Consider the following 72,089-nt stretch of genomic DNA (forward strand, 5'->3'; position numbering starts at 1 on the left):
GCGGAAGTACTTCGACTTGCTTTCTGGCACACCTACCGCAAAAACAAATAGACCCCTCTCACGCTCCCAGGTACATTTGATTACTCTTACCTTCTCGGTCGACATAGCTTGCACCTTCTGACTCCTCGCCGGTTCGTCAACAAACGTGAAACATGAAAGCGAAAGGGTGTTGTATTTACGGCAGTGTAACCGTACATTACCTCCAAGCCTGTAGGGGGAGCTCCATAATGGGCTTTTTGAGAAGTTACATTGTATTGCTTTAAAGTCTGACTGAAATTTCTTAAATGTTACTTTCAGACATAAAAGCTAAAAGTTGGGTTGAAAACAATTTTTCAACAATTTTTGATTGAAAATGGAAGTTTAAAAATTGGTGTAAGATTATTCAAATCCAAGGGGATGAGATGTGGTTTCTTTAAAAGTGGTTAAACAACAGCGTGTTAAAAGAAGATGGGAAAATGCAATTTGCTAAAGAGGTGTTAATAATTGTTAAAAAAAAAACGCGTCTAAAACATCTTTGAGAAATTTAGCTGGAATCATATCAAGGCAGCATGTAGCTGATTCCATGTCTGGACTAAAATTACTAAAATAATATCTATAATATAATGACATGTAAAATAATATAAAATAATGTGGATATCTCTACCGACGTTTAAAATACAATACGGAGGCATAATGTTTTATCTAATTAGCTAATCAGTCTCACCTGTTCCTCCCCCTTATGAAGCAGATCTACCAGCCCAGTTCGTTGCCAGATTATCTGCTACTTTGACCTCAGTTAGCAACTGGCCAGCATTCTGTACTTGATTCCTGACAGCAGTTTATTGTTCCTGCTGTGGACCTGACCCCTGCTTCTGGATTCCCCTAGTCTGGGAGTTCATGAAAACCTGGAGTATTGCGAGTTCTCTAACGGCTATTGTTTGGATCTATGCATCTGCCTCACCTGGCTTTCTGTCATGATTCTTTCTGAAGGAAATAGGATTTGGAGCCCCCTGTCTTTCTCTATAGCTTCCCTGTCATAACCTGCTCTCATTCATGCAAGCCACGATCCATAGATCTGCCCAGTAACCTGATCACTGCTTGGAAAAATTCCCTCGCGCACTAGCCTTTGTGCCTGCTCACCTTGAACTCCCTTCCTCTCCAACCCCTGCTGCAGCATCACAACCTAGTTCCTAGAGGTTTTGAATTATCCATCTGTAGGGATGGGAATTGATAAGATTTTTACAATTCCAATTCCATTTTCGATTCTGCTTAACGATTTGGTTCTTTATCGGTTCCCTTATTGATTCTCATTTGGAGAAAAAGGACAACAAACCGGTCGATTAGCATCAACTTTGTTTAGTTTAGAAGTAACACGAGTCATGACCTTACAAACCCAACAACGGTGAGGTCCACATTGGTCTATCATGGCCTGGGTAATTTAACTCTTCCCTGCTCTGGTGAAAGGAGAAGCTGGAGGTAGAGGTGAACTGGGGGTAGTACCACCAGCCTCTGGCTCTGAGCCAGTCAGGCTCTGTCTCTCATGATTTCATCTAAATCAGGGGTCTTCAACGTTTTTCAGGCCAGGGACCCCCAAACTGATGGAGAGTTGGAGCAGGGACCCCCCTACTATTTATATGGCATACAATTGTGTTTTATATTTAACGGGGCCTAGTGCCGTGTATAAACATAGCTCCTCTGTTATTGTACATTCAGTACTAAGCTATTCAAATAATACACAGGTTAATATATTCATGTTTTTATTTTAAACATGTGCAAGGTACAGGGTGGCCGTGCCACTGCCATTTATAAACAAACATCTTGCATACAACACTGAGCTATTCAAATAATCCACAGATTTTAACTTTAAACATGCATGTAGATGGGACAATGAATCCTCAAACCATCTGTGGATGGCACACGTTTGCACACAATTTGTGAGAAAAAACTGTTTGAAAAAAAAAAAAAAAAAATCTTTTTTTTTTTAAAGGTGGGGTAGGGGATCTTTTTCTGGAGCCTTTTTTTACATATTGCTTGAAATACTCTTCACACCCCCATTGCAACCAATTAATTAAAAGTTTTGACACAAATATGAAAAGTTTTAGTGGCCTCTAGAACGTACAATCTAGGAAAAACACTATCCAATCATACTGAACGGACCGTTAACAATGATTGGATTCTGATGCCGTCTATCAAACTGCAATCTGCTCCTCCCTCCCCCTCCTTCCCCCTGTGCCCGTTCCCTGCTCCGTGAACGAATTACGCGTCCAGAAGCTTGGCAGGAAGCTAAACTAGAGCCAGCTTGGCTAGCACCTAGCATTATTAAACGTATAGTTATCATATACTAAATACTAAATACGGCAACGATCGATGCTTGCTGTCAGAACAGCGCTCGTGCACCTTCGTGCTCGTGCGCGTTTATGTACTCTAGAGACGTGGCTTCGTGGGGAAAGTGAAGAAAAGGGTTGGGACTTTTTACCTGTGTATTTTCAAAATGCAGCTTCGCTGGACTCAAAATCCAGGATCTCCTACCCTACCTTTAAATGTTAAAAAAAAATGTTAAAAATCGTCTAATCAACCAAAGATTTCGCGACCCCCCTGCAGTACCTCCGCGGCCGGACCCCCTGGGGGTCGCGGACCCCCTGTTGAAGACCTCTGATCTAAATGTAATGCCTGAGAAGGCATTCATTTAACCTTAAAGGGGAACTCCGGGGCATTTGAAGCGCAATCCCATTGCTAGAGGTTGTCAAATACTGACAGTAGGACACAGACAGGTGCAAATCGGCGCTCCCTGTGCGGCGATTGCGCTGTTTGCGCAGCCTGTCATGCTAGCCAAATACGTGGTGGCCAATGGGCAAATTCTAAACCTTCCACGTAAAACAACAACTTGCACACTGCAGAAAGGTCATACCAATTTATAAACCATCCAACAATAAAGTCACAAGCCTTACCATCAAAACCATATGCATGGTTCTCACATTACTGGCATGGGGACGTTACAAAACAACTTTATAAACAGCATGTCACTTACCTCTTTTCGGTAGGCGCGCGCATGTGAAAGCCCAAAAGAGTCAATGGACGATACTCCCATATACAAAGCAATTATCTTCTCTAGAAAAAAACTGCATTCAAGTATTTAAAACATTACAACAATATTGTTGTAATATACTGTCTCCTTGCAGATTAGGCAAACTGCCTTTTCCTTGTACCCAGGCTCCGCCCTCGCAGTGACGCAACACCTTCGGCTCTGCTACACTTACTCAGGCAAACTGCTCATTCAGGTGGATTCGAGTTCCCGAAAAAATGGGAACTCCACCCACTTTGTCGGGAAACAATCAACTTTGAGCAGCGGCAACGGCCCAGGGTAGAGGCGTGTTCAAGGTAGTGACGTGGTTGAACTGCCACTCAACCCATGGATTGTACACGGAAGCGCTTCATTCAATATCAACATGGAGCAGCGTCAAGCTTTTGACACTGCTGTAGATGCTGTAATGAAAGTGTTCGACGGGAGATTCTCGTTAAAAATCGAGCAAAGAACAGCCCTTGAATCATTTCTTGACAGCAAAGACGTTTTCGCCTTGCTCCCTACTGGCTTTGGTAAGAGTTTAATCTACCAGTTAGCCCCGCTGGTAGCTAAATCATACGTCAGAGGAAAGAGTGGTGTGATTGGCTTAAGCTTAGGCACAGCCTTTTCTGGCCTCAACCAGTAGCAACCCGAGGGAGGCGGGTTGACCAGGCCATTTCGAATCGTATTCGTTATGGTCTTGGTCAGACCAGAATCTCGAAGAGATTTGAAAGTCTATGTTAATCAGGCTATTTTCCTTGTACTGGACAAAAAAATATTCATCCATCCACTGCTGTTTAAAAACTCTACACTCTGAATCTATTTTTCCGTTTCGACATTTTGTTTTCTGCTTTTCTTGCGTTAGCTCGCCTCGCCCGCGCGCACTTGACCGTTGATCACGTGCAGCGGCGGTTCCTTTATAGGGGCGATTTGTGCAAAGCACTACCAAACACGGATTTTTTTTTTAAATCTAGTTGCTAAGGCGGGACTGATCTACTGCAGGCAAACTGGTTGTATATGTCATTGTCCAATCAGATTAAGGTGGCGCCTGGTGTTGCCACGCCCATTTGGGGCGATTTCTGTCGGGGTCGAATTTGCACCAGGAAGCTCCCATTGACATGAATGGTACGTCAGTTTTTTTCAAAAATCCTGCTCCCGATACATTTTCTATGAGGGTTTATGTGCTCGCACAAACGACGTGCTTTCGTCATATGTCTGCTGCGCGGGACCATGAACATTCTATCAAGAAGATGGCGAGTGTCGAGTGCAACAATACGGTAGTGTTTCTGAAAGAAGTTCCCTTTAGTCGTCGTACTAATGCGGAGAAGGAAGTTTGGAAGATCTTTGCGGGATTTTCGAGCTAGCCTCGCGAGGCAAAGATGAAACCCAGGGCTCCACCAACCCTGGTGTTTTTCCAGGTAGTATTTGATGTAGCTAAATAACTTAACCTTTTGTGCTCAGTCATTGACTTGTAATGATTTAAATCTTTTATATAATGTTCAAATCAAATCAAATCAAATTTATTTATATAGCACATTTCATGTACAAACAGTTCAAAGTGCTTTACATAAAATAAAAGCATTGCAGCAGGGAGTGCAAGAAGCATTAAAAATACATAAAAGAATATAAAAAGAAACAAATAAAATCATTTAAATGAATTTAAAAACAGGCAACAGTCTAGATAAGTTAAAAGATATTTCATGCATAGACACATGAGAACAGAAATGTTTTTAACCTGGATTTAAAAATGTCTCCATTTGGTGAAAGTTTAATCTCCACTGGCAGTTTGTTCCACTTGTTTGCAGCATAACAGCTAAATGCTGCTTCTCCATGTTTAGTCTGGACTCTGGACTGGACCAGCTGACCTGAGTCCTTGGATCTAAGAGCTCTGCTAGGTTTATATTCTCTGAACATATCACAGATGTATCTTGGGCCTAAACCGTTCTGGGATTTGTAAACCATCAGCAGGCTTTTAAAATCTATTCTGGAACTGACTGGAAGCCAGAGTAAAGATCTTAAAGCTGCTGTGATGTGTTCAGATCTCTTAGTCCGGGTTAAAACTCCAGCAGCAGCGTTCTGGATGAGCAGCAGATGTTTAATGCTCTTTTTGGGAAGTCCAGTTAAAAGAGCATTACAGTAATCGAGTCTGCTAGAGATGAATGCATGGATGAGTTTCTCCTGGTCTGTTTGGGAGAGGAAACCTTTAATTCTGTTGATGTTTCTGAGGTGGTAAAAAGCTGCCTTGGTGACAGCTTTGATGTAGCTGCTGAAAGTCAGATCTGAGTCTATCAACACTCCGAGGTTACCAACTCGCTCAGTGATTATAAGGTCCCGAGTCTCAAGATACTTACTAACGCTGACCCTCTTCTCTTTGCTGCCAAACAGAATGATCTCAGTTTTGTCTTCATTTAATTGTAGAAAATTCTCTCTCATCCAGGTGTTTACTTCCTCCAGACACTGACACAGTACGTCAGCTGGGCTGCAGTTGGCATGGTGACAGAGACACATAAAGTTGTGTATCGTCTGCATAACTGTGTTAAAATTCTGCAATATCTGACCCAAAGGGAGCATATACAAGTTAAACAGAAGAGGTCCAAGAATTTACCCCTGGGGGACTCCACAAGTCAGGGTCACTCGCTCAGATTCATGTTGACAATGATAGCAGAATGTATAATGACACATTCATTGTTAATAGTGCAGTATTATATTTAAAAAAGAGAGAAATCTCACATAAGTAAGCTGCACTTAACCATGTTTGAAAATTGGTTTTGCTTTTCTAAGTCATATTTTCCAAAACTTCAATAAACACTTGAGTTGGATTTATATGCTGTCATTTTAATTACATTCTTTAGAATGAAAATTGAATGAATCTTATCATTAAGAGCTTATGTGTTTACTTATTTCATAGAATCCTGGAACAATATGAGGAAAATAAATAAATAATAGTTATGGTGTAATATTAACTAATTGGCAAATTATGCAAAAAATAACAAAAAATTATTTAAAATTATTACAATAAATTATGCTACCTAGACAAATATACCTCAGTCCTATGGACTTTTATGGTACTTATGGACATAACGGGGGGAAATTGCAGAGTCACTTTGGTTATTTGGCAGACCAAATAACCAAAGTGACTCTGCGTTGTGTTTATTTAAGGAAGACAAGGAGTTTCTGGACGAGCCTGCTAGAGTTTTAACCCGGACTAAGAGATCTGAACACATCACACCAGTTTTAAAATCTTTACTCTGGCTTCCAGACAGTCACAGAATAGATTTTAAAGGTCTGCTGATGGTTTACAAATCCCAGAAGGGTTTAGGCCCAAAATACATCTGTGATCTGTTCAGAGAATATAAAGCCAGCAGAGCTCTTAGATCCAAGGACTCAGGTCAGCTGGTCCAGTCCAGAGTCCAGACTAAACATGGAGAAGCAGCATTTAGCTGTTATGCTGCAAACAAGTGGAACAAACTGCCAGTGGAGATTAAACTTTCACCAAATGGAGATATTTTTAAATCCAGGTTAAAAACAATACCTTTGAACTTATCCAGACTGTTGCTTGTTTTTAAATTCATTTTATTTGTTTATCTTTATATTATTTTATGTATTTTAATGCTTCTTCCACTCCCTGCTGCAATGCTTTTATTTTATGTGAAGCACTTTGAATTGTTTGTAGATGAAATGTGCTATATAAATAAATTTGATTTGATTTGGACATTTTATTTCCTGCATGGGACCATAACAGGTTTGCATCAGTGCAATCGGTTCAGCTTCGCACAGCACAATCTGATGCAGCTTTCACAGACTGGAAATTGCACTACCTAAAAAAAATGTCAGGAGCCGCCACTGGTGGTAACTCTGTATTACTCCATAGCTCTGGCTCTGAACAGGCTCTCTCTTGAGGGACTACTTTCCTTTTCTGTGGCCTCAGCTTGGAGATTTGTGTTTAATTTCTTAAAGACTACAGGACTTTTTGAAATGATTTAGTTTATTTTTTTATTTAGTGAATTGTTTATTTATTTGTCTATTTATTTTCTTTCTTTCTTTTATTTTATTTTGTCACTCCTTCGTCGACGCTCCACACCCGCAGTTACATAATTGTACCGTTGGTGGCGGTAATGCAACATTACGGATGCTAACCGCCAATAAATTACAAGAAGAAGAAGATGAAGCTCTGTTTCCATGGCGTAACCAAGAGCGACAACTTTCCGGAGTGTTTCTTTCTGTTGCTCCACCGTCGGGCAGCAGTTAATGCAAACGAACAACGTTTCAAGAGAAGACCATCATTATACAATCATACGACAAGCTAATCAACGTTTTTTCACATTTAAAACTAAACGGACGATAAACGGCTTCTGTATCCCCCGGAAATCATTGTCCGGAGTCATTGTGAGTCATGCCGAAGACTGTCACACTAAATTAACTTTTACCGTCTAAACGTTTGTCTTTCACTCATCCATTTAAAGCCTCAGCTAACGTCTTCTTTCTGTTACAATACTGTACTTTCAACTAATCTAACAAACTTACAGGCAACAAATCTGTGATTATTTTAACCAGCTTTGATTACACTGACTTAATTCCACTGAGCTAGCTTACAAATTTAGTGAAGTGAAATTTATTTAAATAGCACTTTTCAGCAACAAGGCGATCCAAAGTGCTTTACAACACAACAACAACAATCAGGAAAAATCAAACACAGAAGTACAGATACAGAACATCAATCAGGTAATTTTAGCTAACGGTAAGATTGGTATAACTATAACAGAGCAAAAGTAAATTTAGCTAACAGTAAGATTGGTATAACTATAACAGAGCAAAAGTAATTTTAGCTAACAGTAAGATTGGTATAACCAACAGGGCAAAAGCAAATTTAGCTAACAGTAGGATTGGTATAACTATAACAGAGCAAAAGTAAATTTAGCTAACAGTAAGATTGGTATAACTATAACAGAGCAAAAGTAAATTTAGCTAACAGTAAGATTGGTATAACTATAACAGAGCAAAAGTAAATTTAGCTAACGGTAAGATTGGTATAACTATAACAGAGCTAAAGTAAATTTAGCTAATAGTAGGATTGGTATAACTATAACAGAGCAAAAGTAAATTTAGCTAACAGTAAGATTGGTATAACTATAACAGAGCAAAAGTAATTTTAGCTAACAGTAAGATTGGTATAACCAACAGGGCAAAAGCAAATTTAGCTAATAGTAGGATTGGTATAACTATAACAGAGCAAAAGTCATTTTAGCTAACAGTAAGAGTGGTATAACTATAACAGAGCAAAAGTAAATTTAGCTAACAGTAAGATTGGTATAACTATACCAGAGCAAAAGTAAATTTAGCTAACAGTAAGATTGGTATAACTATAACAGAGCAAAAGTCATTTTAGCTAACGGTAAGATTGGTATAACTATAACAGAGCTAAAGTAAATTTAGCTAATAGTTGGATTGGTATAACTATAACAGAGTAAAAGTAAATTTAGCTAACAGTAAGATTGGTATAACTATAACAGAGCAAAAGTAAATTTAGCTAACAGTAAGATTGGTATAACTATAACAGAGCAAAAGTAAAGTTAGGTAACAGTAGGATTGGTATAACTATAACAGAGCAAAAGTAAATTTAGCTAACAGTAAGATTGGTATAACTATAACAGAGCAAAAGTAAATTTAGCTAACAGTAAGATTGGTATAACTATAACAGAGCAAAAGTAAATTTAGCTAACAGTAAGATTGGTATAACTAAAACAGAGCAAAAGTAAATTTAGCTAACAGTAAGATTGGTATAACTATAACAGAGCAAAAGTAAATTTAGCTAACAGTAAGATTGGTATAACTATAACAGAGCAAAAGTAAATTTAGCTAACAGTAAGATTGGTATAACTATAACAGGTAATTTGAGTAAACTAACAAAAGCTAACAAACATGGATAAACTTTCCTCTAAGAGGAGGCATTTAAAAATATAGCTAATAACAGAACGGTTGATATAATGAATGATAACAAATCTTTAAAAGACTTTCATCTGAGAGGAAACATTAAGGTTGATACAGTGGTAATATGTCTTAATGGACCATTTGAATATGACTTGAAGATGACTTTAGAAACTAAAGCTAATTTTCTCAAAATAATAACTTTCCAGAAGGAAACAAAAACTTTACTGAAACTGGTACAACGTATTTATGTATCATTTCTTCTTATTTATTTATTTTTTTTGTTCTTTGGTAGAACTGGTTTAAAAGATTACTATTACTTAATTTGTAATTAAATTCTCATCTTGCTTACGATTGGTCTCAGAAGCATACAGAAGCAAGGTTTGGGATCACTGGCACATCAAATCAAATCAAATTTATTTGTAGCACATTTCATGTACAGAACAATTCAAAGTGCTTTACATAAAATAAAAGCATTGCAGCAGGGAGTGGAAGAAGCATTAAAATACATAAAAGAATATAAAGAGAAACAAATAAAATAATTTAAATGAATTTAAAAACAAGCAACAGTCCAGATAAGTTCAAAGATAGCGTGCAGATTTCATGCATAGACACATGAGAACAGAAATGTCTTTAACCTGGATTTAAAAATGTCTCCATTTGGTGAAAGTTTAATCTCCACTGGCCGTTTGTTCCAGTTGTCCCAGCTGTTTAATATCTTGCTTCAGTCTACAGAGATATATTACTAATATTGTTTGAATGTTTTGTTGTTGTTGTTTTAAGCACACTCAGTTTTAATGGCACCACCAAGAAGGAGTGCCCTTCCCAAACCCCTCCCAGATGGGTTCATACTAACGGACACTGAGAAGAAGAAATGGAGGCTGGGGAAAATCATTGGTCAAGGTGGCTTTGGACTAATTTATCTTGGTAATGATCATACTGTGTCTGATGACATGCTCCACACACACACACACACACACACACACACACACACACACACACACACACACACACACACACACACACACACACACACACACTGAAGACCCATGCTTGGCAGCTGGTAAAGGAACTCCCTATTATTCTTTGCAACATTTTATCAGGGAAGCACCAGTTTGTTTGATCTGCTTTTCTCTCGGTTAGAGAAGCTATGTGAACAGGTCAGATTGTCAGTGCTTATTACTGCAACCATAGATATGTATAGAATGCCTCGATGTGTTACGTCTGAGTGTAGAACGTCCGCACAAGTCGGCCATCTTACCACAGGGTGAGATGTCCGGGAGACAGTCAAACCTGAGGTAACCATAGTTACGGTAAGTGATCTGCTCTGACGCTATTACTCTTATCTCGCAGAAATCTCCACGATTTTACACCATTTTACATACTAAAAGACCATGTACGATATTTTATTTATTCGGTCATCTGTGCAATAATTCATGTCACTACTGTGCAATATATTATCTATTTATGGTCAGACTATGTGCATACAATGTGTAATTAACACAAGTGTAGTGCAATATGGGCAATAACTCAACCATAGTGCTATAACTCATTTTATTTAACTCTCTTTACTTTGTATATCTTGTATGGCCTATATTCTTTTTCACACTTTGTTTTAGATTATTCTATATTAATTATATTTAATTATATATTATATTAATTATTCTATATTATACATCTGCGGATGTTCCACTCCGTTGCCCAGCAACGCGGACGAGACATCTGGCCATTCTATACATATCTATGACTGCAACCTTCTAGCTGTGTAGACCTTTGTTTCCTTATCAACAATAATTCCTAACAAATATGGTGCTAGTACAGTACTTTGTAAATTTCCTTCTGGTCTTGTTTACATTTTTAGATCCCTAATGGCATGATTTAATACAGCAGTTAAAATTTAACATGATATGTCACAACTTTGTAGCCTGCTTGTTGTCTCGTGTTCATCCTTTATTCTCTGTCATTTGTAAGCTTCCCAGGATACAGGTAAACCTGTTGCAGAGGACACAGACTTTGCCATAAAAGTGGTGAGTATACTTTTGCTGCGCACAGACAGCATGGCTGTGTTCAAAACCGCCTACTACATACTACATACTTGCAAACGGCATACTCATTCGATCAGACAGTATGCAGAGCGTTTACCCACAATGCATCTCGCTCCTGCCCGAGCCGAAATCAGCCGGCCTGAAGCTGATTTCTCTTAAGTTCTAAACTCTGTAAACTTTAGCAACATTTGAAACATTTTCAGGTGAGAAAGTAGTCGTTTAGATCCCCAACGTGTTGAAAACCTGACAAAATACCGGCTGTTTACAATTCTGTTCCCACAAATTCGGCGCTACTAAAGCTAGCCGCAGTGAGCAACGCACTTCCGGTTATTTTCACAAAATAAAATGCCCGTTGCCTTTTATCACAGGGAAAGCCATTACCATACAATTGGTGCTTTTGTTTTGAAAACAGGAAGTGAACCTACCCTCGTTGTAGCTAGCTTGAAACTGCCGTTTTGACAGGAAATGACGATCGGCGACGTCACGTTACGTTGCATCTTGGGTAGTTTGAGTATGAGTAGTAACCTCATGATGAATACTCAACATTTCAGAGAATCTAGTATGCATCCAGGAACTTAAAAAAGTTAAAGTTAGTATGAGTAGTGGGAGTAGTACGAGAAGTAGGCGGTTTCGTACACAGCCAATGTCAAACTTCAGGGACACAGTAAATGCTTTTTGAAACGTTAATGTATAATGTAAGATTTCCTTGCTACACTGCAGCTGGAGACAGAAATTAGTTTTTACCATGGTTATGAATGCAGTAAAGTATGGGTAAATTACTTGTAACAATGTCATTTTTCTTCTTTTTGTAAGTTTCAGCTTAAAGGTGATAGAGAAAGGTTGAATGGGGCATTAATCCTTGTTCTATGATGTGATATGTAGCCCCAAAAAAATTGGTTGGGTCTGTAATGGCTCAGAACCTCCCTAAAAGGCTCTCTGAAACAGCTATGTTACTATGCTGGGTTTAGAATGCGTCGTTTGCCCTTATTGGCGTCGTTTCAGAGCTTATCTGGCAACCTCATTATGAAATGCAGGTAGGTGTTGGCGCTATTCGGTTGCCGTTGCTTGATTGGCTGCCCTTTCTCTCACTGAAAACAGAGCTATAGAGTAATACACTGACTGAAAAGAAAGCTCATTCCCTTTAGATGAACAAGCCAGAGCTAACGTGCAATTCTTACAACAGGAATATGGCACAACACACATTTAAAACAAAATAAAATGTGATACTTACAGGCTGTACTGATTGCTGGGGTTGATTTTGTTCAGAATCAGAATCAGGCTGCAGCCGATCACCTTCTCAGTGGAGCGCACACCTCGCTGCAGTCTGTAGCCCCTTTCACACTGAGACTCCAAATTGCACCTTCGACCCGCGTCGAGCAATGTGAACGCTTGGCGTATTAGGTGACCCGTGTCGCCTGAAGCCGAGTTCAGGGGGCGTTGCGTATGGCGTGATCTTTGTGCCACCAGGTTGAGCGTGCAGTGACACTGATTTGAGGGCACAGATCTATCTGAAGGAACAATAATTTTAAGCGTGTGCGTATGAATCTCACACACGCTCGCTCATAGGTGCTCGGACACGCGCTCAACTCTGACAAACTGCTCTCTTGAACGGCTCACTCTGCTCGCTCGCGGCTGCGTGTATCCCTTTTCCAACCAAATGTCTCGAACTTGATGTAGGCTAAAACAGAGTGAAACTTGTCCTCACCTGTCGCTGTTGTTCTGAATCAGCTGTCCATTCTGTCTCTTAAACTCCTCACGTCACGCCACGCCCGCGTCAATTGCTTTCACACCAAACTCGGCTCGACAGAAAGACTAGGGTCCGACGCGGGTCGAAAGGCGAGTCGAGTTGACACGGCAGCCCGGGTCGTCAGTGTGAAAGGAACAGCGGACACGCTAAATTCGCGGATTAAACGCGGGTTCTTCCTCAGTGTGAAAGGGGCTAGTGTCTGTCCCTGTCGGAACTGACCCTCACTGAGCATTAAATTCCGACTGAAGCCTGCTCGGAATCGTGCAAGCTTTGTGAAACTGTCCTCCGTGAAATGCGCAGCGCAAAGGAAAAGTCGGCGGTTGTATGTACTGGGGATGCTGTTAAAAATAAATAAAAGCCATTGATCGCGAACATTGCTTTCCGGGATCGTAGTCCGCTTTCACAGCCTTGGGAAGCTCACCTGTTCCTGTTTCTTCGCGGAAGGGGCGTGTCTGAAACAGGGTGGCTGTGGATTTGGGTGTGGGGGGGGCGATTGCTGAAAAAGTGACGTCACTTTTTCACAAAAACGGATTGGCACTTTTTCTGGGGGATATTCAAAAAAGGGGGAGTACTTGAAACAGAGGTTCTGACACTTGCTGGCACTTGGTGTGTACTCCCCACAGCGGGGAGACTCAGAACCAACACCAAAAACGTGAAAAAGATGATTTTGATTCTCTATCCCCTTTAATGAAATATCACTTGTCACTTGAAGAAAGCGCAGGAAGACATTTTTCATAAGAATTTTTTCTTTACACTGTTGGTTTTTCAAATTCAAAGTCTGATTTTGATGCTGTAAAAATTCGATATTAGAAATTCGTATTCAAACTCTGATGGCACAGAAAAACTTCCATAGAAGAACACCCTCAGAATGGTGTGCGAGGGTGGTTCATTGGTTCATCGTTTGGAAACTATAATCTTTCAAACTATTTTACTTTGTGCAGCTTTGACTGGTGATGATGAAATATATTTTTTTTGTATTTTGTCCTTGTGGCTGTAGGAGTACCAGGAGAATGGGCCGCTGTTCTCAGAGCTGAAATTCTACCAGAGGGCAGCCAAAGCAGACAGTAGTGAGTAGCACAACCTGTCCAATGTCCCAGCAGCTCACTGGAGCACAAGTGCATTTGACTGATGAAGTGGCTGCAAACATGGAGGTTTGCTGCCTGCTGCACAGTAATTGATAATAAGCCAAAGTAAACTCCCACCTCAGTTGCAGTTGGGGCCTCGTCTCTATGCTTGTGAGCTCTCTAACGTCTTCATTGAGAGAAGAGCAAGGAAGAGAAAGCCACTTGGTATGTGTTGATGCCTTGGCCTCCACTAAGCACCTGACCACCTGCCAACCTGGTTCAGAGCCAGTCAGGCCAGCTGCCATCAAGTCCTGGGCCAAGCCCACAGCTTTGTCTGGGGCATATGTGTTTGTGTGTGTTTACAGCTGTCTGTACTCTCAATACATCTACTCTTCCATCCATTTTCTATACCCGCTTTAATCCAATTCAGGGTTACAGGGTGGAGGGAGAAGCTGTCATTGGGCGAGAGGCGGGGTACACCTTAGACCGGGGTATTCAATTAAAAGTCACTGAGGTCCAGTTAATACATTTTGTCCAAGTAGAAGGTCCGAACCGAAGTCCAGCTTGTGTCTTATAGCCTTCCCCTATGTCCACATTTTCATATGGTTTCAACAATATCTATGGTTAATTTCCAATGCAGGAAATGAACTGAGTGCACAACTGTCTCTTTTACCATAAATAAAAGTGGTCCCAATCAAATAAATTCAAGGCCTTTATTTCAGATTAAAGAAAAAAGAAATAAAAAGAAATAAAAAGGCCAGGACAAATCTTTTCAAATGCATTGCCAGTATGTGAGGAGTGTTATAAAGATAATTATTTATCTTTTAATCTTGTTTCAGTACAAAAATGGAAGAGGGACAAAAAACTAGACTTCCTGGGCATCCCGACATATTCTGGATCTGGACTCGCTGAATACGGTGGCCTCAGGTACTGTTTTATTCAAAACGTGATCATAGAGAATTAGAAAAAATGTCTTTTCTTTTTTTTTTAAATGTAAAACTGCATGCACTTTATGCAATTTCTCTGTATGTTAGTCATCTTTTGGGTTCAATTCATTTTTATTTATATAGCGCCAAATACAACAAATGTCATCTCAAGGCACTTAAATAATAAAGTCCAATTCAAGCCAATTGGAATTCAATTCATTGTAATCATAATTATTTATAAAATAATCCAATTCATTCATATAGAGCCAATTCAAAAACAATTTCCTAGCTAAGGAAACCAACAGATTGCAGTGAAACTTGTCTTCAGTCCAATCTCCCGTCCTGAGCGTGCCTGAGGCGACTGTGGAGAGAAACGACTCCCTTTGAACAGGAAGAAACCTCTGGCAGAACCAGAACCAGGAAGGGTGGCCATCCGCCTCCACCAGCTGGGGTTTGAGAGGACAGAAAAGAGGGGAAAAAACACTGTAACACCATTCAAAGGATACCTGTTGGAACAGGGAAACACAAGTTAATGACCACAATAATTCAATGCTGATCTGAGAGATATAGTTTTGCCGCAAAGACATAAAATAGAACAAGAGCCATCAGAGACGTTACCAGGGCCATATAGAGAAAAAAAATTGAGAAAAAAGTTGGACCATGTCCCACCATGGGTAAAATTGTTATACAAACCCCTCCATAACGTTTGGAGTAATCCTCATGATAAACAGACCTGCGTAATGTTTTTGATTAATTAGATACATTTCCTCAGAAATAAATGTGTACAGAGTTTGTCCTGATTGTCTCGTTGGATCCTGTTTATCTACTGCTGGGCATTGTGCAGAAATCCGTTAATTTTTGGGCTTATTTTATTCATTTGTCGAGGCAGGAGCTGGTGAATAAACCGGTTTTAAGGCAGAGAAGTCAACTTCACTGTTGTGTTGATTTATTTGTTTGTATTATTTCTTTATATTTATATATAAGTTGTTAAACAAATTTATTAAGATGAGTGTTAAATGTCTGATTCCAATGAGGAAGAACATTTTTGAACTTAGTTCCTCTCCACTCAGGTATCGCTTCATGGCCATGGACCGACTGGGCAGCGACCTTCAGAGAGTCTGTGAGCGCAACAAAGGCAGATTGAAGAAAACCACTGTGCTCCAGCTTGGCCAGAGGCTGGTGAGAACTCATCAACATCATCATTTTTTCTTTTGTTTTGTTTTGTCTTAGTGTAAATAAACTTCATGGAGCTGTATCACCAACTTCTTGTATAGTTTAGGTTAATTGTTTTTTCTTTTTGTGCTGTACTTTTTGATTTTTAAACTTTTTTTTCCTTATTCATGATGGTGCTAAACGGAGAGCTGCTTAACTGTTTTGAAGTGTTCCCGCAACAGTGACAATTAGGGATGGGAATTGATACGATTTTTACGATTCCAATTCCATTTTCGATTCTGCTTAACGATTCGGTTCTTCGTCGGTTCCCTTATCGATTTTCATTTAGAGAAAAAGGACAACAAACCGGTCGATTAGCATCAACTTTGTTTAGTTTAGAAGTAACACGAGTCATGACCTCACAAACCCAACAACGGTGAGGTCCACATTGGTCTATCCTGGCCTGGGTAATTTAACTCTTCCCTGCTCTGGTGAAAGGAGAAGCTGGAGGTAGAGGTGAACTGGGGGTAGTACCACCAGCCTCTGGCTCTGAGCCAGTCAGGTTCTGTCTCTCATGATTTCATCTAAATGTAATGTCTGAGAAGGCATTCATTTAACCTTAACCGTTACTAACAGCAGCTTTTACAATGAGGCAAATGGTGCTAACATGATAGGCAGTGTTTGTTTGTTAGTTAGTTACCTGCAGTGTTAGCCGAGGACATGCTAACGTTGCTAACGTTGCTGGGTTCAGATTCACCAACGTTAGTCCGGAGCAGATCGAAAACGCGACATTCATTCATAGTTATTGCATGTTGGCAGTATTTCCTCCCTTTGGTGAAATATTCACTTTGCAAGTTGCCCTGTTGTCGTCTTTTTTAGGGATGTGTAATCAAACTTTCGAGCGTTTGTACCGCTTGGGCGCCATGTTTACTGTTGACTGCTGGCTGCACTGGACTCGCCACGCAACGTTGCGTGGTGACGTCATTCGCGCCCACTGGAATCGATAAGGGAATCGTTTGCAAAATCGCCAACTGATTACAAGGAATTGAAACACTGAGAACCGGTTCTCAACAAGAACCGGTTCTCGATTCCCATCCCTAGTGACAATAAAGGTCTATTGTATTCTATTCTCAACTGAAATTTTCATAGTCAAGGGCCTGCTCGACAGACAGTGAGTTTTTTTTAAAAATTTTTACCACAAGAGAACACAGCATGACTTTTAGAATCTGTATTTACATCTTTTCTAGCACAGGGGTCATTAACCTTTAACCAAGATCCATTTGGACCCAGTTTCCACGGAAAAGAAAACACTGGGAGCCGCAAATACTTTTTGACATCTAAAATGAAGATATTGTTTTTCTTTTTAACTTTACGCTTTGTATAAACAACTATAGTGTGTTGCTTACGAAATCTATGAAGTGCTACAGAGAAAATGAAATTTTATTTATGTAATGAACACATTTTGAACTCTTAAAATAATGCTTTAAAAAACACGCGTTGAAGGTCTCTTCCTCACCACAAATTAGGCATACGGGTAAGCCACTCTGGTCAGAGGTAAATGCTAATGAATCTGCCCAGGCATCATTAAATGCTCTATTTTCTTCAGACATTTCTCCATACTTGGCCTACCTGGGGTTGAAAGTCTCGATAAATGCACAGCGTTTTGGCGGGCACGTACCGGCTTTTGGCGAGTGCGACACATATTTTGAGCGACGAAAAATGATCAAATATAATTTTATTTTAATATTTCAAGATCACAATTATCTTCCAATTTAGAACTACAATAAAAAAAAATGAACTAACACAAATAAAATACATTTCAATTGGATACTTTTTAATTTATTTTCCCAACCCACGTGGAGCTGCAGAATAAGGATGCGGCTCGCATTTTTGGCCGATCCCTGGTCTAGCATAACTGCTATTTTTTATTTGAGTGTTTTTGCAATGATTTTTTAAATTAAATTTGATTGGATAATGGTTGACATTTTTTGTAATTTGGCACTATATAAATTAAACTGAATTCAACTGAACTGAATTTGCATCCTGTGGCAGGTAGATGTACTGGAATATATTCATGAAAATGAGTATGTCCATGCAGACATCAAAGCTGCCAACCTCATGCAGGGTTACAGAGACCCTGAACAGGTCAGTCCACCCTGAAAAGTATCTTGATTTTTTTATTTTATCTTAATTTTAAGTTTTTTAACTTCACATGCTATTATGTTAGAATTTTCCAAAACATTTTACTTCAAGGTTTTTGTATTTTGACTGTTCTAGGTCTACCTTGTAGACTATGGGCTGTCTTACAGATACTGTCCTGATGGAGTCCATAAAGAATACAAGGAAAATCCAAAGAAGGGCCACAATGGAACCATAGAGTACACCAGTCTTGATGCCCACAAAGGACTTTGTAAGTTGCCAATTTTTTATTTTGTAGGTGACGACACCTACCACCTTGAAAAGAAGCTCTGCTTCTGCCCCCAACTCCACATATCTAAGCTTTTTCCTTTCATACGCTTCTGCTACTAATTCCTCCCAAGGAACAGTCAGCTCTATGAAACAGACTCTCATTCTACTCCTAGACCACAAGACTATATCAGGCCTTAGATTTGTAGAGGCTATATCCTGGGGAACAACAAGCTTATTTCCTAAATCTACCTGCATCTCCCAATCACAAGCATCCTCCAAGCTGCCGTGCCTCCTTATCGTCTTTTTAACTTTCTCCCCCTCTTGAACAAACTGAATTACAACTTTTAGTGATATCACTTCAAAGGTCTTTGAGTTCCCTTGGAATGACTTATGCTATTTGTAAAATTATCATCAGTTATTTTCCTTCCACTGTAAATTAACCAGTTTTAACCAACCAATTAACCAAAGGTTTTAAAATGTTAATGAAATGAGACCTGACATGTGGTCAGGAAAGGATTATGCTTCAAATAAGTCATAATTTAAAAGAACATGTTTGTATATTCTCTCTGTCTTTTTGTAGCCCCATCAAGACGTGGTGACCTTCAGATTTTGGGGTTCTGTCTTCTTCACTGGTTATGTGGGTCTCTGCCCTGGGACAATGTTCTCAAGAACCCCTCTGAGGTCCAGGAAGCCAAGGCCAGGTAGGTAATCAATGCAACTTTTAAACAAAACAAACCTGAGTAGTACAACAATCTTTTTGCAGAGGTAACACAGTATAAAACAAAATGGCAATTAGGTGGTATAGCTTTTCTCCATATTAGAGCCAACTCCCCAAAGTATTACTCTTTTTTTTTTTGAGCCTGACCCAAGTGGCAGTCAGTCTTACTGCAGTTATATACTTGCTCCTTATTTAAGGCGAGACACTACAGGTGAATAGGGTAATATTTTAAAATAACAGATATCACCATGAAACTTCCTCAGTTGATTACTTATACAAGAATGAAAAAAAAAATTTATTACAAGTTTTAGAAATTTGTATGTTTAATTATGCAAATTAGGCATTATCTCGTTAAATATGCGCACATTTGCATATATTTCCGGAAGATAGATCTGAACATATGATAAAGCCAGGTGCAAAATTCTTTTTTCATTTTGTTTTCACACAAAATGAAAAGAAAATTACAGAGGGATTTCAGAATATCTGCTTTCATTTCCTAGGAAATCAAAATATACTGCCCATAGCCTAAAAAACATAAATTTTCGCCATATTTTTTTATTATAATATCACATAAATCAGGCCAGGAATGACTTATCAACAAATCCTTCTGTAAATATCTTCAGAATACTGCTAAGTGTATAACTGGAAAGTTTGGTGTTAGTAGGTGCTCCATAGGCTGAGATATTGATACTGGAAAAATACAAAAAACTGATTTTGAGAAAACGGCATTTAAAGATTTAAATAGGGGAATTCATTTTGGTAAATTTGGGTGAAACGTACTGCCGCGATTAAACAAAATGTGATGAAATAAACATTTTAATTTATGTTTTGAAATAACACATATTGAAGGAGTAGACTGGCCCAAAATCTAAAAATTGACTACTGCATGAAAAATCCCTGTTTTTGCCTGCCGTGTCTCGCCTTAAAACAGATTTCTACGTGTTTATTAATATACTCAATTTTAAAGACTGTTAGTGTAATTTAACAAAGTTTTGACTGAAATATTTAAATGCTGTGCAATATTGGCAATATTTTATTCTCCTCCATATCATAGGTTTACAACAAATTGTACTCTGTAACTGTGCTGCATATATAGTAAAAATACTAATAATTGAAAAAGTGTAGCCATTCAGAGAAAAGTGGAAAATTTGCTTTGACTGGGGTTTAGCGCCTTCTTTTTTCTCAAAGTGTTCTCACCACCTGACTGTTTTAACTCTACTGCCCTCTAAGACTGATGAACAACCTGCCAGACTCAGTGCAGCAGATGTCGGTGAGCGTGGCCAGCACAGGTAAGCCAAGGCTGAAGGGCCTCCTCGGGTAACAAGACATAATTTACTCTTCACGGGTTAAACTGAGAATTTGGAAGTGAGACAAAGCAGCCTGTGGAAGGTACGGGAAGAATCTATGTAATCTTGTGCCATTTTAAGTGGAGATCTACATTAAAAGTCAGTTGAGGGTAATTTAAGTAGTGGGCTCACACACACAGGCATAAGCTCTTAAAAAGTAATATCCCTGTATGTGCAGTGATAATTAAAGTATTTTTATTTTTAAAGGTTCACCCATAGATAGAAAGTTGGGGTCAGGTTTGGGAGGGTATATTATTGTTCCTGTACATAAGATGACATTTGATGAGAGATCTTACAAGAATGTTCCATTGATGCTGAAATTCTGGAAACGTGACAACTTTTCTCTGCTTTTATTAAGATATGCATCTTATGACATACGAGTGCTGATCAGGCTGGCGCATAGCAACCGCATTGCATTTATATGTAAGGTCAAGCCCGAAATTATTCATATCCCCTGACAAATTTTGACTTAAAGTTACTTTTATTCAACCAGCAGGTTTTTTCTTGATTAGAAATGACACAGGCGTCTCCCAGAAGAGGCATCATTGTAGAAAATAATATTTCTCAGCTTTTATTTACATTTGAACAAAAAGTGGTATGTCCAAAATTATTCATACCCTTCTCAAATCATCAAAAAAAAGCCTTTATTGGCTATTACAGCAATCAAACGCTTCCTATAATTGCTGACCAGTCTCTACTGGTATTTTTATCCATTCATATTTAGCGATGAGCTCCAACTCTTTCAGGTTGGCGGGTCTCCTTGCCATCACCCTGATCTTTAGCTCCCTCCACAGATTCTCAATTGGATTCAACTCATGACTCTGGCTGGTCAGATTTTGTCGTAAACAACATGAAAGCATGGCTCCATCGTGCCTTGTATCAACGGTTCAGGCTTTTGGTGGTGGTGTAATGGTGTGGGGGATATTTTCTTGGCACACTTTGGGCCCCTTGGTACCAATTGAGCAACGTTTAAATGCTGCAGTTTACCTGAGTATTGTTGCTGACCATGTCCATCCCTTTATGACCACAGTGCCGTGATAGGATGCAACCTGTGCAACAAGTCCGGCCTTGAAATTTCCTCGCTACTAAATATTCCACAGTTAGTGGTGTTATAACAAAGTGGAAGCGATTGGGAACGACAGCAACTCAGCCACAAAGTGGTAGGGCACCTAAAATGACAGAGCGGGGTCAGTGAATGCTGAGGCGCATAGTGCACAGAGGTCGCCAACTGTCTGCAGAGTCAATCTCTACACACCTCCAAACTTCAGATTAGCTCAAGAACAGTGAAGAGCTACTCAGTACACTTTCACAGTTGCATGCATGCATAATGTGCTCTATGCAGGGAGGTACGTGGTCAATGAGACCTTTACTGCTGCATGAGATGATTTTATACATCTATAAGATGCAACATTACTGAATCTTCAGCCTGTCTGAAATACTGTCACTTAGTATAATGAAATTAAAGTCTGATGGCAGATGACAAATGTTATCTATTGACTTCAGTGCTAAGACTACATCTCAGCTGTTGAACTGTTGTCTTGATGTTGACTCTATTCCTGTCTTCAGATGAGGTGGCTTCATTTCTCCTCTATGTGAAAACGCTGGACTATCACGATAAGCCTGACTACCAGCATGTCAAAGACCTATTTGCCAGTGCGGTCAGTGGACGGCTTGACTTCTCCATGCCTGGAAGACCTGTAGGGTCAGCCACCAAGGAGCTTTGCAAGGAGGAAAAGGTGAGAACACGATAAGGTGTGGGATGGTGATTACTTTATATGAGATTACTTGTCACATTGGTCAGTAGAGACATCTTGACGATAAAGATCATGATCAGTACTGCATAAATACATCCTTACGTCTGTGAGGTAAATGCTATGTGTTCACAATTATGCTCAGATTGGTGTTTAATTAAGTAGAAAGTGTGTCCTAAAAGCAGACCATCATAAACGTTGCTTTATCCCAGTAAGTACACATATTGAAGAATGAGCATGTGTACTTTGCGTAATTTGGTATAGTTTGTATCTAATAACAATGAGAAGTTTGAGCATGCGTGTTATTTGAAAGGGTGGATCGCAGATGTTTTTGCTTACAGTAGAAGTAGAGATAGCTGCATTTGAAGAGAAGAGTCCCTTCATTCTGTTCTTGTTTTTAGTCAACATGAAAAAAAACTCACACTGTTTGCCACAAAGACTTCTGTTTCCTCCGTTGAGTCGCTTAACCCCAGAGTGCATAGATGTGATGGCAGTGAAAGAGAGGTTTAACCTGCCACTGACATTTCCTCGCCCCTAAAATGAGCAGATTAACCAAAGGTGGTAAGGTTTACAGCTAGAGGAGGACCATGATTTTTCTTAATTTCCCCAGAATAACTTCTTGACCCCAGGGGCCCAGCCAATACCCTCTCAATGGCCCAGTTTGAAGGAGCTGATGACACACTCTGCACAGCACAGGGTGTCTCCACTTATACTGCTGATTTTCTCTCCTTCTGTCATTTCATTTCCATGCTAAAGTGCTGGCCAGTTTGATCCCTTGTTAAACAGAAGTGGCCATTTACTGGCAGTTCAGTGAGAAGAGAAAATGTCAGCAGAGATAAAGGCCACCGAATGCTCACAGAATCATTTACCATTAGTGTCGTAAAAATCTTTTTTGTGTGCGTTTGATCACAGTTTCATGCTCGGCCATTTTTTTTTTAAATATAAAGGCTAACCAAAAAACTGCATTTATGTTAAAGCTTACATTTAAATATCAAACACAAGACTCATGAACAAAGGCTGAGTTATACTTCTTTTAACTGCCCTTGCGCTTGCGTCTTGCGCTTGTGTTAATGGCTCGAGACGTTTATGCTTCATTTTGCTTTGCCGGCGCTTGCGTGTGCTGCGTGGCGATTCACCGCCAGGACAGTAGGTGGAGTAGCGGGTTTTTTCAATGACAAGCCTACTATGATGAAAGGAAATTCACCACCAGGAGCTCTTCGGCAAGTCTCTCTTCAAGTGGATTCATCATAGACATAATATATTATATATATTATGTCTATGGGATTCATGCTTCTTCTTCTTCTTCTTCGCTTTCTACCTTGGCGTTTGAAAACAGCGCTCTTTTATTAGGGGATGAAACCGGAAGATGAACACGCCGCCGGATGTGATGTAGATAGTGGCTTGTGCTCACGTCCAGAGTGGCTACTCTATAGCTCTGCTCGCATCTTGCGTCTTGCGTGAAGTTTAGAAAATTGAGATGACACATGCAAGGGAGGGCTTGCAACCGCGCAAGGGCTTGCGTTGCGTCTTGCGTTACCGACTATAAACCAGGCTTAAGGCAGCAGTGTATTCGACAATACAAATATTCAGAAGGACTGGAGCTTAAGGTGCATTTCAACCAACAGCACCCAGAACTTAAACTTTCTATCACTGTATCTTTTCTGTGTGGTTTCACTTTGAACCCGACTACGCTGCATTCTCTCTCCATGTCAACCACAGTAAGCAGGGCTAAACAGAGTTCAGAGGGACAAATTTAAGGAGGCATACTTTTAAGGTTTGGCGCACTGAAAATTTTTGATTGTTTAAGTCACTGCAGGACAACATTTATTTTATGAGCTCCAGAATGAACGAGTTAACAGAGGTGAGATTGTGACAAAGAAAGCAGTTACATCAGAACAACTAAAGGTAATCTTCAGCAACTGAAGATCTCCGGTGTGCTCTATGCACAGCAGCTATGCACACCTGTAGTTTTCTCTGTAAACTGGCCTCACAACAGTTAAATAATGACATAACATTTCAACAGAAAGAAAGAGCAGATAGAGGTCCCTCCAAAACCAAGCCTGTGCCAGCAGAGGTGGATGATGAAGAACCTCATAGGGTCAAGCAAGTGCCAGCTCACTACATAAGAGCCCCCCCCCTCACTAAACTGCAAACACAACAGGTAAGGTATCACAACTCATTAAAACCCTTTTTACACTGATCAAAAAACAGCAAACATCTGACTGCGATGAGAAAGTTTAATCAGTATTCATGTCCTTCAACAAATGAATCTGTAATAGTCGCAGGTTTTATTGGCTCTCACCACATATAGTCCAATTCACTTGGCTTGAATTGGACTATATGTGGTTCTGTTGTTGTAATTTGAAGCTATATAAATAAACTGAATTGAATTGAAAATTTAACGACCACAATGTTTCGCATTAACATCCTAAAACCCAGACAGAAAATATACTGTGTTGATCAATTTTTGCTGGCAGCTCACTTTTTCCTCAATCTCACTTCTGCTGATTGGGGTTGACTTCCACAGTTCAGTAAAAATAATAAAGCAGCCTAATTATCTTTTAAAGTTGTGATTTTAAGAAACCTTGGTCCAACATTGCTTATAAGTGTCATGCCAGCCCTTCATAACTTACAAGCTTGTGCTCTGAGAGTCGTCGTTACTGGAGATAACGCCAGTTCTATGCATGTTGTTTCCCCTCAGCACTGAGAGTAAACACTACTTTCTCACCTGAAAATGTTTAAAATGTTGCTAAAGTTATATATTTACAGAGTTTATAGCCCGAGACGAAATCAGCTTCAGGCCGGCTGATTTCGGCTCGGGCAGGAGCGAAATGCATTGTGGGTAAACGCTCTGCATACTCTCTGATCGATGAGTATGCCGTTTGCAAGTATGTAGTATGTAGTAGGCGGTTTCGAACACAGCCTAAGGCTAAAATAGTAGCTAACCTCAATGTGAATCTCCCTCTTAAAGTACTGCTGTTTTTCCCCCTTGTTTGCTGATAGAAGAAAGATGTTTTACCTGCTGTCAGAAGATCACCGAGGCCAAGAATAGTACGTAGTTATGAAGAAGATGATGGTGAAGAGGAGGAAGAGGATGAAGAAGAGGATGTCAGACCCAAACACATTCCTGCAAGATATCGGAGAGGTCCTCCAAAGAGCCCCGTAGCTCAGCCTGAACAGGTATAAAGCCTGGTCCTTATGTACGACTTTGCTGAACTTTGATCATTTAAAGGGACACTATGTAATAGGGGTAGGCGAAAAAAATCGATTCATGTACATATCGCGATTTCATCTGGGATGATTTTAAAAATCGATTTTTCTCCCCTGAATTGATTATATTACGTCATATCCGTGTCCAGAAAAACTTCATTAATTAATTACATTAAGTTATGTTAAAACTAGCCCACATTTGTGCTGTGTGGACATTTGAATTCATTTTGTAACTTTAAAAAATGCTGTAAATGTTAAGTAGCTCTTTTTGTCTCAATTGAAATAAATGTCAGCTGCTGGACTGACACACACTGATGTGCATTGCTTATGGGAACGATATTCATTCCAGAAGTGTATGATTCAACTTGTTTGTTTTTTAAGGAGGAAGAAAATTGCAATTACTGATTATATCGAATCACAATACTTGTAGAAACGCAATTATCAAGAATCGTGATACAATCGAATCGTGACCAAAGCATATCGTACCACCCCTACTATGTAATAAATTAAGTCATTTATTAGCTCAAATCAACATATTCATTCATAAATTAGTCCTCATTGGTGTAAAATTATCTCTGTCAAAAATCTCACTTATCCTCCTGAGTGAAGAATAACTTGTCTGTATCTACATAGAGCGGGCAAGCTCTATGGAGGCTGCCATGTCCTTCCGCTCTATGAAAAACGACGAAGTGCCGAGAGGGAAATTATCCCACTATCTCGTAAATTATCCCACTAATAATGTTACCAAACTTCTGCCGTAGTACACATAGGCTTTTAAAGGGGAACTCCGGGACATTTGAAGCGCATTTCCATTGCTAGAGGTTGTCAAATACTGATAGTAGGACACAGACAGGTGCAAATTGGCGCTCCCTGTCTGCCTGTCATGCTAACCAAATACGTGGTGGCTAAGGGGCAAGAGCTAAACCTTCCAAGTAAAACAATTATCTTCTCTAGAAAAACTGAGTTCAAGTATTTAAAACATTACAACAATATTACTGGGCATGTATTGTTGTAATGTTTTAAATACTTGAACGCAGTTTTTCTAGAGAAGATAATTGTTTTGTATATGGGATTATTCTCCATCGACTCTTTTGGGCTTTCACATGCGCGAGCCTACAACCAGCCGGTGAGTTACATGCTGTTTATAAAGTTGTTTTGTAACGTCCCCATGCCAGTAATGTGAGAACCATGCATATGGTTTTGATGGTAAGGCTTGTGACTTTATTGTCGGATGGGTTATAAAGTGGTGTGACGTTTCTGCAGTGTGCAAGTTGTTGTTTTACGTGGAAGGGTTAGCGCTTGCCCCTTAGCCACCACGTATTTGGCTAGCATGACAGGCTGAGCGAACAGCGTGATCTCCACACAGGGAGCGCAGATTTGCACCGGTCTGTGTCCTACTGTCAGTATTTGACAACCTCTAGCAATGGAAATGCGCTTCAAATGCCCCGGAGTTCCCCTTTAACTCACAAAACGAGGCATTAGAAAGTTTGTAAGTTTACTGGGAGTTTATTTAAAAGAACACTTTCCAGATAGCTTTACTTTACTTTACTTTTTATTTTTCAGGACATTGCACATTAATGAACATATACATAGTGTACATACATGTAAATGTGCCAGATTTTAGCACAAATGCTAATTTCCATTTGGTGTCCAAATAGACAGGCTAGGTGGAGCAAAGAAATTAAAATCAAAGACAAGCATTACAAACAAGAACACTGTTAGTAACAAAAGAAATGGTACAAATACAAAAGCAATAATCATGTTAATAGAAACAAAGAGACCCCAAAATAGGGCTATGTATTAGTGATGTGCGTGTGTGCGGGTTCAAACAATAGCAACTACACACTGCGGCTAACGCTAAGTCGACGTCACTTCCGGTAACTCCCGGAATATGAATAATTGCATTGTTTGCACACCAAAGGCTATGTCAACTTATGTTATCTGACATGTTATCGGTCATCTGTATTCATAGTGTTGTTGTATGTGTGTTATGTAATCCTTTGTACTGTGTGTCTTGATGTCTTTTTGTTTGTATGGACCTTGAGTCTGAAGCTATAGCTTCTTGAATCTTGACACATACCGCCTGCCGTAGTTCAAGAAGTTGCAACGCACATTTGAAAACGCGAGGCGCTAGAGAGGAAATTCATTCGACTTTGTAAAATAAAATTGCACCACTACATGGGGGAAGAAATTACAAAGTGTCTCTTTAAGAAACCTTGGTCCAACATTGCTTGTAAGTGTCATGCCAGCCCGTGATAACTTACGAGCTTGTGCTCGGAGAGTCGTCGTTACTGGAGATAACGCCAGTTCTATGCATGTTGTTTCCCCTCAGCACTGAGAGTAAACACGATACCATTGACAGTTGGAAATAATTTAATCACCTCGTTTAGTGGTTGTACCTACATTTAAAAAAAAAAAAAAAAAACTCTTGAACACCAAGGCTAAAGTAGTAGCTAACCTCAATGTGAATCTCCCTCTTAAAGTACTGCTGTTTTTCCCCTTGTTTGCTGATAGAAGGAAGATGTTTCACCTGCTGTCAGAAGATCACCGAGGCCAAGAATTGTACGTAGTTATGAAGAAGATGATGGTGAAGAGGAGGAAGAGGATGAAGAAGAGGATGTCAGACCCAAACACATTCCTGCAAGATATCGGAGAGGTCCTCCAAAGAGCCCCGTAGCTCAGCCTGAACAGGTATAAAGCCTGGTCCTTATGTATGACTTTGCTGAACTTTGATCATTTAAGTTACACACTACATCTTAGTGGGACTCATGCTATCAAGAAGAAATTCATTCATTCAATTGGCACTAAAATATTTGATCTCATTGTTGTTAAATGAGCAAATGCTTGAATATTACCCTTTGTAACAGAGAACTAAATCCAAAGAGACCAGCATGAAAACAGACTATCTGACTGTGACGTTTGGGAGACAGAAACTCCACCCACAAAGAAAAGAACATGTATGGATGCAAGGTGACGGTGAGAGGCAAGTACACATGGACTACAGCGAAGAACGGGACGAAAGGCTCCATCACAGAGTAGCTTACAGCCAGGAGTTGAAATGTTCTGTTCCCAGAGATCCAAGACAAGAAGCCCCTCCCACACAAAGAGACAGATGCATGTCCTGGTTTGGTTATTTGGGTGTCTTTATTTTATTTACAGCTGTTTTGGTGTTTATCCAAAGTACATTTAAACCCCTTTAAACAGAAAAAGTGACTTCAAGCAGGTGGCACATGTGCCCAAAGTGGAGATGGAGCCAACAGAAACAAAGGCCTCTCAGGACATTTGGGGGGCCATTTTCACTGTGATGGGCTGAAACAGAAGGAGAACCATCATTTTATAAAGCAGAAATGATTTGTGAAGTTAGATGTAGTTTTATGCTACAATTTCACTGTATTAAAATAAATTAAATAAAGTGGATGCTCAATTCAGACTTTAATTTATATATTTTTTGTTTTTAAGTAATCACCAGCACAGTTAAAACAGTGATTTTGTATTTGGACATTCTGCTTCACAGAAGGATCAATAGAAGTGTCTGAATGTAGCGTATGAATGCCCTCAGAGGCTGCTCATAGAAGAAAAGAGTGTGTGACATATAAAGTGATAATAATATAGTGTGCTGAATGTTTTGGGTAGACATACCTTGCTGCAGTAAGGACACTCTCCAAAAACGATGCTAAAGCTCTGCCTACTGGAGGGAAGTGCTTTCAGCCACTGAAAAAGAAAGACTACTTCTTCAAACAATTACCACGTGTCATTCATTTTGGCATATTTCTGGCAAGGCAAGGCAATTTTATTTATAGAGCACAATTCGTACACAAGGCAATTCAAAGTGCTTCACAGCTACATAAAATCACAAAAAGGCAATAAAATCATCAAAAATAATAATAATAAAAAAATGTAATAAAAAAATAACAATAATAAAAATTAAAAAACCCATTAAAAATAATCATTAATTAATTACATTGCTAACTGCACTCTACAAGTGTATACTAACACTATGATGCAGTGAAGGCTTTTAACCTCGTAGCACCCACAGTTGCAGATATGCAACAAGCTTTATTTATTTACATTACATTATTTGAATTTATTTTTTAAATTTAGGACAGTTGGAGAGAGACAGGAAGCAGGGGGCAGAGAGAGACAGGAAGCAGGGGGCAGAGAGAGACAGGAAGCAGGGGGCAGAGAGAGACAGGAAGCAGGGGGCAGAGAGAGGGGTGACACATGCAGCACAGGGCCACTCGGTGCGGGACTGGAACCGGGGCCAGCTGCAGCGAGGACTGTAGCTTCTGTACATGGGGCGGCTGCTTAACCCACTACGCCACCGACCGCCATTATTTTTTAAATTTACATACATTATTTACATTCATGTGTAATATTTTTTTACATTACATTTTATGTGCCGACAGTTGTCACAGCATCATTTTCTTGGCTCAGTGAATTACACTCTGCTTTGCGGTGGTCTGTTCTAGTTGGTTCTGCTCTCGTTTGGTGTGGTCTGCTTTGTCCACCTTTCACAGCGCTAATGGGAGCTCAGCTCTCCAAATTGTATTATTATGATTATTTTTTTGCATTTTTTTATTAGCTTCATGTGCACATTTTTTATTTACATTACATTTTTTGCATTTTATATGTGCTTCACTTTTTCACAACAAAGATCTGTGAAATCTGTTTGATTTGTTGTTGAATGGAAAGTTTATGATGGTTGCGTTCTGCACTTTGTATTAAGAATGTTCAATAAAGGTTTATTATATACATTTTATTGTGGTAGCAGCAGTTACTGGTGAACTTTCACTAAAACCTTTTTGTCCAAACGATCTGCAGAGAATGACTTGGTTTTGTGAACTAAATTAATCAGGAAAGCCCACAGATGCAAATATGCAACATGGCCTAAAATGATCAAAAATAGCCCAATTCCAAAAATTCCAAAAATATTGGTTTATTCCCACCCAAAAAGATGCAAGAAGAGCCAAAATTATTATTCATATGCTTGGGTGCTACAAGGTTAATGGAACTTCATAATGTCCTTCTGCCACTTATTTTCATAAGCAATCTCAGCATGCAGTCTTATTGGTTTATTGGTTAAAAGTTAGATTCTGGTTCCAGTAAAGTGCTACGAAATGTTAATGAATAAACTTTCCAGTTATTAAGAAAATATTTATGTGCGTGTGTCTGTAGTCCATACCTCATACAGACAGGCCTGATGGAAGGGCTGACCACAGCGAGGATTATTACACACTTGATCAGGGATGGCAGAGTCCAAGTGATAAGAGTAACAAATGCCGCACTCCACGTTAAAATTCTGCACAAGAAAGAAGAAATCAGTGCATGCTTTTTAACATCCTCCACAGCTGCTTTTGTCTTAGTGACCACTTAATGCTAAACCACCCACTAGTAAAAACCTCAGAACCAGACATCACCCTTTAACTCCCACTTCTTGCTCACCATCTCCAGTTCCGCAATTACACCTTAAGGCGAGACACTACAGGTGAATAGGGTAATATTTTAAAATAATAGATATCACCACGAAACTTCCTCAGTTAATTACTTATACAAGTATGAAAAAAAAATGTATTACAAGTTTTAGAAATTTGTATGTTTAATTATGCAAATTATGCATGATCTCATTAAATATGCATATATTTCCGGAAGCTAGATCTGAACATATGATAAAGCCAGGTGCAAAATTCTGTTTTCATTTTGTTTACACACAAAACAAAAAGAAAATTACAGAGGGATTTCAGGATATCTGCTTTCATTTCCTAGGAAATCAAAATATACTGCCCATAGTCTTAAAAACATCAATTTTCGTCATTTTTTTTATTATAATGTCACATAAATCAGGTCAGGAATGATTTATCAACAAATCCTTCTGTAAATATCTTCACAATACTGCTAAGTGTATAACTGGAAAGTTTGGTGTTAGTAGGTGCTCCACAGGCTGAGATATTGATACTGAAAAAAAACGGCATTTAAAGATTTAAATAGGGGAATTCATTTTGGTAAATTTGGGTGAAACGCGCTGCAGCGAGTAAACAAAATGTGATGAAATAAACGTTTGAATTTATGTGTTCACAATTTTCTTTGTAGCAGGTTGAAATAAAAACATATTGAAGGAGTAGACCCCTGCATGAAAAATCTCTGTTTTTGCCCGCCGTGTCTCACCTTAAACACAAACACTCTTTTCTCGTTTGCATTTTGGTGTAATGAGAGGCTCCTGTCCTGTTTGTGTGTGTGTGTGTTTTTTTTTCCTACAGTCATCCATTAGGAGAGAAGATGACAGGTAGGAAAAAAAAATAAAAAAATCAACATCTGGTCAACTTTTTCGCAGTCCTCTGAATGTTAATGAAGCTGAAACATTAATCACTGAAACGACAGTGGATAAACACGACGCCCTCTCAACCTATCCACAGACGGGAGGGGAAAGAACGAGTCTTTAAAAAAAAATGAAGAGATAAATGGTTTGCATGATTAAAGCTTTGGTTTGATTCTGTCATCTTTGTTATACTCGTGCTCTTATCTGTAAACAACCCAATTACAGGAGCAGTTGTAGCCACCTCTTAGAAAAACAAAACACACAAAGGGGAAACATAGAAATACATCTGCCCGCATTAAGCTGAAGTTCAAACAGACACACAGGAGAATATATGTATAGATGTAAACCCAACGCACGGCTCCCTAAGCTAATCTCGATGGGAATGGACGCTTGAAATGTGTGACATACAGATTTTTCGTGGGTGTCGGGCAGTGGGAATTCGATTTCCAAAACATCCTGGAGGTTGTGCAGGACGCTGGAGTCCGGGTTCCTGCAGGCAGACCAGACAGCTCCTTCACACTCTAATTAACTACATGCAAATTAGCAAAAACACAAGGGGATGACTCAGAGACGGAGAAAAGCAGAAGAAGTGGTGGAGGGAGAATTTCTTGAACTTTGTGTCATGAACGGAGTCGAGTCTTATAACCCGTGATGAAATTAGAATCAAAATGAGGAGTGATCATGTTTAGTTTGAAGTCTGAGTTATAATCAGACGGCTCTCTGAGCAGGTGAACTGGTTTGCTGGAATTCGCTGACGCTAAGAGTGCTACTAAACAATATACCAACAAATATAAAAACATCAAAACTTAAAATATATCACTAAATGGGGCTGGTAAGAATCCTTGTATGACTCAGACACTGAAGAAAACCTAGAAAGCTTAAAGGGATAGTTCGCCTCTTTTGACATGAAGCTGTATGACATCCCTACTAGGGATGGGAATCGAAAACCGGTTCTTGTTGAGAACCGGTTCCCTGTGTTTCAATTCCTTGGAATCGTTTGGCAATTTTGCAAACGATTCCCTTATCGATTCCAGTGGGTGCCAATGACAAAAGATGCGAACTATCCCTTTAAGGCGCTCTGGCAAGTTCCTACACATTCCAGTTTCTGTCCCAGTGAATGAATACACCGAGTTCTACTGTAGCCAACAATCTTAGCCTCATTTTTAACTTTTATGGTGAGTCTTATCCAGCTATTCTCTTAAAGGTAGGGTAGGAGATCCTGGATTTTGAGTCCAGCGAAGCTGCATTTTGAAAATACACAGGTCACAAGTCCCAACCCCTTTATTCAGACTTCCCCCCGAAGCCACGCCTCTAGAGTACATGAACGTGCACGAGCACGAAGGTGCACGAGCGCTGTTCTGACAGCAAGCATCGATCGTTGCCTTATTTAGTATATGCTAACTATACGTTTAATAATGCTAGGTGCTAGCCAAGCTGGCTCTAGTTTAGCTTCCTGCCAAGCTTCTGGACACGTAATTCGTTCACGGAGCAGGGTACGTGCACAGGGGGAAGGAGGGGGAGAGGGAGGAGCAGATTGCAGTTTGATAGACGCATCAGAATCCAATCATCGTTAACGGTCCGTTCAGTATGATTGGATACTGTTTTTCCTAGATTGTACGTTCTAGAGGCCACTAAAACTTTTCATATTTGTGTCAAAACTTTTAATTAATTGGTTGCAATGGGGGTGTGAAGAGTATTTCAAGCAATATGTAAAAAAGGCTCCAGAAAAAGATCCCCTACCCCACCTTTAGGTACTGACTGATGTTATTTGTTCCTGTTTGCTAAAAACAACCTGCTATACCAAACAGCCAGCACAAATATCCCAGGGTACCTCAAAAACGTTTTGGCAATGCACCAGCATTTGCTATCAACCATAGGATGTCAGCAGAGTTAGTTTGTGCCAGTCTTATTACACATTATGTAAAATTGGTTTATTTGACTGTTGAACTGTAAGAGTCGCAACATGTGAGCTGGATGTCGGCAAAAAGATCAAGGTTCCTTTTGCCAATTAAACTTCCAATAGTGTTCATTCAAACAGAAAGGCTGTTCCCTCAATGTTTAACTACAAGAGTAAGAGTTATAGCCAACAAAATAATATATATATATATATATATATATCTTTAATATGATAAAAAAAGAAAAAATTCTCTTGCATACTGAAATTTAAAAGAAAATTTAAAAAAAAAAGTTTACTCAATCAATAGTTTACATTGCTAAACTATTGATGTGTGCCAAATGTATAAAAATAAAAAACTTATCTGATTAAAAATGCTTTGGATTTCTATTGCATCTCTCTATCAGAAAAATCGAGGGCTAAAATGTATTACAGTTCATCTTATTCTGTATTTAAGTGAAGGAATTGTTGAAATAACATTATATTATAACAATAACACTGATTAGCTTGGAGAGAAAAGGAGCAGGACGGAGATCACTGTCAATAAAGATGGCCGCGGCAGAGACTGATAAAACACTAATATGTTAGCTTTGTTGTGTAGAAAGAAATTCTTTTGACTTCCCACACCATGGCTTTGTGATGAAGAGTGGAAACTTACCACAGGTGCATGTTAGTGTTCAGCTTATTCCTCAGTGGCGTCACCACTGCAAACAAAAGGAATGACTCGGTGTGATGGTAAATTCTAAAAACAACAAAAGCCTTCAATTTAATTTCAAGTATGTTTTCACACATTTCAAGAACTTGGAGATTCACTAGTTTTGTTTGCAAGCCCTCAGAGATTGGAACGTCTCAAAAGAACGGCACTCTGCATATCCTCAAACGCCGTCTCTCATTCGTCAAGAGACCGGTGCAGCGGCGTCACATGTGAACCGTCGCTGCTTCCTGTTCCACAGGGGAGCTTCGTCTCTGTGCATCCTTCATCATTTTCACTATTTGTTATTCTCACATGCAAAAAGCAATATTTCTGCACGACCCCTCGTATTTGAGGTTCACCGCCTGCCTCCCGCCTTGTTGGCTGAAGTATGCATGTATTCAATATCTTCTGAGTTGCATTGCTAGGCAACAGACAAAGAGTTACACGACCTTGGCTTTACAGAAACAATGGCCAACAATTGATGGAGACTTCACCAGAAAGCAAAGTGTCAGAGTTGTGAGAATGAAAACGTGCCACTGGAAGCAGGTCCGCCGACGAGTCAACAACACACAACAGTCAACAAAACCAGTCGTGTTGAAGACAAGTAGAGATCAGAAGAAGCACCAAATCTTTTCCCCCTCCACACCTGATGGATTCTTACGTTGGGAGAAATGTGTACTTTACTGTGTGAGCTGTGTGAAAACAGACGCTATACCAAAATACTATTTGGATATGGACTAGGGTTGATTTGTGATATTAATGTGTATAATTTCGAACTATTCTGATATTTTAGACTAGACTGTTCATAGAAAACGTGGCGAGTAAGAAAAAAATGAATTTTTTTTCCAAAAAAAACAAACGGTAAGAATCCCACCAACACAAGCAACAGCCGATTTTCTGATTCTAATCAGAAATCCAGTTAAACAGATGAAACCGGTGGATTTGCTCGTATAGGATAAGGATTTCTTTTATGTTTTTAGGTTTGAGAGACATTTAAAATAACGATTTGCATTTTTTTTTTCAACAGAAAATTTCCTAATTAAATTTTATTTATTTTATTTATTTTATTTATTTTATTTATTTAATTTAATTTAATTTAACTTAATTTATTTATTAAATTTTGTTATGATAATTTTTTCAGATTTTATGATTAAGCTGTGCTAGATGACAGAAGCGTTCGGTCACCTTTCATTAAGATTGTTTGATGGCAGCAGGATTACAAAGCTTTGTGAATAGTTTTATACAATAGTTTTTGCCAGAGTTTTGCTTCCCAGACAGAAATCTTTCTCCAGCAGACAGGTTCTGGGGGATGTTATGTATGCTATCTGAGGTAATAAAGAGTCGATCATTTTTCTGAAAGAGTAATCCTTAAATTCACCCATAAGAACCTGATTCATAATGAAAGTTTTTCTCGTGATTTCATACAGCATTTAAGCTGTTGGGGTGTATTAGATCAGATCCGTTTCTTAAACTTTTGCATTGTAAATGTCTGTGAGGTCCTACCCACCGTGCTCTGCTCCCAGCAGGCAGCACTCCGGCAGCATTTTGGGGTGTCTGGGATCCACCTCCACCTTAATGGATACGTTGGTTCCTTAACACAAACAGGGATGCATTCTTTACTCTTTCATTTGACTGATGAGTATCAGTGCACATGTGACACATATTTGCATGATCAACATTAACCGTTGCATCCAAAGAAAACTGTGTGCAGTGTATATGATTGAGAGTGCTTAGGTAAATGGATTTAGAAGTGATAAAGAGTAGGCTGCGTGTGTTAAACAATACCGATGGCAATCCGCCTCATTGTGTCTGACCGACTGGGTTTTTCTGGCTCCAAAATCCAGGTCTTACTGTCAATCTCATCCAAGACGTCCCAGAAGTCTGTCAGGGAATGTAGAGTCAGCAGGAACTGGCTGTGGAGCTGTTCCAGAGTACTCTACAAACAGAAGCACACATGTCAGTTAAAAAAAAGAAAGGAAATGCTCCATATCTATATGGTGTGAGGATTTGACATGATCATTTAGATTTTTTTTTTGGTTTGTTTCAGGGGTTTTTTGTACAATCTAGACTTCAGACAAAAAGCTGGCCCTGGAAATAGACTCTTTGATAGACTTTTTGAAAGTAACTGATGCAGTAACATAATACTGAAACACAACAGAACACAATGATTCCATAAAGTGCAAACATATGTATGCAAATATTAATTCATATTAATTTTTCAATCTATGGATTATTAACAATGAATCTTGTTATATATCAAGCAAAGAGTCCAGTCTGCCCCACCTAAACGTTAGGATCTTTTGTTTGTCTTGTCCTTGCATAACTAAGTGAAGTCGAGCTTAATTTATATATCAAATACAAAACAGCAGCCAACTGAAAGTGCTTTCTATTCACAACAATAAAAAACAGTTACATAAAGACAATTCAAATGTATTAAAAACAAAAAATAAAAAAATCATGACAAAATAAGAGCAAAAACATCAACGGTCACAAAAAAAACAATAAAATAGATCAAACTGGCACATCAAGATCAAAGCTGCCACTAAAAAAATAAGCAGTATGCTAAAATAAATAAGATTGAACTTTTCAAGAGAGTAGCGTCACAGACTTTAAGATTAGAGGAAAAGAAAAAGTTGTGTCACCTAATTGAACATTAGAAACGGGGTTAGGGTAGGGCTGGGCGATATGGGCTAAAAGTCATATCTCGATATTTTAGCTGAATGGCGATACTCGATATATATCGATATTTTTTTCTGTGACGTAATTGGGGTTTCCCCCAAAGCATTATAGCATATTAGATTATTTTTTCCCCAAACAGTCAGTTATAAGTTTAAGCCACATGTCACCTTTATTAATGGAAACAGAACCTTAAGTGCATCTCTTTGTGCACATTTCAAACACTTAAATAGACAGGGTACCTCTGTGCACATGTCAAATAACAAAAGAGCAAAAACAAATAAAAACAAAAAGTAACAAACCAACTTCTGTACAAGTTACAGATTTTGTGCCAGGAGAACTAACCTGTCCACACTGTCAGGTTTTAGGGGATGAACTAAACACCCTTTGGGAAGGGGAGCTGGTGGCCGGCACACAAAGGTGCTTCTTTGCCAGGCGGCTCAATGCTGTGAAGTCAACTTCAAGACTCCTCCACCATTTCAGAGGCTCAGCATCACTCTCTACTAGGGATGGGAATTGATAAGATTTTTACGATTCCAATTCCATTTTCGATTCTGCTTAACGATTCGGTTCTTTGTCGGTTCCCTTATTGATTCACATTTGGAGAAAAAGGACAACAAACCGGTCGATTAGCATCAACTTTGTTTAGTTTAGAAGTAACAGGAGTCATGACCTCACAAACCCAACAACGGTGAGGTCCACATTGGTCTATCCTGGCCTGGGTAATTTAACTCTTCCTGCTCTGGTGAAAGGAGAAGCTGGAGGTAGAGGTGAACTGGGGGTAGTACCACCAGCCTCTAAGTCTGAGCCAATCAGGCTATGTCTCTCATGATTTCATCTAAATGTAATGCCTGAGAAGGCATTCATTTAACCTTAAAGGTAGGGTAGGAGATCCTGGATTTTGAGTCCAGCGAAGCTGCATTTTGAAAATACACAGGTAAAAAGTCCCAACCCTTTTCTTCACTTTCCCCCCGAAGTCACGCCTCTAGAGTACATGAACGCGCACGAGCACGAAGGTGCACGAGCACTGTTCTGACAGCAAGCATCGATCGTTGCCGTATTTAGTATTTAGTTTATGCTAACTATACGTTTAATAATGCTAGGTGCTAGCCAAGCTGGCTCTAGTTTAGCTTCCTGCCAAGCTTCTGGACGCGTAATTCGTTCACGGAGCAGGGTACGTGCACAGGGGGAAGGAGGGGGAAGGAGGGGGAGGGAGGGGGAGGGAGGAGCAGATTGCAGTTTGATAGACGCATCAGAATCCAATCATCGTTAACGGTCCGTTCAGTATGATTGGATAGTGTTTTTCCTAGATTGTTCGTTCTAGAGGCCACTAAAACTTTTCATATTTGTGTCAAAACTTTTAATTAATTAATTGGTTGCAATGGGGGTGTGAAGAGTATTTCAAGCAATATGTAAAAAAATGCTCCAGAAAAAGAACCCCTACCCGACCTTTAACCGTTACTAACAGCAGGTTTTACAATGAGGCAAATGGCGCTAACATGATAGGCAGTGTTTGTTAGTTAGTTAGTTACCTGCAGTGTTAGCCGAGGACATGCTAACGTTGCTAACGTTGCTGGGTTCAGATTCACCAACGTTAATCATTCGTTCATAGTTATTGCATGTTGGTAGTATTTCCTCCCTTTGGTGAAATATTCACTTTGCAAGTTGCCCAGTTGTCGTCTTTTTTAGGGATGTGTAATCAAACTTTCGAGCGTTTGTACCGCTTGGGCGCCATGTTTACTGTTGACTGCTGGCTGCGCTGGACTCGCCACACAACGTTGCGTGGTGACGTCATTCGCGCCCACTGGAATCGATAAGGGACTCGTTTGCAAAATCGCCAAACGATTCCAAGGAATTGAAACACTGGGAACCGGTTCTCAACAAGAACCGGTTCTCGATTCCCATCCCTAGGAGAAATGGGTTCGAACTTGCGGCTTATGTATTGTCATTAAAAGCAAAATTAACTCTATCGATACAAGCGATATTGTCCTGTGTTATATCTTGTTTAGAAATATATTGATATATATTAAAAATATCGAGATATCGCCCAGCCCTAGGTTAGGGTAAGATTTACTATGTAATGAATATTGAAAAGGGGCTAACAAGTCAGTAATGTGAAAGCCACAGAGAGCTTTCAAAACAAATGATGAAATTAAAAAAAATGAATCTTGTATCTTTCCAGTATAAAGTGCACCTCAGACAGAACTGGAATGATAATGACAACATATTACAACTGCAACAATGAGTTTAATCTTCACATTTTAAAATGCTACTCCACTTTCTGACATTTCATGGAGAAAAGTACTTTTACAATAAACAGACAAATCTAAGTGTTAGCTTCAGTGAAACGTAAACTGAGCTCATGTATGATATAGAGTAAAAACAAAAACTTTTACTTTACTAATACTTTATTTATTTAAGAAGTGTACGCTGTTATTTTGATTTTGAACTATTAATACAGTTTTCTTAATAACAGCAAAAAGCTGGAAATAGCTTGATAGAATGAGGTGGAGAGGGCTTCAAGCTGCTTAATTTCAATGTCAGAAAACCAAAGTGAAATGAAAGTGTGGATAGCAAATGTCCAGTTGGTTAAAACTGCAGTAACTTAACTGTGCACACATGTTCATAGAAACACACACACACACACACACACACACACACACATACACACACACACACGCACACACACACACACACACACACACACAACACTGAAGAGAAAGAGAGGCTGATAAGGGTGTGTGAGAGCAATGCAGATGGAATGAGAGATAAAAAATTAGGGGACAAAAATTAACCAAAAATTATAGGTCATTGTGCCAGCACAGTGCACACAATTAAGCATCGTCCAGGTGCTAAGAGCCTCGGCAATTACAGCCCCAATTAATGCCAGTGGTATGATTATGGTTACATCTCAGGATAACTATGCCAGGCCCGATTCAGAACGGGGGAAAAAAGGAAGAAGAACTGCTACTTAAATTCCTGCTGTGTCTGAGAGAACAAAAAAACTGCAGGAAACTTTAAAAGAGGCCGTAGAAGTCATTATAATCAGTCCTTTATATCCATGTAGGATATTTCTCCTTAACTTCAATTTAACTTTGAAAGCAGCCGAGCTGAGAAATGTCACTCCTCTCTACTGGGATGCTGTTACACTTCACTATCTTTTAACCTTTTTAATTACCGTAAAATTCGGGACTATCAGCCGCTACTTTTTTCCCAGGCTTTGAGCCTTATAACAGTGGTTTTCAAAGTGGGGGCCACCGGGGGGGGGGTTGTGGGGCCTCAGAAAATTTGAGTGAAGATAAGAAAAAAATGCAAAAATAAAAAATAGAATTCAATTTTTTTTAAACATCATTATAAAAAATTGTCACCTTTTTTTAATCAGTATTGTAAAATACAATTTATAATAATATATCATATGGAAATGTTACTTGCCATGCTTGTCTTTCTGATTGGCTGCCAGTCAAAACATGGTAGACCTGGCAGTTTGCGCCTGTTCTGAAGCTGCGCTGCTCCTCAAGCTAGCGTGTAGCTAGCTTAGCCAAAATGGACAGATTTTTGACTTGGAAGAGACCGAAAGAACTGGCTGACTAAAATCAGAAAGTATGAGGCAGCATACATTAAGTTTGGCTTTACAGCCATACAGAAAAATGGCGTCCTCTGTCTGGAGACCCTCTCAAATGAGTGTTTAAAACCTTCGAAACTTCAGCGTCACCTGATACAAAAACATCCGTCAGAGTCCGAAAAAACGGTCGACTTCTTCAGACGTAAAGAAGAGCATTAAGTCAGGCTGCATTCACACAGCGAGCTGCTGTCCGTGAATAAAAGAAAGAAAATACGTTCTAAAAGCTGATGTTTCTTTACATATTTTGTAGCATTGTCTGTGGTTTGCAAAGGGGGCCAGAAGCTAATACTGTTTGGGGGGCCTTGGCATGGAAAAGTTTGGGAACCCCTGAATTATAATACTTTTATAGAAAAGTGTAGTTTAGTCCACAGACGAATGAAATAGGTTTCCACACGATGGACCACCAGCTCTCTGTGAGGAGTAAACTCACAGAGACCAAGTCTGGAAGCAGAATTGTATTCTAATTTGAGTACTATTTTGTGTTCTCACTCATCTTCTTTTTCAGCATTTTCTGTACACTGAAACCCAAACAATCCCGTCTCTCTCTCCCTGAATGTTCCCTTCTTCAGGTTCAGCAGCTTTTTCGGGTCACTGGTGATTCAAGGGTTGTAATTGGGAAAGCACCTCACTGTCCTTGTGATGCTGCACAGAAGCTGATGTAGCCAAAACGCATCCGGTCGTCAAATGAATGCAATCTCCATGTGGCTCAGAGTGCCTTCCAGGCTGTGGCCTCAAAGCACACCTTCAGAGTTTCTTTGACTTCCACAGACCAACTTCTCAAACTATTATAGATCACAGGTTGCCAACGAACCAGTGATTGAAATGGCTGTACAGGTAGAGGTGAGGAAAACTGGATTGTGGTTTTCATTTTTCTAATGAAGGACGTGCAAAGTATGCATCTCAAATATTTCTATAGAGTAAATTTAATTTAGTTTGCTATTATTTTGAAGTGCTTTTATTTCTGAATATGATGAAGTTCAGTGAAGTTGCTGAAAATAATTCTAGTTTAAAAAAAAGTCTTTGAAATGGGGTCTGTACTTTTGTTAAGACATTAAAGCTGCGGTCGGCAACTTTTTTTTAGTCATATTAGCTTGAACTGTCATGGGATTCTGGAAGTACAATATTAAATAGGCTGCCGACGGCAGCTTTAAAGGTGGGGTGTGAGATGTTTTCTGGAGCATTTTTTATCATATTGTCTGAAAACCTCCTCATGACCCCATTGCACCCACTAAAATAGAATGTTTGGGAAAAAAATGATATTTTAGTCCATTGTAGAGGGTGTAGCAAGAGGAAATGTCTGACCAATAGAAGTAATGATGAGAGTTACTTCTATTGGATTCTGACATGCCAATCAACCGTCAGCCCCCCTCCCCCCTCCCCCCTCCCCCCTGCGCGTTCACAGACTCGTGACTCGTTCATGTGTTTTGAAGGCGTGGTTTCGAGGGGTGGGCTGAAGGGAGAGGCAAGGTTGTGTATTTTCAAAAATATAGCTTGCAGGAACCGTTTTTCCAAGATCTCATACCCCACCTTTAAATGACGACCAAAAATCTATAATAAATGTTATGTATGGAGCTAAGGTTGCGCTATATAGAATGCCCACCAGCTGGTACCAGCGCCATGTAACCTGTTGAGTTCTGAGTGTGGAATAAACGGTCCTGAAGAAGCGGTTTAAAGGAATGAACGTGTGTCAGTGTTGCTCTTTGTAGCATAACAAATGGAAGCAGCGACATAACAGAATCCAGAGACAGGAACCAGCCAAAAACAGCACAGGTGAGTTTATCTGTGCATGTGTACGTGCCTGTGGTGTCCAGGTGATGACCAGAGGGACGGGCAGGTCAGCTGAGCACCCAGGAGCCTCTGTGGGATGCTGTGGATGAAGAAGATGTCAGTTCGGTAAAAAATAATCAATCAATCTCTTTTTGTATGTGAGTTGTTGCCATCAGTATCAGAGCCAGAGGATATAGTTGGTAAACACACGTTTCTGTAAAGAAAAACTCATTCTTGTAGCTTTGACCACAGCTTTACCTGTAAAAATAAGTGTGTACACCTGGGTTTTGTTTTCTTTCATAATGCACTCCAAAGCCAGATGTTAGGGGATGTTGATGGGTTTTTTGATCAATGTAAAAAGGGCTTTATTTCCCTTGTCCAAGCATTTCTTGCCACATGATTATTATCTGTTTACTAAACACTTGTAAGCTCCATAAAACCATGTGGCAGAATGCACCATGAATAAAGTTTACATATAAATTCTTAAACATTAGTATTTATTCATCTTTAACTGCAACGTTTTGGGGAAGAATTATTCCTTATTTGCATTATTTCAACTTTTTTTTTTTCATATCCAAGAGCGATCTCTGCAAAATCTAAATCTCTTTGGAATTTTGATTAAGCAGACACTTCATGACCAGAAACTTTAAACTAAACACATTAACCTGACACCTTTTTAACAGAAAAACAGTTTTTATTCTCTAATCATTTCCAATCATTTTCAGTTGGCAACACCAGCATGGTGGGCTTGTAATGTTTTGGAGTTTTGCATATTCTTTAATCTGAAGATACAAGGTTCCAAATTTTAATAGGATTAGATTGAAATAATCCTATGTGCATCTGTTGATTCTAACACTGAATAAGTAATTCGATTCAAAATCTAATGCACGTTCAGAGGAGTTAAATGTTGTATTTTGTAATCGTAATCAATTTTATTTCTAATATTTTTTTATCTCTTTGTGATGTTAAAAATTTAGCTGCTTTGGTGCAAATTTAACTCAGATTTACAAATGCAGTTAAAAGCTTCGGAGCTCCTATGGCCATGCTATTCCTCAGTCACAGGCACATAGCCCAGATGGTTTCCTGAAGTCTGAACTACGACAGCTACTCTGTAGCCCACAGCCCAGACACAGACTTTTGAAGCCACATTTGACCCCAAGGACTACGTTAAGTCCAGTAAGTTTTGATGACCCGTATGAGGTAGATTAATTTGATCTATGGTGTTAAATACAGTTGCCAGCTAACCTGTTAATTAAATATGTTGAATGTAAGATATCTCATCATGGTGCAAGCTACCTAAAATCTGATGCCGTTTCATCTGCCTCCTGCTAATTGTTTTTTTGTGACCATAAATTTTTTTTATTCAACATTAGCTGTAAAATATCTTTTAAGACCATTCCATTTCTTCGGCTATCTATCTATATATCTGTGCACTGCTTTGCATTAGTGTACACAATGTGTGGAGGAATAGTTCCAAAATTACTGAACTAAAGTCCCAATGGAAAGTTTCTGTAAATTTACCGGAAAATTTATCAGGAATTTTCTGATCACCCCCATCAATAGCTCAACAAGATACTTGGGTTAGCACATGAGGCAGACATCGGCTGTGTTCGAAACCGCCTACTACATACTACATACTACATACTTGCAAACGGCATACTCATTCGATCAGACAGTATGCAGAGCGTTTACCCAGAATGCATTTCGCTCCTGCCCTAGCCGAAATCAGCCAGCCTGAAGCTGATTTCCCTTAAGCTCTAAACTCTGTAAACTTTAGCAACATTTGAAACATTTTCAGGTGAGAAAGTAGTCGTTTAGATCCCCAACGTGTTGAAAACCTGACAAAATACCGGCTGTTTACAATTTTGTTCCCACGAATTCGGCGCTACTAAAGCTGGCTGCAGTGAGCAACGCACTTCCGGTTATTTTCACAAAATAAAATACCCGTTGCCTTTTATCATAGGGAAAGACATTACCATACAATTGGTGCTTTTGTTTTGAAAACAGGAAGTGAACCTACCCTCGTTGTAGCTAGCTTGAAACTGCCGTTTTGACAGGAAATGACGATCGGCGACGTCACGTTAAGTTGCATCTTGGGTAGTTTGAGTATGAGTAGTAACCTCATGATGCATACCCAACATTTCAGAGAATCTAGTATGCATCCGGGAACTTAAAAAAGTTAAAGTTAGTATGAGTAGTAGGAGAAGTATGCGGTTTCGAACATCCATCCTCTCTCTGTTCACCTTCAAATAAAAACAAAAACTCTCTGTCCTTCCCTAGTTCTCTCTCACTATTTTACCTTCCAAGCCTCCATGCGATGGTGCCAGTGCTGCCTCCCTCCAAGCTGTGCCTTGTGAGGGATGACCTGGCACTGGATCTGGAGGAGGCAGTTGGAGGCATGGAGGACCCTGGGCTATTCTTACCTGGTGCCAGCATGGTGAAGAGTGCCAGGTGGGCACACAGAATGGGATCCCAAAACCCTCCCTTGTCCCTGGAGGATGTCAGGCTCAGGTAAGCGCCACCTTACTATCACACTATGCCTTAGAGTATGCAACCCCAGGGTGAGGTATTCCACTCCAAGCAATTAGATGCTTTGTATTGATTTATGATTCAGAAATATACTTTGTACATTAGTAAAATATGACATTTAAGTATGAACTTTAAACTATAAACTTTAAAGTATAAACTATAGGACTGTCACCTATTTATTTATCCTTTTTTAAGTTTGGCCATTCATTCCAATGTGGGAAAACTTTGAACATCAGTAATCCATTCAAATAATGAAAAATATGTGCTTGAGACCACATAAACTTACAGTAATGTTAGAAGTAGTTTGCCTTGTGATCCAGCAGAGGACACTCTAGTATCAGCTTAACCTAATACATGCCCTTGTAACCTCTCATTAAAACAAGCAGTGCTAAGAGAACCAAATCTTAAATTTTACACCATAAATGGTATAATAATGAATAGAGATCAGGCAGATTGTTGACTTCAGACAGAGCAGCTGTCTTACTCTACAACAACAAAGCTTCAGATTAACTTGCTAGCTTTGCAACCCAAGTGTGGAAATGGAGGCATCATAATATCAGCTAGTCTTGAGATTTATATGCAAAGATATGCAGCCCATCGGTAGTGGTACATGACAAGGGTTTTAGTAAGATAATGGAACTGAAGCCATTATATGTATGACAGTTACAGCTCAGAGTGGATGTGAAGTTATAGGCATCTACTCAAACAGACGCTTACTTACCACAAGAGAGTCTAGTGTAGATTAATCTACAATTCAATATCAAAATCAACCCAAAGCATCATATGTTCCAGGTACAAAAGGTCATTCAACACAATCAATATGGAGATTAACTCCCTGTGTTCCTTCCCATTCCACCTGCATGTGTTTCCCATACATCAGGTAAAGCTTCTGCGTACTTCTCTAAACAGCAGCGAATAGTCAAACCTTTCTTTTTTTCTATCTATCTTTTTTTTTCAGGACAAGATCTATGGGGAGATGTTTTGAATGTTATATTTGTGCTACATCTCAGTCACACTGGGTTACCACATCCTTTCCAGTTTGACCTAGATTTGGGGCACAGATGTAAATCACAGATTTGCTATCAGCAAACTCAGCATCACCATATGCAATTGATGAAGTCGGCCTGTTGTGATTCAGACTGGCTGTGGGTTAACATCAAGTTTGAAAGTATTCCATTTGATGATGAAAAATGTTCAATGTGATGATTGAAATGATGCCATCCTTGTGCATTTTTGTGTGTGTATGTATCTTACCTTTGTCCTGAGTTTAATAGTGAGAATGTGCTGCCTTCCAGATGTGTCCTCTGCCTTAAGTTTCAATGTTTGGAACTCCATGTCTAGGAAGAGCATCCTGAAGATGAACACACATGCATACGCCATAAATCAATCTGTCTATTCACAGAGAAGGGTGCACATAACAATATTTACTCACAGTAGTAATCAATCATCATTAATCACAGCTTCAATAAGAAGACATCAACTCTACCTTAAGATGTATCCCTTCGTGCACCAAGACAGTGACATTAAATCAGAATGAATGCTGTTGATGCATTTTAACCTTTTTCTGCGGATATGTCTAACCCAATCAACCCTCCAACCTAACCATCAAAAGCTGATGGCCATCCTCGCTGAATCTGTTACTGTCAGAGAGATCTTCCTTTTAAAGGGAATTTTTAGGTTTCTCTTGATGTAAAGTGTGCTGAGATGGCTTTTTTTTATTTTTATTTTTTTAATTCAAATATTTATTAGTGTTTTAGTTGGTAAAAGACAAATACAGTATCACAGATCACATGTTTACATTCTGAAGATGAAAAGTAAAAGTCAGTTGGAACCAGGGCTGCCACATGAAAAACCAAGTGTATGCATGTCCAAAAAAAAAAAAACCCCAAAAAAACCCATAAAAAAACAAACAAAAAAAAGCATACATCATTAAATACACCTCTCAGGTACCAGTAACAATATATTCAACACATATTTAACATTTTGTTAGGCTTATTTTCCAATCAAATAACTATTTATTGTGATATATGACCAGAAATGATCCCACACTGACACTATATTTTTGTCCCTATTTTTAAGCTTGTGGAGCATGCATTCATAAGAAGCCATTTTTGTCATTTTATGAGCCCATTCCTTAAGTTTTGGAGCAGTTTGTGTTTTCCAGTGGGTTAGAAAAACTCTAGCTGCCATGGATACCCCCACCATGATAACTGAGAATTTCCCACCTGAAATGTTAGGTATCCGTGCCCTATCCCTAAATAAACATAGTCTAGGGCAGAGAGGTAAGGGAGCCAATCACTAAGAGTCTGCATGACCACTAACCAGAAGGGTTTAATTACTGAGATGGCTTTTTAAATTAAACTATAGAAATAAAACTGAAGTGAAGCGAGTTATGAAATTGCTAAAAGGTTGCCTTCCTATTAAAAATAGATTTTGAAATAGATTTAAAATAAAAAATGTCAGCTCTTTCTTAGCAGTTTTAACAGTGCAGCCCTGTGCACTAATAGTGTTTACCATAACATGTATGGTCCTTTTTTTTGTTGCCATTTTTTTATTTTCCATTTTAGATAATACCATTTGACCAGTACTTTTGGTACTAGAGCAGATGTTTCAAGCAAGCCAAACCAATACTGTACAGTTACCTGGAAAGACTGTAGGCTGCTGATTAGTAAGAAAGAATCCCCACCTGTGGGAGTAGATCTTTGCAGCAACACACACCAGCAAACTTCTTTGTTCTATATGTATGAATTAATTTGCAAGTTTGGCATGCAATTTACAATATAAATCCCATATATATAATTTACGTCCATAAATCACATATTATTTGCATGACTAATAAGTACACAAGTACATTTATTAAAGGCGAGTATGGATTTACAGATCAATCCTTTTTTCTCTGCTGACTGAAGTTGATTTCTGTAGCATTAAAGCGTATGGTCACTTCCAAAACTTTCAAGTCCCTCTGAACTGAAAGCCTGCTGTAGACTCATTCGGCATAATAACCTCTCTATACTCTTCCCTTGTTTTGGTTAAAGGTGCGAGCTAAATCAATGGAATGTCATCAACTCACACACAGAACAATTGTGTTCCTCTGGACGTGTGTGTAGAAAGCTCCCATAAGCCCCCCGATAGCCCCGGATAACAACAACACGGCAGCTATGAGCTAACAGTGCAATAGTACACGTTCATTAATTCAATTGTCTTAAAGTATTGGTGACATAAAGACAGATAAAGCCTTATTTAGAGGCTGTATTATCTCTGCCCTGTTCACTCCCGTTATATGGATATACATGGATCTCGAGTGATCTAAATATCTTCCGAAGGACGCCGACTTTCACCAAACTGTTATTGGTGAGTAGATGAACGTATTTTACGCCAGAAATAAGGTCCAGGTTTAAAAAAAAGTTTCCGTATAACTGGACATTTTTTGAGGACTACAGACCCACAAAATACCCATTGCTGAAAACAACATCTATCAAGACCATTTAACAAAATGCAAGTGGAGAAAGCAATACGAGTCCAAATTAATTTCTTGAAATAAACTTCCATTCATTTGAACAGAGATTATTTTTTTTCTTGTTTCAGTCACAACACTTAATTGACCGCATTGAGTGTTTGGCTTAATATTATGTTTCGTTTTGTCTCATCAACTTGCTTTAATTGAATATACATTTTTGCATTTCATTTTTCTGAATATGAGAATGTTCAGTTATAGTCCCTTATTACAAATAGCAGCTGGGATTAAAAAACATTATTCAGTAAACAGTACTCTTCTGCAGTTCCCAGCCTGTTTGTAATATTATAGCTTTTTATAGTTGTTCCCAACAATATATATTGGTAATTTTGATTGTTATTATAAAGATACTTCACTATACATAAAAAAAACAAAAATACAACAATGCATCAATAAATGTTTTAAGGCATAAATTAAAGCTAAAAACTAGCCGAGAGCAGCCCTGCCTGCAGTTATTCATTATGGTGCCGTTTTCTCAAGATGACCAGTTGATTATTCTTCTAATTCGATAACGGAGCTCTTTTCTTGAAAAAATAAATAAATAAAACTCGGCCTTTAGTTTTTTTTAAAGATCACAGACGTGTTGTTACTAGACGAGCTTTGCTTTCTGAAGAACACAGGGTGATGAAGGCAAGCTTAAAAAACAAGCATGGCCTCTCTTGGCTTACCTAAAAAAATTGTATTTTAATTATGGAAAATGATTGTGTTTTTATGTCTCAGTTATTTTACAGTAGTTTAAAGGCACCTCAGCTGCATAAAATACATTACTGTTCGTACATTATTATAATTATTTGGTGACTATTAACTGCAAAAATCTTTTCTGCATAGTTTTAAACAGGTGCCAGTAACTCAAGGAGTGGTAGTCTGCCAATTAGAAGGTCGATAGTTTGATGACATTCTAAGTAACATAAAAACATCTCCCCTTTGCTGATAGACATGAAAATAACTTTAACATTCAAGGAAAATAGTAACAAGCAAGCCAACTTTCAGTTGCACGTATAATGTAGATGACATTACTCTACTGGTCCAGTCCAGAGTCCAGACTAAACATGGAGAAGCAGCATTTAGCTGTTATGCTGCAAACAAGTGGAACAAACTGCCAGTGGAGATTAAACTTTCACCAAATGGAGACATTTTTAAATCCAGGTTAAAAACATTTCTGTTCTCATGTGTCTATGCATGAAATCTGCACGATATCTTTGAACTTATCTGGACTGTTGCTTGTTTTTAAATTCATTTGAATTATTTTATTTGTTTCTCTTTATATTATTTTATGTATTTTAATCAGGGTGTATACAGGTATAAACAAGTTCAATTTAAGACTTTTCAAGACCTTTTAATACCACTTCTAAATTAAATTTAAGACAAACGTACGATGGAAATACCAAGTATTTCCAAGTAAACACATTGACAGTATGGTAAAATGACAAATGACGGTTGAGTTTAAGAACCTCGGCTAAATGTGTGTCATGCGAAAAGATCACAAAAATGTCATCACTGTCCTAAATTAAATTTATTACAATACTTTCAGAACATTTAAGTCCCATGAACAAATGCTTATAAAATCAAGTAAATATATTTAAAAAAATTAATAAATTAAGACCCATGTAATCTGAATTTAAGACAATTTAATACTTTTTAATGTCTTATTTTCAGGAAAATTGATTTACGACTTTTTAAGACTTTTTAAGGACCCGCGGCCACCCTGTTTAATGCTTCTTCCACTCCCTGCTGCAATGCTTTTATTTTATGTAAAGCACTTTGAATTGTTTGTACATGAAATGTGCTATATAAATAAATTTGAAGTGATTTGATTGGATTTGATTTGATTTATTCATTTGAGTATGTGAAGCATAAATTACTCAGAATCAATAAACTTTTTAGATCTGGTTCTGGTTTAGGTTCTCTATAAAGACCATCTGTAGTGGAAAAAGCCTCAGATGCATCGCCAACACACACACTTCCATCTCCTCTCCTCTGGGGTTTCACACCCAGGATACCAGGGACTAGCTACCACCCCTGCTTGGCCATGATGGAAACAGCGTGACAGTCAGATGTCTTGCTGAGAAGACTGATGACAACATCCCATTTGCAACTCCACAGCGAAGTGAGCTGCTTCCAGACAGCACACACCATGTGCAGTTTGTGTGTGTGTCCACTCCTATTCTGTATGTGTTAAAAAAAGCAATTCAAGAATGGTGAGATCAACACATGTGTTTTGCTTGCATTTTGTAGACACGTGCAAAATCACTGAATGCAAAAGCTGAAATGGAGGACAATGCTGCACACAAGCAAAACAATTTGCACTGATGTTACAAAGTATAAAGACCTAAAGTGAAGAGCCATATAACCACAAGAATGATTGTAACTAAAGAATTCCCTGTACCATGTGCGATTGCATTTATATCATAGGTTAGTGATATAATTAATTAGCTGACCTAATAATGCAACAAAAACATGGATGACGTAAAAGATCTATGTTTGTAACTGTGCAGCTCTGGGCCCAACAGAGCTCTACTGTTAAGAGAGCCGTTATACACTGGAAAAAATGCCCCTCCAAAAATAAGTAAAAAAACAACAAATAAAAGACGTTTTTGCTTGAAATAAGCAAAAAAATCTGCCAATGGAACTAGTGAAAATCGGCTTGTCCAGATTTCTTGAAATAAAATGTGATATTTAGGACTTTTGAGATAAAAGTGATCTTGAAATTAGCTTAAAAACCTCTTCAAATGTAAAAAAAAGCTTGTTTCATATGATATGGGACTCAAAACAATTTGTTTTCAAGACTTTTTCATTTAACAAGATATTCCAGATGTATTATCTTCAAACAAGTCCCTATATCTGACTGAAATAGTGCTTGTTAGGCAGTTGTGTCTTATATTAAGTGTCTTATATTTGAGATATTTGGACTAGAAATGAGACAAATATACTTGGTAAGACTTTGATTTTTTCCAGTGTAGCTGGCCTCTAAAGAGCAATAACGCTGTGTGACAGAGTGATAACATAGTGATAAGAAGACACAACGCCTTTTAAGTGAACATGGAGTCCCAGCTGTGTCTGTAATGAGCTTCGGAGCTTCTACGGCCATGTTGTGGGGCAACCTAGAGATGGTGGCTGACCTACTTGACCTAATTTTACATTATTTAAAGTATTTTTGGCGCAGGGTTTGCCATTCCAAGCCTATTAAGATGACCACATTGTGAAATGCAAAATAGAGACACACAAAGAGAGATAGAGAGAGACTTACTTACCTAGCCCAATCACCAGACAGAATTACAGCTGAAACCCCTGTTGGCTATTAGTATGGCCCATACCAATTAAGACGCTAAGCGAATCTCAAGTGCTTTGGAGATTGAAGCCCACTGTGTATAATGCTTCCTAACCGTAACACCATACTGGAAACCATGTCAGTCCCATTTCCAGCATAAAGTATACCTTTGTGTGCAACCCACCCCCCCAACTTCTCTTCTATTAAAACCTGAGAGTCTTCAATTAGAGCCATTTGCATTTTGGTAATATCGTAATTGCAGTCGCAGTCATTAATAGCAAAGTGGAAAATTAGTGTGGTAGGCCAGGCTTAATCCAAAGCTGAGGGAGAACACCCAATCCACTCTTTCTCCTTACAAGAGAGGACGATATTGGCTGGGCCTGTCATGGCACCAGGGCTGAGCTTTATTAAATGTGACCTGGATCTAAGTATAACTCAATAACTAAAAATAAGGAAGTCATTAAGAGCCATCTGTTAATGTGGAACTGTTGTTGTTGTAGGTTCTCTAATCAATTTAAAAAGGGCGACTGCTCCACATCGCCATTTAAAAAACTTAAGGTTTCTGTTCGTATAGACACCACAGCAGGGTACTCTCACTGCTGGGAAAAGAAAAGAAAGTAAAAAAAAAAAGTTATATTCAAATGTAAGTTTTATTTGTGTCAATTGTGTGAGCTCTTGAAAGTGAGGAAAGAAAGGGAAAGAAAGGAAGATGGAGAGAAGGAGAAAGGAAAGAGAAAAGGGGAAGGGAAGAAAAAGGAAAGAAAATGACACACTTGGTATTTTTAACTAAGCTCAGAAACAGAAAGAAGTTGTGCAAAATTTGGTATGAAGTGTGTTACATCTGTGAACAGCGCCTATTTTAAACTGCAGCATTTTGGTAGTAACAGGTGGTGGTTTGGGGGCTGAAATGTATTCTCACGCCTTCATTTTGTCATGTTTTGGTATTGAACGTTTTATTTGGGGTTCTTTGTTGGGTTTTTTTGTTGTTTTTTTAAATTGGGCTTATTTCGGGAGTGGTCAGACCAAGAAGTAAATATATAATATATTAAAGCTTGGGGAGTTTTTTTTTAATTTTTATTTCCTTTCCTTTTTTTAAATATTTTTTTTAACAGCGTGCACATGTCATGCAAGATTGAAACAAGGAAATAGCATTTATTGTCTTCACGGTAAAAGGGGTGGTGTATAAAGTGTAACTGTAACATATTGTATATAAAAAAAAAAAAAAAAAGTAAAAAAATATATGTTCTATTCAAAAGTTTTATTTGTGTAAATTGTGTGAGCTCTTGAAAGTTGTGATTTTTTTTTTTTGCCATTAAATGTGAGTGTGCAATGGGGCCAAAAAGGTTATTAAGAGAAAAGAAAAACCACAGAGCTGATATTGAGATCACTGAATGAAAGACGCTCATCAGTCCATCAGAGAGCAATTCAACAGGCAAATTACTTTCAGTGTCCAGGGACCATGTAAGTGGGGAACGGAACCATGTTAACACGAGGTTCATTAAGAGAAAATGATTGTTCTACTATCATCTGATTTTCTCTGAAAAGACAAAACAGTTGTTTTAATTAGCTATTAATGAGGATTGATTCTGTAGTTTACGGTTCTACTGTAGCTTTGATCATAGCTAAAGATAATATCTAAGGATAAGTTCAAAACTAGAAGATAAATCTCATGGACTTCACCCTGATGATCATTTTAATTTAACCAAGTAAAAATATTAGAGTTGGTCGTCCAATACCCGGAAGGTTGGCGGTTCGATTCCCACTCGCCACTCAAAGATTGGTGGAACTGATAGCTGAAGGGGTGTCAGTCCACCTCCTTGTCACGGCTGAGCTGCCCTTGAGCAAGGCACCGTACCCCCCCCATGCTCCCCGGGCGCTTCATGGCTGCCCGACGCTCCAGGTTGGCATCTGTCTCTGAGTGTGTGACCCTGTGCATGTGCATGTGCATGTGCATGTGCGTGTGCATGTCAACAGGTGCCAACCTGGATGGGTTAAAAGCGGAGGACAAATTTGGTGTGTATGCATGACCAATAAATCAGATCTTAATCTTAGTCTTAATGAGCCTATGTTTTGTAAACTAAATATTTTTCTTCTTTTTTTAGGAAGCCAGAGTGGAATTGTGGCTTTTCCCCTTTTTCTCCTTTAAGGCGAGACACGGCAGGCAAAAACAGGGACTTTTCATGCAGTGGTCAATTGTTAGATTTTGGGCCAGTCTACTCCTTCAATATGTGTTATTTCAAAACATAAATTAAAATGTTTATTTCATCACATTTTGTTTAATCGCGGCAGTACGTTTGTCCAAATTTACCAAAATGAATTCCCCTATTTAAATCTTTAAATGCCGTTTTTTCCAGTATCAATATCTCAGCCTATGGAGCACCTACTAACACCAAACTTTCCAGTTATACACTTAGCAGTATTCTGAAGATATTTACAGAAGGATTTGTTGATAAATCATTCCTGGCCTGATTTATGTGACATTATAATAAAAAAATATGACGAAAATGAATGTTTTTTAGGCTATGGGCAGTATATTTTGATTTCCTAGGAAATGAAAGCAGATATCCTGAAATCCCTCTGTAACTTTCTTTTCATTTTGTGTGTAAACAAAATGAAAACAGAATTTTGCACCTGGCTTTATCATATGTTCAGATCTATCTTCAGGAAATATATGCAAATCTGCGCATATTTAATGAGATAATGTCTTATTTGCATAATTAAACAAACAAATTTCTAAAACATGTAATACATTTTTTTCATACTTGTATAAGTAATCAACTGAGGAAGTTTCATGGTGATATCTATTATTTTAAAATATTACCCTATTCACCTGTAGTGTCTCGCCTTTTTCCTCTGAAGTACAACATTGTAAACTTACTTCACACAACTCGCAGCTTTGAATATCTTAGAATTTTAAATAAAAAATAAGAATTTAAAAAATTACAAATTACTAGTATACTGATCGATATAATAAAAAAATTCCCCCCAAAAAAAGAAAGCACACACACAACTCTATTGACATATAAACCTGGCCAATGTGATGGTCACAGCAGACTTCCCTAACAACGAAATGCAAAGGAGCTAATACTTCTTTAAAACCTGTTTTCAGTGAATGTGTTGGTGCTGCTCGTGGCCCACTTACTTGTCCCACCCAAGGATCTCCATCTCAGAGATGAGCTGATAGTAATACTTAGGGGGCGGAATGGAACGACATTCAGGTCGGCTCTTTAGCCCCACCTCCTGCAACAACACAGAGGGCTTCTAAATTTAGCCCCACAATATCATGCACATAATAACTTCACCACCATCAAACCTAGCCTTTCTGCTGGAGTCAGACAATGTAAATACAGCTAAAGTGAATTCGACCAACTAAACCAGCTCAAAAGCACTTTAAATTGATCTAACAAAATCAACATGTACACTTGTTCCTCATAATCAGGGCTATTCAGAGGGCCCAGAAGCTCTCATTTACTTTGTTTCCATAAAGCAACAGTGTTATTGTGGCAGAGCTGACGAGCACGTCCTTTTCCTCACCAAAACGGTCTTCAGCTCCAGAATGAAACTGACGAGATTAGCCGACTGCTGCAGCCTCTGTGAGAAGTCAAAGCAACGGAGAAAAGACGTGTTTAAATGAAGAAGTAATGAAGTGACAGTGTCTATTTTTTTTTTTTCCTTTAGCCAGCATTCAAATCAAACAGTGTCTGTGATTAATGGGGGCTGCCACCAGTTTTAATAATTAATGATGGCTTAAAGGCTGTGAAAATAATGAACTTTGCAGCCCAGGGTGAAATATCAATCTCATCCAAATAACCCAGAGGGACCACATAACAAATAGGGACATTTTCCAGCCGATATTAATTAAACGGTGAAGTACATACAAGTACAAACATACACACCAACACACACATATATATATATATGTACACGTACACACACACTTGCCACAATGCAGTAATAGAAAGCAAAAATGACTATCTGAATCACAAACACAACACATCTGTAGATACTATAAGACTACATGCAAATTACTTATTCATTTTTTACCTGCTTCAGTATGTGCTCATATCCACTGAGCAGGTGTTTTAACTGCCAACAGCAGCATAGCCTGCAGAGACAAAGTAACAGTATACACATATTCTCTGGTTAAATGAGCTCATTATTCACATATCATATTACTTCAATTGCCAGCAATTCGTAATAAGAAAGTACAGAAAGTAAGGACTTTGTACCTCGCCCGCTTCAGTTGTCCGTCTGGCGGAAGTAGTATTCTCATTCTGAAGTCTCTTCCCTATAAAAGACATTTCTTAAAGTTAACCTTGTAGCACCCAAGCATATGAATAATCACTGAAAGAAATCATTTAGGCTCTTCTTGCATCTTTTTGGGTGGGAATAAACCAATATTTTTGGAATTGGGCTATTTTTGATCATTTTAGGCAATGTTGCATATTTGCATCTGTGGGCTTTCCTGATTAATTTAGTTCACAAAACCAAGTCATTCTCTGCAGATCGTTTGGACAAAAAGGTTTTAGTGAAAGTTCACCAGTAACTGCTGCTACCACAATAAAATGTATATAATAAACCTTTATTGAACATTCTTAATACAAAGTGCGGAACGCAACCATCATAAACTTTCCATTCAACAACAAATCAAACAGATTTCACAGATCTTTGTTGTGAAAAAGTGAAGCACATATAAAATGCTAAAAATGTAATGTAAATAAAAAATGTGCACATGAAGCTCATAAAAAAATGCAAAAAAATAATCATAATAATACAATTTGGAGAGCTGAGCTCCCATTAGCGCTGTGAAAGGTGGACAAAGCAGACCACACCAAACGAGAGCAGAACCAACTAGAACAGACCACCGCAAAGCAGAGTGTCAGTTTTTAAATGAAGACAAAACTGAGATCATTCTGTTTGGGAGCAAAGAGAAGAGGGTCAGCGTTGGTAAATATCTTGAGACTCGGGTTCTTAAGTTCTTAAGTTCGTAACCTCGGAGTGTTGATAGACTCAGATCTGACTTTCAGCAGCCACATCAAAGCTGTCACCAAGGCAGCTTTTTACCACCTCAGAAACATCAACAGAATTAAAGGTTTCCTCTCCCAAACAGACCAGGAGAAACTCATCCATGCATCCATCTCCAGCAGACTCCATCACTGTAACGCTCTTTTAACTGGACTTCCCACAAAGAGCATTAAACATCTGCAGCTCATCCAGAACGCTGCTGCTGGAGTTTTAACCCGGACTAAGAGATCTGAACACATCACAGCAGCTTTAAAATCTTTACTCTGGCTTCCAGTCAGTCACAGAATAGATTTTAAAAGCCTGCTGATGGTTTACAATCTGTGATGTGTTCAGAGAATATAAAGCCAGCAGAGCTCTTAGATCCAAGGACTCAGGTCAGCTGGTCCAGTCCAGAGTCCAGACTAAACATGGAGAAGCAGCATTTAGCTGTTATGCTGCAAACAAGTGGAACAAACTGCCAGTGGAGATTAAACTTTCACCAAATGGAGACATTTTTAAATCCAGGTTAAAAACATTTCTGTTCTCATGTGTCTATGCATGAACTTATCTAGACTGTTGCTTGTTTTTAAATTCATTTAAATGATTTTATTTGTTTCTCTTTATATTCTTTAATGTGTTTTTAATGCTTCTTCCACTCCCTGCTGCAATGCTTTTATATTATGTGAAGCACTTTGAATTGTTCTGTACATGAAATGTGCTACAAATAAATTTGATTTGATTTGATTTTAACGTTGGATCAACAGCAGCCTTGGAAACCAACGCGTTTAATGCTGATTAGCTTTTGTAAAGTGTAAAGATGATGTAAAGTTTCTTTCTATGTTCGAATGTTTCATGGCAGTTGGGACAACTTTCAAAATACGACGTCACAACTACGTTGCGTTCTAAGACGTACGTGTGATAGTGGGAACCATGGGAACCAATATAATTGATAAAAAACTGATAACGTTTCATATTTATGACGATTTCACATCGGTTTATGAACCCATCTGTCGTTCAAATGCATCATGCTTTATGGCGATAAATCTTTCATTTCGTAGATAATAAAAACGCATTTGTCCTTTTAACAAAGAATAACTGATATATTACAACAACAACATTACCAGGACGGTGATAAATCCATCAAAGAAGGTTTTCTCAGTGTTGAGAGGTAAAAGAAAAGGGTTGTCTTTCTCCAATGAGCCCTCCATTGCTTCCTAGCTACAGTTAGCGAGCCCCACAGAAGAGATTAGCAGATAATGTATTATTTTCGGTCTCTCGGTAACCTTAATCAGTCACTTGAACTAAGATAACTAACCTAAAACGCCTGTTAAACACAGACTTATCAAAGTAAAATCCAGAGTTTACATCCCGCCGCCAGAAGCGAAACAGTGACGTCATGCAGCTACCTTCACAGCCTGCAAAAACTATCGGAATTTCGACTTAGACCATTCAACGAAACCGATTTTTAATTTTTTTTTTACCAGCACATTTTGATATGTCATAACAGGAAATGCAAAGGTCTATCAAAGATGGCTGTACTTAGGGTTGCCAACTCCCTGAAAAATAAACAAGGGACACCTCATTAGAAGGGCCGGCCGACACGATTGCCTTTACCTTTCCTGGCCTGGTGAATTTTTTAGCCCCTTTTTTTATGAGTGAAAATATTTTTTAAACTATTTGACTCCAACCTGAATTGAATTAGATGCATATTTTTTGAGTGACATGGACACATGGAAAACAAATTATTATTTAGGAATTCACTTTAATACAAAATAACAAAATTAGCTGAATAAAATAACTATCTTTCTTAAAGGAGTAGTACATTTTTTTTTTAAACCTGGACCTTATTTCTGGCATAAAATACGTTCATCTACTCACCGATAACAGTTTGGTGAAAGTCGGCGTCCTTCGGAAGATATTTAGATCACTGGAGATCCGTTTACATCCATTTATTATCGGTCTTTATTTCACCAATACTTTAAGACCAATGAATGAATGAACGTGTACTATTGCGCTGTTAGCTCAGCTGCCGTGTTGTTGTTATTTTGTAGCAGAGTGGTGCAAAAAGTCTACATTAAGTGGTTTCAAAGAGTTACATGGTTCTGTAAAAGCATTCAGAAAACAATACAGCAATGTACTGATATTAGAAAACGTACTTTGTACTTTTGAATACTTAAAGGCCTACAGAAAGGTGATTTTTTGCACAAAACTGAAATAGCAGATCGATTCCTTATATACCATGGAATTTTTTTATGATTTTAAAATAATTTTAGGCCCCTGGATAGTCCTGATTAGGCCCAATAAACTATCACCACATTTGACTCGAATTTGGCAAACTGGAACGACAGGTGCGTGACGTCACGAGTGCCAGCTGCTGGAACAACCCCCAGTAGTTCTAGTAGCGAAGCCAGCAGTTTGCCAGACCTGGACAGCTTCTTCACGGCAAATTTCGATGTGTGCCGCGGGACGTCGCTTGGAAATATAAAACGTTGGGTTCAGTGCAGTTTTTATTGCGAGTAGATATACGAAGTGCGTGTGTTGCCCTCAGCAGCAGCAGCTCACACCACCGGGGACAGAGGAAGCAGAGAGACCTGCGGTCGGACAGGAATCCACCTGGCGGAGAGCGAACACACTCTCCGCCAGGTGGAGAGTGGAAATCAGCCGGCAGAGCGATCATGTCCACGTCGGGGCTCTTGATGATCGCTCTGCCGGCTGATTTCAGGGCAACCATCCCGCGGTGTGTCCGCTCTCCGCCAGGTGGATTCCCCCTGAGTGTCCGCACCGCAGGGAGCTGAACACGGCGGGATGGCTCCGGCTGATTTCACCAGAGAGGAGGCAGGCGGACAGGGAGGCACAGACACAAGACCGCGGGTCTCTCTGCTTCCTCTGTCCCCGCAACATTTGAAACTTTTCAGGTGAGAAAGTAGTCGTTTAGATCCCCAACGTGTTGAAAACCTGACAAAATACCGGCTGTTTACCATTTTGTTCCGACGAATTCGGCGCTACTAAAGCTAGCCGCAGTGAGCAACGCACTTTCGGTTATTTTGACAAAATAAAATACCCGTTGCCTTTTATCATAGGGAAAGCCATTACGTGCTGTTGTTTTGAAAACAGGAAGTGAACCTACCCTCGTTGTAGCTAGCTTGAAACTGCCGTTTTGACAGGAAATACTGGGTTGCCGCCGTCCTGCAGTGCTTCTGTCTCGGCTTGTATGGTGTCGCAGGGCAACTGATTTGTCACTCACAAAACAAGTTAAATTGTCGCTAGATTCAGCCAGATTGAGCCCGAAAGTCGCTAAATCGCTAGATTATTTTTTTTGTCGCCAGAGATGGCCAAAAGTCGCTAAATCGAGCGACAAAGTCGCTAAATTGGCAACACGGCAGCCAGGAAAAACCATGGCACTTGTGACGTCGCACGGAAGCCCCGCCCCCAGTCTGGAATTCCAGGAAGGTTTCCTAGCGGCAAATTAAAAATCGCAAATTTCATGCGTTTATGAAATGTTTTGGTGTAGAGTCCAATGATCATTATTGTTCCTCTGTGTATGTATTATCATTATGTATTGGGTGTAGTGTCAACTTTCTGTAGGCCTTTAAGTATTTTTAAAAGTAAGTTCTTCAGTATTTTGACTTGAGTAAAATTTTGAACTTGTAGTTGAGTAAGATTTGACCATGAGTATTAATACTTTCACTCAAGTATTGGAGTTGAGTACTTTGTCCACCACTGCTTAAAGCAGTGTCTGCTCGAGTCTCGTATCGTCCCTTTGCTGCATGTCGTTTTCCCCCTCTCTGCTTCCTGTCTCTCTTTACTGTCCTATCCATAGCATAAAAGCCCCTAAAAATAATATTAATTAAAAAAAAAAAAATGAGGTGACTCTCATTCAGTGAAGATTTATCAATAAGAAAAAAACTATGAACAAAAATATTCAACAACATATTTCTCATGAAAAAAAATTGAATAAAGCAATCTCAAATTATGTACCTTCCCCGTCCTGTTGTCCTGCCTTTCATTCACACACGTGTACTGTCTTACCCAAAGGACATTTTATTGCTCTTCTCTTCAAATAATATCTTCATAGTTCCTCTCAAACTGTGTCTACTAACATCAGAGTCCACTAAGAATTTTGCTTTATGTCGTCCAACAGCCTGTCCATCACAAGAGCAAATATGAAAGGACTCACAGCTGACCCTATGTGTAATTCCGCCTCCACCTTGACCCCATCTGCCACTCCAACTACTGTCTAACTCATACATGTTCTACACTTTTTCATACAGCAGCGCCAAATACAACAAATGTCATCTCAAGGCACTTAAATAATAAAGTCCAATTCAAGCCAATTGGAATTCAATTCATTGTAATCATAATTATTTTAAATATAATCCAATTCATTCATATAGAGCCAATTCAAAAACAGTTTCCTAGCTAAGGAAACCAACAGATTGCACCGAAACTTGTCTTCAGTCCAATCTCCCGTCCTGAGCGTGTCTGAGGCGACTGTGGAGAGGAACGACTCCCTTTTAACAGGAAGAAACCTCTGGCAGAACCAGAACCAAGCCTTTCCTGGGTGCTCCGCCTGGATTTCCAATGAAGTAACACGTGGCGCTCAGCATTTTAATACGTCTGCAGTCTGTGGAGCAAAGTCCTCGCCTTTCAACCGGCTGGTGTCTTGTCATTAGGGATGGGAATCGAAAACCGGTTCTTGTTGAGAACCGGTTCCCAGTGTTTCAATTCCTTGGAATCGTTTGGCAATTTTGCAAACGATTCCCTTATCGATTCCAGTGGGCGCGAACTATGTCACCACGCAGCGTTGCGTGGCAAGTCCAGTGCAGCCAGCAGTCAACAGTAAACATGGCGCCCAAGCGGTACAAACGCTCAAAAGTTTGATTACACATCCCTAAAAAGACGTTGGTCACAGAGCAGGACAGGGCCTGGGGAAAAAGTACATTTTCATATAAAGCCCCGTTATTCATTTCTATTGGCATTATACTGACTATTTTTAGACTCTCACAGTAATACGGGACAAAGTGCGTCCCTTTTCAGCTCAATACGGGACAGGTGCTGTTGTTTCTAAATACGGGACGATTCCGTTTTTTCAAGGGACGGTTGGCAACCCTACCTGGTGGTGACATTCATGACCTGCAGGCCATCTGGTGTGGACATTAGACAAATACCCAATCTGCACATCAGTGCAGCCGTATTCACTAAGGATCTTAGGGCTAAAAGTAGCTCCTAACTGGCGAATTTAGGAGAAACTCCTAAAAATAATGGCCATGTCAGTCTTAAATTTAGGACTCCTAAAAAGAGCAATTCACAAAGGATTTTAGGCCTAAAAGTAGCACTAACTCTAGGAGAGCTTAAAAGTCCACGAGAGGACTCCTAACTCAGTAAGACCTATTAACAAAGAATCAGAAAATGGCTCCAGCGAGATGAAATGTTTTGGAGACAATGGAGGACTGCGAATTGATGAAGATATATAGGCTAAATCCTGAGGGTAATAAACTTGTGGTAGAATTAGTGCGAGATGCAATAACGTCCCAGACTAACAGAAATAACCCGATCAGTCTGGAGACAAAATGTTTGGCAACACTACGATATTTAGCAACAGGAAAAATGCAACTTTGCAATGCCGACGATTTAGGAATATCGCAACCATCAGTCAATCGTGCCATAAACCAAACCATCAACGCGCTCTCTAGACCACATATTATACAACAGTTTATCCGGTTTCCTTTGGACCATCAGCAACTATACAGGATTAAAGCTAATTCTATGGCAATTGCAGGCATGCCCGGTGTGGTCAGTGCTATTGACAGGACGCATATCAAAATAACTGCCCCATCATTAGACGAGGACTTGTTTGTCAATCGAAAGAAAGTCCACTCCATCAATGTTTTTGATGCAAATTTTAACATTCTTGGTGTTGTTCCAAAGTGGCCTGGATCTACCCACGTTTCGATTATTTTAATGGAGAGCGGTCTGAGGCAGCTTTTTGAGAGGCAGTACCAGTTGGATGTCACTTGCTGGGTGACAGTGGCTATCACTGCAAGACGAGACACTTGACACCCCTAACCCTAACCCATCTCAATCCACAACCGGGAGCGCAGTTGAAGTATAACATGTAAGTGATTACGCAGATGACACTTAGCCTTATTTTTTATTATTATTATTATTATTATTATTATTTTATTATTTAAATATGCACAATGATAAAACAAGAAAATACATTTATTAATACAAAGGCCAAAAGAATATGCAGGAGAGGAAAGGAAGCCCATGGGCTTATATAACCCCCCCAATACAAAACACTAAATTAAATACACCCATAAAAGAAAAGAAAAGGCAGAAAAGAGAAGGAGACAAGGAAAAAACACAGAGAGAGAGAGAGAGAGAGAGAGAGAGAGAGAGAGAGAGAGAACAAAATCACAATTTCATTTCAATTGAAATTTTGCCTGGACAGAAGATACTCCACCAAACTAGACTTAAACATTTTGTAGGAGGATAAAAGCTTGAGACCTCTGTCTAGGGAGTTTCAGAGCTGGGGACCATGGAATTTGATAAAATATTTATGTCTGGAAGTTCTACAAAGAGGTAAGAGAAAGTTGTTCTGACCTCTTACTGAATATGACTGAATATCTGATGATAACAAGAAGAACGTATGAAAAGTGCCTGGAATGTCTTGTTTGTAATGAATGAATTTAAACATAAACAGAGATGTTTGGAGCATATTAATAGAAAAAATTGACAAGAGTCTGAATTTACTGAATAAAGGTGCAGATGGTGCCTGATTTGCAGAGTTTGAAATCATTCTTAAGAATCTTTTCTGAATTAGGAGTATCTGGTTAAGGTAAGAAGAATATGAGGCACCCCAAGCAATATTACAATATGTTAAATATGGATAAATTAAACTGTAATATAATGTCATGAGACAAGATTGATTAACTAATCAAGGCGTTTTTACGCCTTATGCGTAAAAACATCATATTGACTCGTTGTCGCCTTTTATTTAAATTGAGTCCATATTTATTATTGTTTACTGTTTAAATCCATATATGTTAGCGCACACAAAAATACACAAAGTGTTGTGGAGAGAGGAACTGGGCAGATGAAACGTCTTTTTCATGTCCTGCACGACAAAATACGCCTCAGCCCAGAGAGGGCAAGTACAGTCATCTCTGGTGCGCTTTTCCACAACCTTTGCAAGCAGAGGAACATTCCACAGCCAGACGATGACGATGAGGATGAAGATGACCACGATGATGATGAAGGCGATGACCATGATGCTGAATTTGGCCGTGTGGAACAGAATGGACCGGCATTTAGGGATCACTTTGTGAAGACACACTTTTGCTAAACACCTTGGCACAAATCAGTCAACACACATTTATTTAGTTGATAACATTCATTCAAGGTTTTCTTGCTTTTTTTTAGACGGTAATTTTCCGTCTTCAGTTGTACAAGCCTCTCTTTTGCTTTAAGGACCTTTTTTTTTAGCCTTTTTAAAATATGTATCTCCATCCTGAATTTCTGCTCATCTAGTGAACTGGCACCAGCAGCAGTAGGGAGAGGAGAGGCAGGGGGTGGACGAAGAGGGCCAGTTGTAAGAGGAAGAGCAGCTGGAAGAGGAAGAGCTGGGAGAGGAGGTGCAGCCGGAAGAGGAAGAGCTGGGAGAGGAGGTGCAGCCGGAAGAGGAAGAGCTGGGAGGGGGAGAGGAGGAAGAGCTGTGTGATGTGATGATGTTGATGGACTTTCACCTTGTTGATTTCTCCTGTGGGGAATATATATCATTTGTAACACATTTTTGGGAAGTGGGTTGTACACTTGCACATTGTAATTCTTCTGTAAAGATTAAAAAGAAAAGAAAATCATGTAGCCTATTGCAATTATTGTATGCATACCCCTCAATCTCCTTTAGTAGCTCGACTGCAGGATCAGTTGCACCCTCGAGGCCAGTTCTGCTTGTGTCTGAACCCAGTACGGCGTACAGCACTGATGCAACTGGTGACAATGGCTTTGGTGCAGATCCTCCTCCAACAAATTAAATTTCATTCACAATGTTTCATGTCACTGTAGCCTTTACTAATTGTACATCTAAGACATGCAAATGCATGTCCTAAATAAATCCTGGCAATGTTAATAACGGACGTACCTGTGGCCGCGACGGCTCTTTTAAAGTCTGCAATCTCGAGCCTATACTGTGATTGCAGGGCATACCATCGCTTCTCGCAATCCTCATAAGAGCGACACACTGCTGGGAACGATGCATATTTATTCCCATGCCTCCCGATTCTTTTTACTGGTAACCCCAGAGCCAAATTTCCCCTTAATAATCCCTCCCTTGGTCCTGGGACCAATTGGGCTTTCGCTTGCGTTTGACGGTGTCTTCACTTGTTTCACTCATCATGAAGGAAGACTTGAACGGCTGATATTTAAAGGCTTTAAATGCTGGAAATATGCTCATTGGATAATTGTTAATTGATCATTTGCAGGGTGTAAATTAATTACCTTGTTGACTTAACGCAATTGACGTATTTGTATTGTTTGCTTTGTCTCTATCTCTTTAACGTGCATAACGTCATTATCGTAGTCTGTACAAACTTGTCATCATGCGTGAATTCTGCTAACTGCACTGTCCATAAATATTAGATAGGAGTTAATTATTAGTTAATCATTTTTCATTGATTTAGTGGGCTGGTTTGTGGGATGTTGCGGAAGAGTTTCGCTGAGACCGCCTGCACTCAAACAACCAATCACCGTACTGAGCACTTCTAAAGTCGTGCATCGACTTAATCCATAGAAACGGTGCGTCACTCTTAGCGATTTATCCTTGCTATGAGAAGGTCTCAGCGGCTTTGTGGATTACTTTTAAGGAAAAGCTACTACGTAAAAGGTTTTTGCGCGAGTTAGGAGCACTCCCAGTGTTAAGATAAAAAGCTTTGTGAATACGGCCACAGATCTCTACCAAGCAAATTTATTGGACACAATTCAGAAAGTGAAAAAAGCATGCTTCACTGATTGTCCTTCTGGGGTAACACAACGGAGAGGAATGGTTAATTTTTCCTTCACTACCTGGCCTGATGCACCCACAGAATAGACATGGTTTCCACTCATTTTTAGCTTATAAACAGGAAAAGCAGATGATTGAATGACAGACCTAGTTGCTCCGGAGTCAACTAAAAAACAAATAGGCTGGCCAGCAACAGTAAGAATCACCTGAGGAAACTTATCACTTTCATCTACATACTGCATGTGTAGATTTAATGTGTGTCACATCCTTCCTTAAGCCCATCAGCAAGAAAACTTTCTCCCTTCCCGGGCCTCCTCCCCCATCAATCCGCTCAGTACCTCTGGGCACCCCGCGTCCTCTGTTGGGTCTTTGACCTCTTAAGTCTTGGCCTCAACCCCAGCCACGTCCTGAGGAACTTGCCACCGTGTTGTACATGGTGAGAGCAGCCATGTGCATCTCTTTTCTTCTTTTACCATCTTCCTCTGCTGCAACTGTTGTTGGGCATGGCGAGTGTGAAATCTGAGATCAGACAGAGGCGCCTTATCCGCACAACCCACCTAGGACTAGGGATGGGAATTGAGAACCGGTTCCCAGTGTTTCAGTTCCTTGGAATCGTTTGGCGATTTTGCAAACGATTCCCTTATCGATTCCAGTGGGCGCGAATGACGTCACCACGCAACGTTGCGTGGCGAGTCCGGCGAAGCCAGCAGCCAGCAGTAAACATGGTGCCCAAGCGGTACAAAAGCTTGAAAGTTTGGTTTCACATCCCTAAAAAAGACGACAACAAGAACCGGTTCTCGATTCCCATCCCTAGACATGACCAAGCAACCCATCCTATAGATAAACATGTATTTATATACGGAAAAACACTACAAAAACAACACCCAGCACATGCTAAAGGAGAATTAATAATTTTTCATCACAACGGATCATGAGAACCTTGATATATTGGTATATTCATACTGCCTAAAGGCTCACTCCTCATCAGGCGTGGTGGGTTTTGTTTTATGAACATTCAACTTCACACTAACCTACCATCCTGGATCCGAGAATGTTAAACCCAACGCTCTTTCCTGATCACCTTCTAGCCCCGACACCGTAATGTTTAGAATTACATTACCTAACATGCCACAGGGATAGGGGGCGCATGTGCAGTTGGGACTGTATGGTCATGATGGCGCAGGTTGTTAAGAAAACAAACATGAAAGACTATCTATCACGCCTCGTCTATTGATTATAAAAATACAGAGAGACAACACAGACACCATTGTTCTTCCATCACGTCTTATCGAGGCCATCACTTGCTTTTTTTGGGTCCATGTCTAACTTTTGTGACAGGAAATATGGAAATGCATGCTATAGGACCTTTATAAAAACGATTTGGATATATTTCTTGGTTGTTGACCAGATCTGAGTGCGATCAGTTTCGACTTATCTTGAAACTGTTCAGACTTTTTTTTAGAATGAAAGACCTCAACCTTTCCATTACTATCTATCAGGTTTTTGGACTATAGACTTTTGTCAAATAAAAGTACGAGGTGATTTACACATAAAAAAAAAAAAGTCAAATGTTCTCGTTCTATTTCTAGTTTATTGTTGCCATGGCAAATCCACCGATGTCTTCTCTTAACCTGTGTGTATAGTGCCTCAACATATGGCAAGTGTAATTCTGGAGATACACAAACAAATTCCTATTCTGATCAAAACACGGTTACTACATAAACTATGCCAACGCTCACTTGTTCAGTTTCCTTACGAGCCCATATCTGAGGAGTTGTGAGCAGTGAATAGGAATCTTTGATTATACTGTATAGAGCTGTTGAGGGGAGTGTGTCAAAGTGTGCATGCCACACATTGTGCCTGGGGAGATTGATGTTTTTGTCATCCACCTGCTTCAAGCCGGCTGATGCAAATAGAGAATCCAAGCTAGGCATGCTCACAAACAAAAGAGGGGGAACCTCACGGCTCCTCTTTGCACATCTGTTTTGTAGGAATAACTGAGGTTTCAGTGGTGACACACTGGGTTCAAATGAGCAGTGAGTCTGAGTCCCATGCCTGGAAGTGGGTAAGTGTTGTAAGCTCTTTTTTTGTTCTCTTAGGGAATGGGAACAATTTAGTCTTTTTTTGGGGGGATTTTTTTCTGTTAAGCATGATTCATTGGCATGGTGATAAAGATGGAAGCAGCAGCAGCAGCAGCAGCACTCTTCACATTCCTCTGTCTCTCTTGTCAGGGAAACTAAAGCTGTAGGCGTGCAGAACGGCTGACTTTAATGCCATTCCTGCTGCAAAAAGGGCATCAAATTGTAGCATCAGTAGAAAGCAGAGGCAGATGCGTACAGGCGGTGAGCGCTCTGTGTGTTTGGCTGACCACTCTTCTTTCCGCTGCCTCCACTCTGTGAAAGGAATGATCTATTGTGCTTTGGCCGCGGTCACTTCTCTGGAATGCAATTGGCTGGAACTACACCGTGTGGGTCCTGCACCCTGCTTCTCTCTCTCTCTCCCTCCCTCTCTGTTTTTTCTCCCTCTCTCCTTTTGAAAGCAAGAGGTCCCTTGTCTGATGTGCCTCTTTTTATTTCTTTCATTAATTTTTTTTTCGTACCCCTCGTGGTGTTTTGCATGTATCTAAATGATAATGGGACGTATTGTTCCCCAGACTGCTGATTGACTGAACGCCTTGACAGCAAAATGATTTGACAACATTAAGGAATTTGTGCGTGCCTGTAGTAAATTATCTTGTTTTTTTTTCGTCGTTGAGCATCATTTAATCTTTCAAAGAAATATTTGATCTGAATGGCATATTAAATGAATTGCGGAGTGGGAGGGTTTGCAGTGTTTATTCCAACTCTTTACTGAAGACGGATTCTTGTGTGTTCTCGCCAGGTATTCCAGCTTTGTCTCACCATCCAAAAACATGCGTGTTAGGTTAATTGGTAATTCTAAATTGACTGCTGGAGTGAGTATAAGTGTGCGTGATTGTTTTTCTCTGTGTTGGTCCTGTGATGAACTGGTGACCCGTCTAGGCTATACCCTGCTATACCCTTACCCAGTGGTATCTTGGATGGTCCACAGCCCAAATAACCGGACCCCTGAATTTCATTAAGCGGTACAAGACAAAGCATCTTTTGTTTTGTACATATCTGTAGTATGTCAGTGCATTACATTGCTTACTACAAAACATGCACTCTCAATCTTGTCAAAATCATAGATTAAAAAAAAAAATAAAAAAATTAATCTCACTACCTTTTCACAAAAATAAATATTCATGTTCTCACCATTTATATTAAAGTACATATGATGTATTCATTTATTTGTATATTTTACAGGAGTAAAAACCATAAAGCAAGCTTGTGACCTGACCTGTCAATTTTTCTGCCATTGTGCCGACTCTCCCTTTATATACCACAAGTGGCGCACAAATTGATTGAAGCAGCCATAAGCTATCACTTTTAGGAGTGTTAGCGAGTTTATTTTGTGTGTGTGTCTCCAGATAAGTGGGAGCATGGTGTGTGAAGTCTTAGACCATGGATTACAGGCTGCACAGATAGGCTTGTATCCAGACTGCTGTCTGACATGAGCTGATTGGATTACTGGAGACGGATATCTGTCCTGCCTCCCCACCCATCCAGCAGAGGAGACACTAGGTGGAACTAGAATCACGTTTTTATGTGTGTGTGTATGTTTGCTGCTTCTTCTAAAGTCAGGCTGTGAAAAAAAATCATTTTTATGGACAACTTTTTCTCTTCAGTCTCTCCTCATTTGACTTTATATATTTTAGATGCAATAACAATATGAAATAACACAATTCAATACATCAGTTCCCTCTGTCAGAATTTCAGATAGGACAAAAAATTGGGATGAATAAAGTATCTATCTATCTATCTATCTATCTATCTATCTATCTATCTATCTATCTATCTATCTATCTATCTAATGTTTTGGCCTACTAGTCAAACAAATAAGATATCCTTTAACTTACAAGAGCTGTAAAATTTTTAAAAGCTAATGATAATCAACAACTAATCAACAGGCCACAACTTAGAGTTCCTGGGGACTTCTCCTTTTAGACAATTAATGTGAATATGATAATATCTCAAGTAAGGCCTATTACACCTTTATATTTTGTGTCTCAACCTAATTTGTGTGTAGTACGTTGATTTAGCTCCACCGCCAGGTAAAGTTAAGTCTTTAGAGTCCTGAAGACAGATCAATACATGGAGTTTGCTGATAAAAACCACATTTTGTATTTATGAGTGAGGGTATGGGCTTCCTCTCTCATTTTTTCTAACCACCTTTTGCATTAAGCACTTTTACTCTAATCACTTAACACTATAGAAATTATCCTTGTAACACTTTCACATATTATCTGTGAATTAGTGATTACCATATCTATTGATACCATCCAGATAATTTCATGATCTAAGGCAGAAGGATGCTAAATGCAAAGATGTGGATGCAAACCATGTCCACTTGAGATGATTAGTGTGGGAAGTGTGCTTGTTAGGCACACTGTGAAGTGCGCTTGTTATATATTCAGCCCTCGTGCTTGATTACTGCTGGCACTTCACAACTTGCAGTTGTGTACAGAGACACTGCTGAGATCTGATGTGTCCAATGACTAATGGAAATATTAGAAACTCCTGTTTTGAAAACAAGGAATTAATAGCGAACATTTGGATTGATATAGTTCACATATTTGTAACATTCTCTGACAGGTCCTCACGTTCACACTGAACATCCTCCAGTAATCCTTGGAAAAAAATCTGTTTAACATCATCATGTTTTTCCACCTTTTTTTTGTATTTGGCAAACCCTAAGTAGTGCTGGTTGAATATGTTATTCCATATATTGTTCTAGTTTTATTCTACTTTTTATTCTAGTTTAAAGCCGGACTAAGAGATCTGAACACATCACAGCAGCTTTAAAATCTTTACTCTGGCTTCCAGTCAGTCACAGAATAGATTTTAAAAGCCTGCTGATGGTTTACATCTGTGATCTGCTCAGAGAATATAAACCCAGCAGAGCTCTTAGATCCAAGGACTCAGGTCAGCTGGTCCAGTCCAGAGTCCAGACTAAACATGGAGAAGCAGCATTTAGCTGTTATGCTGCAAACAAGTGGAACAAACTGCCAGTGGAGATTAAACTTTCACCAAATGGAGACATTTTTAAATCCAGGTTAAAAACATTTCTGTTCTCATGTGTCTATGCATGAAATCTGCACGATATCTTTTAATTTATCTGGACTGTTGCTTGTTTTTAAATTCATTTAAATGATTTTATTTGTTTCTCTTTATATTCTTTTATGCATTTTTAATGCTTCTTCCACTCCCTGCTGCAATGCTTTTATTTTATGTAAAGCACTTTGAATTGTTTGTACATACAAATAAATTTGATTTAATTTGATTTTGATTTACTTTTACGTACATTTAATGCATGCATTTCAACACAAATCCCACAGTACTTGTGTGATTGAATCTAATACTGCTTTGAAATTCAATGTGAAACATTTTGGGGGGAATGAAATGGCCTGCTGTGATTCTCCATCTGGCCTGAGCAGAATTGGAATAGACCACCCTTCTTTACCATGCCAGCTTGGAATAAAGCTTCACTTTAAAGGATCAATTCTTTTATTATTGAAGTTGGTCTCCGTAGTGAAGGCTAATACATTCAAAATTGATCCCCCCTCCCACTCACCTCCTACCCAGCTTTCCCCCCAAAAAAACCTTTATCGCCATTCTTTCCAGTGAAGCTCATGTTTAAATAGACACATTCGGCAGGAAAAATATTTTACAGAGTGACTGGAGCACAAATAAGCTCATAAACTGTGGTTTTCATATTTTAGTGACAAAGAAATACAGGGGGAGAATAAGGAGTTGAAGTTGCTAGCAGGCATTTTGAATATCATTACTGGCTTTGCAGAGAAAAACTGAAATCAGGAGCACAGTACCTAGTAATTAAAAGTGTCTCACAGCTCCTAAGCTTTGATACCTGCTTATGACAGTGTATGAGAATGTGTTTCTTCCCTGGATATCGAGGCTTCACAAATTTCTGAGATTTGACATAAAGCAGCTCATGTGAAAGTGTGTTTTTACTTTTGTCTGATGACATGCAGCTGAGCATGTGTGAAAGCAGCCACGGATCGCTGTGGCTTTGACGCTTCTCTGACTAAACAGTCTTTAATCTCCAGGTGATATTTGGCACGAGTGCTCAGACTGAGTGGGAGTAATGTGCGTACAAAAATATATTAATCATGTCCCTAGTCTTTTGAAATCATATGAATTGGTGCTGTTCTGATTTCCATTGATCAGATGCCTTTTGCAATAGTCATAAAAATAAAAACACTCATGCTTCCATCTTGTTTTCAGTGAATATGTCTTAATATGCCCGTGTGTGTGTGTGTGCGTTTCAGAAATCAAACCCTGGAGCATGTGGGCCAGTCCCTTATTGAAAAAAAATCTGCGCCAGTGAAACCAGCAG

General features: G+C 39.2%; 2 protein-coding genes across 7 annotated transcripts; one reads left to right on the forward strand and one right to left on the reverse strand.

Annotated features, from left to right (window-relative positions):
- Positions 1-7,195: 7,195 nt before the first annotated feature.
- LOC142388853 (serine/threonine-protein kinase VRK2-like) lies at positions 7,196-30,625 on the forward strand. 4 transcript variants are annotated; one of them, XM_075474422.1, is made up of 15 exons: positions 7,196-7,426; positions 9,749-9,892; positions 10,937-10,992; positions 13,755-13,824; positions 14,661-14,748; positions 15,818-15,926; positions 17,952-18,044; positions 18,177-18,309; positions 18,889-19,009; positions 20,257-20,315; positions 21,939-22,108; positions 24,147-24,284; positions 25,127-25,303; positions 27,848-28,024; positions 28,201-30,624. In XM_075474422.1, the coding sequence occupies exons 2-15, from the start codon at positions 9,763-9,765 to the stop codon at positions 28,531-28,533; spliced, it is 1,854 nt and encodes a 617-aa protein (XP_075330537.1). In that variant the 5' UTR covers positions 7,196-7,426; positions 9,749-9,762; the 3' UTR covers positions 28,534-30,624. The 4 variants fall into 4 exon arrangements, with proteins under 4 accessions (XP_075330537.1, XP_075330551.1, XP_075330559.1 ...); XM_075474430.1 differs by lacking the exon at positions 7,196-7,426 and adding an exon at positions 7,576-7,762 and having other exon boundaries at positions 28,201-30,625; XM_075474436.1 differs by having other exon boundaries at positions 27,848-28,289.
- Positions 28,461-58,001, reverse strand: fancl (FA complementation group L). 3 transcript variants are annotated; one of them, XM_075474472.1, is made up of 14 exons: positions 57,736-58,001; positions 55,840-55,898; positions 55,655-55,715; positions 55,145-55,201; positions 54,753-54,850; positions 46,083-46,179; positions 42,331-42,399; positions 36,020-36,170; positions 35,742-35,825; positions 34,199-34,244; positions 32,055-32,136; positions 30,516-30,632; positions 28,973-29,044; positions 28,461-28,642 (listed from the first exon to the last, which is right to left on the reverse strand). In XM_075474472.1, the coding sequence occupies exons 1-14, from the start codon at positions 57,820-57,822 to the stop codon at positions 28,607-28,609; spliced, it is 1,116 nt and encodes a 371-aa protein (XP_075330587.1). In that variant the 5' UTR covers positions 57,823-58,001; the 3' UTR covers positions 28,461-28,606. The 3 variants fall into 3 exon arrangements, with proteins under 3 accessions (XP_075330587.1, XP_075330580.1, XP_075330593.1); XM_075474465.1 differs by having other exon boundaries at positions 28,461-29,044; XM_075474478.1 differs by having other exon boundaries at positions 28,461-29,044; positions 57,930-57,981.
- Between the last annotated feature and the right edge of the window lie 14,088 nt (positions 58,002-72,089).

The sequence above is a fragment of the Odontesthes bonariensis genome, chromosome 2, assembly GCF_027942865.1.
Source record: "Odontesthes bonariensis isolate fOdoBon6 chromosome 2, fOdoBon6.hap1, whole genome shotgun sequence".
In the NCBI taxonomy this organism is placed as follows: domain Eukaryota; kingdom Metazoa; phylum Chordata; class Actinopteri; order Atheriniformes; family Atherinopsidae; genus Odontesthes; species Odontesthes bonariensis.

Coding starts and splice junctions, on each gene's coding strand:
- LOC142388853 (XM_075474422.1), top strand. CDS start 9,763: ATGGCACCACCAAGAAGGAGTGCCCTTCCCAAACCCCTCCCAGATGGG. Junction 18,045..18,176: donor GTTACAGAGACCCTGAACAG/GTCAGTCCACCC, acceptor TGACTGTTCTAG/GTCTACCTTGTAGACTATGG. Junction 20,316..21,938: donor GGTGAGCGTGGCCAGCACAG/GTAAGCCAAGGC, acceptor TCCTGTCTTCAG/ATGAGGTGGCTTCATTTCTC.
- fancl (XM_075474465.1), bottom strand. CDS start 57,822: ATGGAGGGCTCATTGGAGAAAGACAACCCTTTTCTTTTACCTCTCAAC. Junction 30,633..32,054: donor CCGACACCCACGAAAAATCT/GTATGTCACACA, acceptor TTTCTTGTGCAG/AATTTTAACGTGGAGTGCGG. Junction 29,045..30,515: donor ATCAGGCCTGTCTGTATGAG/GTATGGACTACA, acceptor TTTCTTTTTCAG/TGGCTGAAAGCACTTCCCTC.